Raw genomic sequence first — 72,089 nt, forward strand, 5'->3', positions numbered from 1 at the left:
AAGCTATAGGCCATCGTGTCTAACCAACGGTCATCCATCCACTTTTGTATCGTCTTTGTGGATCCAATTAGATCAATTACTCTAGGAAAGAGAAAATGACATAGCTCGTACAAAATCAAAACCCTTAAAGATAATGATGATCAACATTATTCTATGAGCACAAATACTTTCATCTTAACAGTCATATGCATTGTCATGTTCTAATTTGCTTCGTACGCTTCCCAAGTCTGCCTTGGTGAATATTTCAGCATTTGCTGTAGCAATCATGTTTAACTGATTCTTGTTGGATATTCCATTTCAACAGACGAAGCACATATCTTCGTTATAGGAAACTGAGTAATATTGAGTGAACTTGGTACTGCCGGGCTGGTAACTGCATCTTAATTCTTGGACAGTGGCCTGTAAAACTATGTCTGCGTATAAAATATTCCAATATCACCACTTTGGGGCCTGATATAGCTCCACTGGTTTACATAACATAATTTAAAATCTCAGTCTTCCAAAGTATTGTAAGAACACAACCTAAGTTATTTATCTCCCAAGTTTGTATGATACTTAGTTTTCTTCCTGTACTCCATTGCTAAATGATCATCAGAAACGTATATATTTAAAAGGGAAAAATGAATTAAATATTGTCCCTCTGTTTGAAACTATGACAGCCTCTGTATGTTCTTCACCCTTTATGCCAGGCCATGTGGCAGCTTCTTCCGATACAGATACTAGTTGAGACATGAGGAATATAATATAACGTTGATGATTCTGGAAGAACGTATTCATTATCAGAAGACCCTAACCTATCATCAAAAAAGGCTTGATATATGAAATATCTTCAGCTCTTTGTGAACTGAAAGGAAGAAAGTGGTTTTAAACTGGGACTGATTTTAGTTTTATTGTTTGCTTGTTTATAAAGCTTAAGATAGGATGACATATAAATTTAAAAGTGGTTTTAAACTGGGACTGATTTAAGTTTAATTCTTTCCTTGTTTCTAAAGCTTAAGACAGGGTGACATATATATTTAGAACTGGTTTTAAACTGGGACTAATTGTAGTTTTATTGTTTTCTTGTTTCTACTGATTAAGACAGGATGACATATATATTTCAGCCTGGTGGAGTTTCTTCACTGGTTAAACCAGACACTGAATTGCGTGTAGAAACACGGGTGGATGATCGCTTAATATATGCGATGGCTTGCAAAAGGCTTAAAGATATTGAATTAGGCACCCAGGAGAAAGGTCAGCATAAAATGCTGTGATAACTATTGGTTGTTCCTTTAGTTTTAATGCCTCAAGAGCCTTTTCGGGACGATGGATGCATGTCTCCGCTGAAACCATATATGTGGTGCAACCAAATTCAAAGTAGGGGCAAAGGTGTGAATGGATCCTGTAACTAATAGGCAAGTCCAGTAGACCAACGTTATAGAAGGAACAGACCACACTTCTACTCTATGGCCCAGAGACACATATAAATGCACGATGTCCACCATTAAATGTATCCTGAGAAGAGATTGAATACGTTATGGGAAATATGGATGCCTTCTAATGTTAAATATACACATATCATTGTTTTATATCATAAGGAAAGGAACACATACAATTTACATTAGACTCGTACAAATTGTCGTATCTTGTGCGACAGCGAATCAAAATTTACAAAGTAATAAATTCTTCTTGATTTGGTGTGTATTGGTCACACTTTTAAAACTACATCAAAAGGAACATTATTCAAAGCCAATAACTCTGGAAAATGACCTAAATTGATAAAGAATATTCTAAAGGAGAACATAGAAATTTCATGTGGTACATTTCACTTTTCGCCTCTCTTAAGGCTTGTATTGCCATTTTTATATATATATATATATATATATATATATATATATATATATATATATATATATATATATATATATATATATATATATATATATATATATATACATTGCTCCAATTGTCAGAACAGTCCAATTCGAAAGGGATGAAAGTGCAAAAATAACAAAGATGCATTAATCCCTACTAATTTATAATAATCAGAATCAGAATCAGTTTTAGTTTAATATCCATTTCTGCCTATCATTTACATAACTAGCTGGCAGTACGACAAAGATTAAACCTTTTTCAGATTCTTGGTTGGCCAGCCCGGATGATGCACGTGTCCTTTCTACAACGAGGAATACTAATTTTATTACCATAACCGTCTTTTTCATGGCAACTATTTTGTTCCACCAGTCTCAGCTAGTATCTGTGTGGAACGACGTGTACTCAAAGGCGCAGTAGATAGTGAAAAACTGGGAAATAGCCTCCAGAAAGGAGTGTTAATTTATAAAATTGAAAATAAGATTTGCTAATTGTAATCTGTTTATGGGAAAATATCGTAAACTACCATGTAAGACTAAATTAATCACAAAATATAGAGAAAAGATAAAATATTTAGAGGAAATCGAGACACTAATTTTTGAGAAAATATATGCAAACCTAACGAAACATTTGATTCATGTGATAAATGTGACGAACCATAGTCACTAATATTCTAAAGATGCAGTGTAACATTTGAATTATGCAGGGTGTTAAATGAAGTAGACTTTAATGTATGTACAAGTTTTTGATAGGGTCAGTCCTTCTAAATAACACTACTACTGATATATGTTTTTAACAATTGAAGTTTAAAAAGTGATCAGTGACAATTCTTTGTTTTGTTACTTTGCCTTGCTTGCATAACAACATAAACAAATATGTCGATAACTTCATACATTCCTTAAGATAGTGTATAATAGGATGCTTATAATGAAACATGAGAACGAATTGATATTAAAGAACTTATTTTAAACCTGTTTAGAGACCATGTCTGTGTTCAAGCCACGTGTACATTTCATCTGTCCAAACACTTGTACAACAGAGGCACATACTCTACTGGTAAAATCTTTACGTATTTCATGCCTGTAACGAGGTACTTGGACGATTTCTTCTAGGCAGTGACAATAATTGAATATACACCTTTTTCCTCACTGAGCCATTTAAAGGTTAATCCTATCTATACAAGGTTTCGCTGTCGCAAGACAATTTGACAAATATTTAGGCTGGACACAAACTTACTAAATATATTACAAGAGTACACTCTGCACATTTTTTCTACGCAAACATTCCAGAATATTATTCTAAGTCGCCCTGTAATATATATATATATATATATATATATATATATATATATATATATATATATATATATATATATATATATATTCCATAAAGTAAATTTTATTGAAATTAGAAAGTATTGTTAAAAGATGTAAAATTGCATTAAGTTGCCCTGTAAAGTAGATATATATATATATATATATATATATATATATGTTTGGGATACACATAAGTCTTAGGTACAAATGATGCTGATAGTCCTAAGGTAAAGATAGAAGCACGTTTCAGATAAAACATGGATATTTAAACAACAAATATTAAGGACCTAAGTGATTATAAATATTTAATATTGTTGTGGGTTTTCTCCTTGTTTTGTTCAACGATAATGCAATGCACATTTTTGCGCATGATCTTTATAAAATGTTCGAAACAGGAATTCCATAAAGTAAGTTCAAAATATCAATTTCATTTTTACGAAATTCGGTTCAGTATGGTAAAACGCCGGATATATCATATTGAAATTTGACTCAAATTACAAAGTATTTTTAAAAGATGTAAAATTGCATTAATGCTTATACAGAATGTTATCTGTAGCACACTTTACCACATATGGACATTCGCTACAATTACTCTTCTTAAATAGCTCTACATCTAAAGCCCTTTTAAACGAGTGAAAGAAAAATAATATAGGAAAATATTTTCGTTCGTAACGTTGATTCCAATCCTGCAAAAAGCATCACAATGTAAACACCTGGCTTAAATTTCGTTTGTTCCATGATATTATAATTACTTGTTTGGATTATTTAATATAAAATAAACAAATTTTTAATATATACTTTAAACTGAACGTTATTTACTTTGGGCGTATGCTATACTACCTGTAAATAACAAATGTAGGTAGAGCTGAATAGAGATGATATGTATGTATTTGAGACGTGTTGCGAACCTCTTTGCAGTGTTAATTCCAAGTGAAAGAAGAAACTGCATATGGATTTCTCACACACTGAGCCAGTATTAGTTAATCCGATATCCTGACTGTAGAGTATAGATTGCAAATGTATGGAAAGGAACGAAAAGAAAGAAGAAATAAACGACACCTTTTGGTAAAGTACCAACACCGAGCAAATCAAAACATTGTGTGTAATGTTTTAGAAGTTTGTTGAATCGCAGCGATGCGGCTATAAAAGTTATTCAGTAGTTCTATTGATTATGATTACCTGATTTAGAAAAATCAAATTTCAACTTTTTTCAATATCAATGAAATGATTAGTGTTACCTGTGTTAATTGCAAACCCTTCGCTTCTGTATTGTGCTATTAATGTGTGTCATTTCTTAAAGCCTCATAGCATTCTCAATTTTAGTACTGATGCTTATCAGAGATTCTACTTCAACATACTGAATATAAAATGGAATATTGTATACACCCCGATTCGGTGTATAATATATAATGCGTCTAACAAACAAAAATGTAAACGTTAAAACTGAACCATTTCTAACTCCGAAAACCTGAGTAAAAGAGGAACGATGTCTAATTAATCCAGAATTTCTTAAAATGAAACAAATATTTTACTTTTATGTTGTTATAGCTGTCTTCCAATGTTCAAAATTCCATTTTTTTTTATTACATTTTGTAATTTGTCATTAAATGACATCTGATTGGCTCTACTTTACTGAAGTAATTCATGGGGCCCAGGGTGACCGAGTGGTTACGGATCACTGCCATCTCACCTCTGTCTGCGTGGGTCCGAGTCTCGAATTCGGCTAATGTGGGTATGTGAGAAAGCTTACCAGTAGCTTCTCGTGGGTCGGTCGTTCTTCCCGGGGTTTTCGCCCGGTTCTTCCTCCACCATTAATACTGGCCCCGCCATGCATAGCCTATCGTGTGCTGAAAAATGGCGTTAAACACCATAGCAACAACAACTGAAGTAATTCAAGCTGCTTCTACATACATACATACATTCATACATACATACATACATACATACATACATACATACATACATACATACATACATACTGATAAAGGTATGTCTCATGCCGTAGAATGCATAAAAGCTACGATACACATCGACTTAACAGTGCTATTTTTTGCTATCAGTATTATGTTCTTGATATGTTTAATTTGTTTGGATTCTCCAGAATATATTCTAAATTGTACAGATAGTTGATTTGGAAGGTTAAAACAGATCACCTGTATTTGTACATTTAAAATAGTTTCAAATTTACACCCGTTCCGTAAACAGTATATGCGAGGTTTCTCCAAGTTATTGATACTTATCGATATGCAAATTCACATCTGTCTGAGATCTACATATTCCTTTCATTCCATGTAGTACTAGGTATGAAATAATTAGGACAATGATGGATAGCAGTTTGTGACCAAGATGTGACACTAATTGACAAAATAAGAAAACGGATTCGATGCCGGCCCTTAAATTGTGACCAGCACCAGTCATGGTCAATACAAGTTAACATTTATTGGTGATCGTTTTACTTGAAAACAGCTATGCCACTGGCTTTCATGATTGTATGAGAGAACACTATACATGTGATTATTGATGAAAACATTAACTGACATTCGAATAGCTGTTATAGCACCATCAAATAGAGCTAATACACCGCCTAAAAAACAATCTCAAACGAAATGGGATAAACTACGTGCATCCCGTTTGATTGTTATGTAATTCACCATCAGTCTACTCGTATAGATCTAATTTATGAAAACATTTTGCATAATCGCCGTACAGTCGATGAATGCAAGAACAAATAGGATTTTAAGATTCTTACTATTCACTTTCTTGCCAAATTTATCTGGTCACAATGGAAATAATACCCATTTTTAAATTCTAGCAACATTTATAACAGCCTGGCCAAGATAAAAGCAGGCACACTATTATAAATAGCTGAACCAGGATACACCTCAAATAATTGCAATGTCAATGTCAAATCAAAACATTCCTTCTAATTTCTAATTTCTGGAATATTGGATCTAGTGCTTGTTTAGATTTTTGGACAAATAGCACGCTCCATGTTTCTTGCCATTATTGTCTTCTTGAATAAATACTCCAGAATCCCCAATATCAATTGCACCAACGGCATTTTAAGTTATTGGCTAACATTTGGCTCTTAAGTAACTCGCGGACTTTTATTCATGTGTTTAATTTATCAAAAGCCTCACGACATTTGTCCTACCAATGAAACTTAGATTTCTTGTTGAACACACTTATCTTAGGTCCGGCAATTATGGAAAACAAATTGAGGAAAATTTCCTATAATATTTAGCAATGCTTCCAAATCGTATGAATTTAATTATACCAATATTCGCTGTGAATTCAGAGATATCTTTCACTTTAATTGGTTTAAGCAGAGCCTATTCCACAGCATATCCTAAAATATGAAACGAGAACGACAAAACCGAAGTTTTACCTAAATTAACCTTCAAGATTACACCACTTGTCTACCCAATAATTTTCATATTGTTTCCAATCTATCTTCCCTGGAATCGTTGTAGATGGCAACGTCATTGCGGTACATTTCAAAAGTGTCTAATACAAATGTAACATGTTCATCAAACGCAGGAATGTTTCAGTAGGATTTCTCATGCCAAATAGTATCATTTTATACTGAGATAGTCCATCTAGAATTTCGAATGCCGATCTTTCGTTTGTTTGATGTGAGTTGAGTTATCCAGATTCCTTTCGAAACGCCTTAGGTTGTGACATATTTTGCATTTCAAAGTTTGTTAATGCAGTACTTCGCATCATGGACACTATTGATCTTTGTATAATAAATACAGATCCGAAATTTATTATCCTGTTTAGACACAAGAAAACACGGCGAACTTCGATTGAGATTGAATTTACTTTCTTCAACATCATTAATTATCCAATAAATATTGAATTTCCGTTTCAAATACTACAGTGTGAGATTCTTCATGATGTAGGAATATTGTTTCACAAGTATATACCAACGTCATGGCACAGTTTATTTGTTCGTTTCGAACATCAGGAAACATTTGCTCATATTCACATATTGGCTGTTTTAGTTTACGCTTTTCCCGTTGTCCTAGATGTGGAAATCTTTGGTCCAGATTGTTCAGTATTTCTGAGTTCCAAAAACTTGTTAAACTAGAGACATTAAAGTCTTTTTGCATTCCATCATTTGCATCCTCACGATCCGGCATAGGTACACTAAATTGGTAAAATAATGAACTCTCACATCTATATTAAATTCTTTAACAAATGCATATAAAAAATTGGCCGCCAGGAATAGCCTATATTGTGCTGAACAATGGCGTTAAACTGGCGAGATTGCTTTCCCTGGAAATGTTAACGTACTCTGATAATTCTTGGACAAAGATATTCACTAGAATTTATGCAGAATTCAAAAACTGGAATAATATTTTATGTGATTCAACAACAACAACAGCAACAACAGCTTACAATATTAATATTGACAATGACAACAATGGCTTAATTTCGCATTGGCTGATAGGGATTGACTAGCAAATCAAAAGAACCATCATCCAAAACGTAATTTGCAACCATATATTGGATAAAAATATTCTTTATTTAATGTTATGTCATGGACTCTTATCCTCCTATGGTAGGACTTGAAAAAATAAACAGTCACTACTGTACTTTATACTGTAAATACTTGGTGGTTTTACTAAAGATTTCTCAGATGTATGAAATTGAAATCATTACCCGGCACAACGAAAACTTCCGAAAGACAAATTAAATTTTACAGATAATTTGTTTACATTTCTCTATGTTTTGAATGTATTCAGATCCAGGACAAACCCTTATTTCTGTTACGACCCTGCGTCTTAAATTATGTAAGAGATGGAAGCAAAGCCGAACATGTGTAATAAAATCAGCAAATAAATCCATTCTCTAAGTTACAAAGTGAACATTTATGAACTACTTACAATACTGTGAATTGCATACCAAATAATCCTAAATGGTTTATCACATGTCCAAATATATAGAATGTTGAGAATGGATTTCATTAATCTAGAATATATTCATGTATCACAACGATATAATCCAGATTGTCTTGTAATGACACCTCAACAATTCCACATAGTATATTAGTTCCAGCAGTCAATGATCTGTCTGTAATTCCAACGAATTATTTAAATAATTAACCACAATCAAATTATAGCTGGGTACAAATATAAACTCTGATCATGGATTCCCAATTACTGATACTAAGGAAATATTATGATTAAATAAATTATATATATAAGATTACCATGATGTGGGTTATTTCTTCATCAAATTTGTAAATAAGTTCGCCTCTAGAACATTCTATGTTCAGTAAATGCTACTTGAATTGGAACTCATTTATCAGTAATAAACATAACTATAAGTCACAAGCATGGCAAAAGCAGGTAACCATAGAATTACCATGGATAAACGAAGGTCATGAATTAAAATCCAATTAAACATATTTGTTTTGAAAAATAACAATTGACCGGTCGGTCCAATCTTTCTTACTAAATTTCAGACAAAATTCAATTATGCAATTCAAGTTAAACATACACAGCGCCATCCACCACCGCCCCCCCCCCCACAAAGAAAAAGAAAGATTTGTGCAATATTGTTCATTTTACTTATTAGTCAAACATCTGCATGACAATATGATAATTACAATTACAATAGTTTATTTCTATGCAAATGAAATTGCAACAGCATTGATATTATCGTTTCCTTGTATGTGTTTAATATTGGCGTTCTTTTTCCTGCAGCATCAAAATGAACCTCACCAATCTGTCTTGTTTTGTTTTATATGTTTTTAATGGAAGCAAGAGCATTGCACTCTCTTCCATGAGTAGAGGTTTCATATGAAATGATTGAAATCTGGAGCTGAAAGAATTGTGCACTCTTAATTATTGCCTTTATCTCATCAAAATCCTTCTGACATTTGTCAGACCAATGAAACTTTAATTTAATTACTCCACAAATTTGTCAATTGTTTAGTAATTATTGGAAAAAGGTGTTTTCAAAATTTACGATATCACGCACATTTGAACATTGAATCAGTTGCTTTTGGTGAAAGGGATTTGGAATGAAGAATGAAAATTCACTTTTTCGTAAGTTATTGGTCAAATTTGCGTCATTGAGTTGATACAATATTTTAATGGTTTCCAAATAATCTTTGCAAGCGTCGTTTTAGATGATGCCATCGTCATTGTTTGAGTCACAAATATCTAGCCCAGATGTTGTATATTTTTCATTTCAAATTTTGACAATTGCTCTCCACTATTAATTTCTAGAAAATATATTGCTTCCTGTGGTCAGTAGGATCTTGATCCTTTTCCTTTTAACCTCAAAATTAATAATTCTCTCTCCTCTCTTAAGTGCAGTTCATTTACGAAATGTATCCGTGACATATGGTCCAAATCTTAAATAATTGTGTGGGAGTTCCTTTTCTTTCTGATTCAGATGGCCTCACTGTAAATGCAAGGCATCCATACTAGTTGGTAAATACGTAATAAGGAACTCATGACGTAACATGCAAACATTATTTTAGAGTGCCTGAGACCATACAACTTGTTACGAATGATTGATATATGTCTGTCTTATATCAAAAGTAGATGAATAGCAAAGTTAAGTCAATAAATCATGGACGGGAATCAATTTATCGTGTGGAGACTGCTTTCCATATCTTGGTACGTGTGCCTTCATCTTTAAAATGCTTGAGACCCAATCAAACGTTTATTATGTTCCCTAAACAAAATATACGTACAACGTGTAGCAACAATGTATCTTGCAGAAATAGTCAATGTGGGAAAACAAAGTCTAGAACAGACTGAACAATGGCTGGAATCCTAAACTAACTTGCTATGCCATCAGGCTGGATGGTGCATACACTGATATTATAAAAAGAAGCATTGTATCTTACGTATCCTCTGAACAAATTCTAACCCAACACTGTAGCAGCTTATGGGGTTAACTTGCAGTGACCATGCATCAACATGGTTTCTTTTCAATCCTTTAAATTAATTCACATATTAATTTTAACGATATACGTGAATTACAAATCAACATATTGAGAGTGCAATAAACATATAAAAATGAACAGATTCACACAAGTGTAAATATTAAATCACAGTAAGTTTCTGTATTGTGTATTTGCCCTAACTGAAATGACTCTCCATTTCCATAAGGCCTTTGTTAGTTGATACACTCCCCTAAAGATTATCAATAATTATTCATGACGATAAAGATTTATCAACGTTCCTACATAATATTAATACTGAGATATTTATCAGGATGAAGCCAGATCTGGGAATGGGGAATTTGATGACGGAGCATCTGTGTCGAATTATATATATATATATATATATATATATATATATATATATATATATATATATATATATATATATATATATATATATATATATATATATATATATATATATATATATATATATATATATATATATATATATATATATATATATATATATATATATAATCTCAAAATTCAATAATTATCTTCTTTTATATTAAATTGAAATGGAAAATAAAAAACAAAATATGAAGTGAACAACTTCAGAAAGATTATGAAATGAGAATTGTCTTATTTATTTAAAGAAAGTCCTAATTTCCTCATCTTACGACCATAACATTTGATATCTATGCGACAGCGTAAACTTGTTGGCAGTACATAAGTATAGTAAAAAGAGTTTTATATTTAGCTTTACCGCCTTTTCTTGACTTTATTGTTTTAAAATAAATTCCAACAAATTGTTTAGATTTTTCACGGTTTCTTTTAAAAAGTGTAGTCGAGACTTTATATTCAGTTATTCAGTAGAATGTGCGATAATAATAACTATTTGCATTGAAAAGATAATGCAATAGTTAGTTCTATGGCTTTGAGAAAGGGTGGAATGTATTAGCAAATGTAATTTTGTTTCTGATAAGTAGAACACAATAGAGGATGTACAAATAATTTAGGATGGAAAACAAATGAAACTTGCTTTTGGCAAATAACGTAATCGATTGGATAGGGGCACTTGGTGTTGATGTATTTACACAGATCATTAAGCAGAATAAAGGGTGTTTAAAACACCTGTCAACACTTCAAAATGAATCCTTTTAAAGGAAAAAGGCATAGCCATTATTGAATACCGAAAATATTACTTAGCATCCTTTCATTTCTGTCTTGATGGTGGTTTCCACTTAACACCTAAAAGCGTGTGTTTCATATTGTCTATTTGAAAACATGAGGTTTTCTCACTACATAATTCTTTCTACATGTATTTTCAGTATTTAATGATGACGCTCATAACTTTTTTCTCTGCAATACTATAGTTACATCGCTCTTTATTTAAAATGTATTTTTGTAGACTTTCAAAGTTAGGGTGAGTAGATAATGGACAGATGAAGCTAATTCCAGATTTGTTTTATGTTACTGCACTTTGCAAACTGCAACTGAAAATTGCGACAAAAAACTTTATTTCCGGAAAATGTTTACCGTTGACACGGTTAACGATACATCATATATATGTATTGTTATTACTGATGACATCCAGCTTAATTCATTGCCGATTTGCAATGTTAGATTAATAGGGTATTTACTGCTGTCTCCAATGCGATGAACAATGCATAGTTATGTTTTTTATCTTAAGATAAACTAGTTTTCAAATGCAGTTTTAAAGCAGATGATTAATCATGCAATTGCTTGTTATTGGATTGCGAGTAAATCGCAAAGTGTTTCAAATGCAATAATCAGAACATCTATTCTCTATTTATCTGACCATTCCGATAACCTAGTGGTTTGAGAGTCCGCCTTGGATGCGGGAGGTCGCGGTTTAAAACTCCACCGAGTCCTACCAAAGACTTATAAAAATGGCAATTGCAGCTGCCTAGATAGGCACTCAATATTAAGAGGTTAGTGTTAGGACTGGTCGGCCTGGTGTCAGGATAATGTGACTGGATGATGCATGATGCTACATGTCTGCAGCATGATGCCCCAGTGCAAAATATCATTATAAACTATCACACTGTAGATATAATAGCGATATGACTGAAATATTGTTCACGCTACGCCAAAATTATGTCTGTCCCTCTCATAAAATAAAGTAATACAATTATTAGCACTCTATATGAGAAGTGGACGACACCAGAAAGACGGCCATCATCGATAGAGAACTCACCAGACTAAATATCTGCATAGCTGCCCTCCAGGAAACCAGACTCGCCTCTAGTGGCTCCATCAGAGAGGAAAACAACACCTTCTTTTGGAACGGTCGAGAACCTGAGGAGCCCCGCCAGCACGGAGTGGGCTTCGCCATCAAAAACAATCTCCTGGCCTGGGTTGAACCTCCCACAGGGGGCACTGAGCATCTCTTGTCCATCAGCCTCACCACTGCTGCAGGTCCTGTCAACATCATCAGTGTCTACGCCCCCACCCTCACGTCTTCAGAAGACACAAAGGATCAGTTCTATGGGCAGCTGGACGAACAGATCAAAGGTTGCCCCAAAAACGAACCACTATTCTTCCTCGGCGACTTTAATGCCAGAATAGGTGCGGACCACGAGTCATGGCCTACCTGCCTCGGATATCATGGCACTGGAAAGACCAACGAAAACGGTCAGAGACTGCCGCAGCTATGTACCTACCATGACCTGTGCGTCACAAACACTTTCTTCAAGTGTAAGCCACAACACAGAGTGTCATGGAAACACCCCAGGTCTCATCGCTGGCACCAACTCGACTTGGTCATCACCAGGCGCTCTGCCCTTAACAGCGTCCTCTCCACCAGAACCTACCACAGTGCAGACTGCGACTCCGACCATGTCCTCGTGAGCAGCAGAGTGCAACTACAGCCACACACACTACACCACTCAAAACCAAAAGGACACCCTCGCATAAACACTGCGCAGATGTCAGTCCCTGCCAAGGTGGAGGAGTATGTGTCTGCCCTGGACAAGGCTCTCCAGGACCTGCCTGAGCACGACGCCACAGCCAAGTGGAACGCCATAAAGGGTGCCATCTACAGTACAGCTATGTCCACGTTTGGCAAGAAGTAACGACCCAACCAGGACTGGTTCAACGCACACCTATCAAGGATGGAACCACAAATCGAGGAGAAACGAAAAGCCTTCATAGCTTACAAAAATGCCCTAATGAACGGACGATTGCTGCTCTCAGAAGTGCCCGAAGTAACACCCAACGCATCGCTAGACAGTGTGCGAACAAGTACTGGCAACAACTGTGTGAAGATATTCAGCGCAGTGCCGAGTCCGGACACATCCAAGGTATGTACAGTGGCATCAAGAAGGCTCTAGGCCCTACAGTGAAAGGGGTCGCTCCCCTGAAATCTCTAATGGGAGAGAAGATCACAGATTGTGGACAACAGATGGTCAGATGGGTGGAGCACTACTCAGAGCTATACTCCCGAGAAACGCCCGTCACCGATGCAGCCCTCAGCAGCATAAAGAATCTTCCCACCATGGAAGAGCTCGACAAAGTGCCAACATTAGAGGAGCTCAGCAAAGCAATCGACTCCCTCCCAAACGACAAAGCACCAGGTAGTGACAGCATCCCGCACGAAGCTATCAAACGTGGAAAACCAACATTGATTAAACCACTGCATGAGCTACTTTGCCTCTGCTGGGAGGAAGGAGCAATCCCCCAAGACATGCGCGATGCCACAATTGTGACCCTTTGCAAAAACAAGGGCGACCGCAGTGACTGTAATAATTACAGAGGGATCTCGCTCTTGAGTATCGTTGGTGAAGTGTACGCCCGCATCATACTCAACAGGCTGCAGTTGCTGGCGGACCGTGTGTACCCGGAATTCCAGTGCGGCTTCAGAGAAGGCAGGTCGACGACAGACATGATCTTCTTCCTACGACAACTCCAAGAGAAATGCAGAGAGCAAGGTTAACCACTCTACATGATGTTCATCGACCTCACCAAGGCCTTTGACTTGGTCAGTAGGAAGGGCCTTTTTGAATTTCTCCGTAAGATCGGTTGCCCCCAAAACTCCTCAGCATGATAATCTCTTTCCATGCAGATATGAAGAGAACAGTCCTATATGATGGATCCTCCTCAACCTCCTTCCCAATTAACAGCGGCGTGAAGTAGGGCTGCGTGCTGACACCAACACTTTTTGGAATCTTCTTCTCCCTGCTCCTGTCCTACGCCTTCGACACGTCCACGGATGTCATATATCTACACACCAGGTCAGACGGGAGGCTGTTCAACCTGGTACTACTGCGCTCAAAGACCAATGTGAGAGCTGTGCTCATCAGGGAAATGCGTTTTGCAGATGACGCAGCTCTTGTGACCCACACCGAGAAAGCCCTCCAGAGACTGGGAGACCGTTTTGCTGATGCCTGCATGCAGTTTGGTCTCACCATCAGCTTGGAAAAAACAAATGTCAGCGTGTAAGATACCACCATTGCCCTTCCATCAAAATCAACGGTGTCACCCTGGAAGCAGTCAACAACTTTACCTACCTGGGGTCAACCATCAACAACACTCTCTCGCTTGACATGGAGTTGGACAGAAGGCTTGGAAAGGCAAACACCATCATGGCACGACTAACGAAGAGGTTGTGGAAAAACAACGCGCTGACAGAGCACACCAAGTCTACCAGGCCTGCGTTCTCAGCACCCTTCTATATGGAAGTGAGATCTGGAGTACCTACATGAGGCAAGAACGTCGGCTCAACTCCTTCCATATACGGTGCCTAAAACGCATCCTGAAAATCAGCTGGCAAGACCGTGTTCCACACAGGGAGATCCTGCAGCGTGCAAGTACCCACAACATGTACTCCCTGCTGAGCAAACGCCGAATTTGATGGCTGTGACACGTCCAACGCATGGTGGATGGAGGCTGCCAAAGGACATCCTATATGGACAGCTGGCCACTGGCATGAGAAGAGTCGGCCGCCCCTCACTCCGTTTCAAGGATGTATGCAAGAGGGACAAGAAGGCATGCAACATTTCACCCGATGGCTCGGAAGAGCTGGCCGAGGACCAAGGCACCTGGAGACTGACGGTAAACAACGGCATATCAGTCGCTGAAGCGAGGAGAGGTCAGTTGCGGCGGCGAAACGTAAGAGACAGAAGAACGCGGCAGCAACCACAGTAACGCAGACATCCCAGTATGTCTGCACCAACTGCAATAGGGATTGTCACTCACGTATAAGCCTGCACAGCCACAGCAGATGATGGTAACAGAGACAGACAACACCCCAAGGGCTCTATTCGCATGGTCGTCCGAGACTGAGTCGCCAATGATGATATGTTAACCGTTATGGTAAACACAGTTTAGTTCCATGTTCCGCCATAGTGCAAATTAAATGTTAATAGGCGTGGAAGACAGGTAAATAGTCTATTATTATCACACACATTAATGTGAAAGCGATTTATCATTTGACCATATCACGCGTCGAAGAACTCTTTTTTTAAACGAGAAAGGGCTAAATTGGATCAAAGTTTGGCCCTCCTTGAACGCGATGTCCAGACTTTTAAAGTGAAAAGGATCGTAATTTCAACATTTTTCTAATATAAATGAAAATAATGAAGCAAAGTTAAAATGTTGAAAATGTATGGAATAGTATTGCAATTATTAGAGGATTATGCAAACAGACAATAGTATGTCATATAAGAGTGTTTTGCATGATGTATGTGCTAAGAAATATTCTAACATTGCAGTGAATGTCATCAGTACATATAATTTACTTTCAACGTTTTCAACAGTAAACATTTTCCGGGGGGGGACCGTTTTTTCCACAAGTTTTGCCCATTGTTTACGCAAACCAAGGTAGAAAGCCTTATTACAACAATATTAAATGAAAAGCTATATAGCTATATGTTTCATTGGTGAGAAGCAAAAATTATTATAGACAGTCATCTTTGAATATTGATAATACCTATCGAAGAAAAACATCATGTAGTGAGAACAAAGATAACTGTTTTATTGCCTTCTTTTACGTGGCAATCTCATATTCTTTCTGTGAAGTAAACTTTAAGAAGATAAAGGTAAAAAAGAAATTACAAAATGTACATAAATAAAATATATATAACTGCAAGACAAATGGAAGAAACTGAGAATATACAGCAGCGTGTTCACTAACATATGTGTGAAAATATTAAATGTTTGGTTCCTTAGCAGACAGATTCTACTTCGACATATATGCCACTATTACAGAAAATGCAAAACGCTTATAATTATTATCCGCTACTTCTAATTTTAGCAATCCATCAGGGTCGAATTTGTCCGACCGAAGAATCATACATAAGAAGGACTGGAGACAGAGAATAAACCAGTCAGATTCCAGCATTCTTATATGATTTATCAATGAAAATTATTGTTCATAGATCCAGTCCTGTTATGAACAAACAAGTAGATAATTATTATGTTGTTTATCTCAAACTTTCAAATACACAGTAACAAACACACACCTTGAGGTTTTAAGTGGAAACCACTATAGAGGCAGAGATGAAAGGATGTTAAATAAATCCCATCTAGTCCTACGCCTTTAAGTTGGATTGAATTAGAAGTGTTGACAGGTGTTTAATACACCATTTATCCTGCTTAATGTTCTGTGCAAATACCTTTCTTCACCAAATGCACCTATCCAATTGATTACGTTATTTGCTTATCCTATTTATCCGAAACGAAAACATGTTCTGTCTACCGTATAGACACTCATACACTTAGAATGACAAAGTAAATCCACATTTTCGATGCAAATGAAAGAATAAAATAACTTTTTATTTGCATATTAAATCAGCTATTTGTCTCCTACCAGCTCTAAGCTAAAACTTGCAAATGTAAGTTTAGGAAGATGGTGAGTGCTGGATTGTTTCCCATACAAATACAAATTTCGTGCTCTCATATAGCTTGAAAAAACTATTAATCTTATTTGTGGACATACAACTTAAATGGTTGGTTCCTTAGCAGACAGATTCTACTTCGATATAGATGCCACTATTACAGAAAATGCAAAACGCTTATAATGTTTATATCGCTTCACAGATATGTTCATGTGAAGAGTTTATTAAACTGACATTTGTATCGTGTTTAACTAAAGGATAGTTATTTTCAGAAAGTAATAATCAGAAAAGCAGCACAATTTACTGCTCTTCCTTTCTATGAATTATGAACACCACGCCGTTAAAGTTAAATGCTCCAAAATATGCAACTTACACCACACCTGTGCCTAAGATGCACATACTCAAAGCACCCGAAAGTTCGTGGAGCTAGATACAGGTTCATCTAATTATGTGCTTAAAAGGTTATGGCTAAAAGACACTAACAAGATAATAGAAAAAGCAAAGTTGCTTAAACGGTAACATACACTTCTTTTCGAATATGTATACATTAATACTGTGAGATATTTATATATGTATACATTAATACTGTGAGATATTTATATATGCATACATTAATACTGTGAGATATTTATATATGTATACATTAATACTGTGAGATATTTATATAATGCCAAAAGACGGTATTTAAATCTGAAAGTGTAGCTTCAATTATCTATGCAAACCAAACTGTTTCAGTCCGTTATGCGTCAGAAAATTATATTTTCTGGAATTTTATATATGTTTACAATAAGCAGTAGTGATCCTTTACGTATCAAATGAATATTCCAAAGATGTGAAAATGGACAATCAGATACATTTTCCATTGACTGCACAACAACTAAGAAAGCTTTAAAAGAACTTCAAGAACTAAATGAAAATAGTAGTAAGGTTCTTTGCATTCAATATGTTTTCTTGTTTGTCTTGCTCATATGTCCCCTTTATATATTAAAAACTGTTCAATCCCTAACACTGTCTATCAATCACACTGTTCTGTAAATGAAATCATAACGTGTATATAATATTTTTCCCTAGGAAAATCTGTGTATTTTGGCAAAACGTCATCAATGCGAGCCCTTCTTATACACTCCCATAATTAGTGTCGCTCTCTTTAGATTTGAATGATTTTTATACAAAAGTATAAAAAAAATCTATTGAAAAAATCGGAATACGGGTCAGTGAACAAACAGAGCAAATACTCAGTCTTGCGAAAACTGTTAAAATCACTTCCAAGTAGTTCGTTTCACGAGTAAAATACAAGCAGATCATACACATTGTATCTGTACTGAACTGTACTTTTGAAAAAGCAGTAAAAGTGGCACAATATTTAAAGAACCTAGAACATTTTGAAAGTAATTTCCTAGGAAATAAAGATAGTATTTAAGGTCTGCATATACACTTTTATGTATATTCAATGTATATTGAATTGCAATAGGTTTGCGATGATCGTGATTAAACGTTGCTAATGGAGTTAATAAATATATATGGTCTATGAAATAAGTTACAGTTGTGTTCATATATGATTCTACAAGAATTGTTTTCTAAATTATTAATTGGAATTAGAAAGATCTCATTTTGGACCTACGCAGTAAAAGTGTCACAATATCTAAAGGACCTAGAACATTTTGCTTTTCCATTATTGTATCGTACATCAATTAGCTACTTGTGTGTATATATATATATATATATATATATATATATATATATATATATATATATATATATATATATATATATATATATATATATATATATATATATATATATTGTATGTTATTAATTGGAATTACAAAGATCTCATTTTGGACCTACTTTTGGATGATTGAGAATAATTCAAAGATATTATAAATTAAGTATAATAATAATTTTAGTTTCAAATGACATCAAGCAAGATTTAGAATAGTCTTCATAATTTTCTCAAGGCATTTTAGTCCCATTTTATATTTATTTGAATTTTAATCATATTAATCATATTTTTAGTCATACTAAACGAAACTGTGTAGTATAAATAAAGTAATATCTAGAAAATTAATGCAGACACTTGAAATGCCAAAAAGACTCTACTATATTTGCAAACAAGAAAAATGAAAATAAAAAACATTAGTCTACCATCTTTGCTAAACTAAACAGAAAAATAATTAAGAATTGTATTAAAAATGTTAGAAATATTCTTTCCGTTAAGGATAACATTCGATTTAGAGTTTTCACCAGCCCTTACAACGAATCTATTTGAGAATAACTTCAAAGCACAGTATTACCTATACTGAAATAATCGCCTGAGATGAAATAAGGTTTTATTAAATATCCAAACATTTCATTACGATTGAGACAGCACCCCTGCCTCTTGCGAACATGTGACTGCTGATCTACCGCCTGCGGAGTCAGTACAAATGCCCAGAATGACATGCCGTGAAATTTTGATTTGATATTAGTTTGAATAGATTATTATACTTGTCATGGTTGTCTAAAGTTTCGATAACTGGACGCTGCCTGGTATTAGATTTCCAACGGTATTATGAGTTTCCATTGCTGTCTGTATGTCTTCCGGCGGTGGAGTAGATGATTTCTCTGCTAAATGTCTCCTAATCGCTGATTCTCAGCGCATTTATGATTTACTAACATTTGCTGCATCGCTGTGCGTACTAGTTTCATTACTGGAGGTGTTGTAGACACTACAGATCTTAGAAGTCTGTCTCTGATGAAATTCCTTTGCAGTAATATCATCAACCATTCCAATTGCTTTATCTCCGACAACTCCGATGAATTTCGTTCCAGATTGCTTGACAATTCAATCGCTTTGAGAACAATTCTTCTAACTAAACCATCGTCAGATTTATCGCTGTAAACAGCGCGGTATACAAGCAATCTTGAATCCATGACTATGACCTCTACTGAGTAGGTTAAGTGTTGTGTATGATAATATTTTTCTGTTGCCGATATAAACCATCCGTACGTTAGTCGATGCAGTAAACATCATCGAATAATTATTTACTAGCCCACGATACGTATGTCTCTTCGTTATTTAACCAGTGCATAATGGCTGGCAGATCTTCTTCGCTTAAATGATAAATTTATGAGAAATATTAACAGCTCGCCAATCGCCGATAATTATTTCTAGAGAATCAGCATTGGCTAAAATATGATCAGGACTAGCTGAGCAGTGATAGTGAGTATCGTTTCTTTCGTTGAGAAGTTCTCTATTTTTCAAGTGTTATTTACCATGTGTTTTCCTTACTGCACTTATCAAATTTTGAGTTTCCTTCAATCCTTACAATTACACGTAGTTACCACGCATATCGATTTATCTTCTCGAACATTACATTGCTCATGGTAACAGCATGTTTTACTTTATTGCATATCCACCCAAATAACTGCAACTGTATCTTTCATTACTTCTTTATTATCTAATGAGGTGAAATAACTGGATGTTGATGCTAGTCTGCATTGTTCCTCAAAGACTTCTGCAATATCTTTAATTTCATGACGAGTTTCATTAATTGAAGAAAGAGCACCATTGCTTGTTTGTAGTGTTGGAAGAGTCCATTGCGTTTGCGCAGTTGTGATAGCGATTTCTTAAGCTGAATTGATCAGTGGATCTGATATTTGCTCGAAACCAGCAGCAAGATCTTCGTTTGCTTGCTAACATTCTTGCAACTGTTGTTTAACGGTATACCTAAGAGGTAAATTTCGCCTTGATCTTTCGGGTGGTTCCCCAAAAAGTTTTTTCGTACGTCACTGCATAGGTAGTTGTATCCGTCATTGTTTATTTACATGCAATTTAATTGACAAAACAACAATCACATATTGTATCTCGGGGGCGTATATACTTAGACCCACTGGCTACTTGCTTCAGCTAACTCGTGACTTAATTTACAAAAGGAAAGAATCGTGTTCAGGATGATGTTTATCAATGGTATTTGATTAAAATTATAGACACACTTGCCATTTTAAACTAGTTTTAAAACGTCCGTATAGATATGTGTTAAGTATATCCCTTTCCAAGCAAATTAAATATCTAGTGAGTATTAGTACCAATCGATAATTCGTCAAGTTAAATTTCAGTTTATATATGAAACACGAGTTAAACTCGATTGCAATCTTAATGTAGAAAAATAGAAAAATATTTTCCTTTCTTAGCGTGGTTTTGAAATTGCAATGTCTCCTCTTAATTTTTACTGTACTACAATGCTCTAACCACTTGAGCCATGACACCTGATATCTATAGGTAAGTAAGCGTTTATATATATATATATGAGGTTAACCACGTTACTGAACTATCATTAAAATACCTTGTCCATGAGAACCGTGTTGTATTTTGCAAGCCGTATAATATGAATTTATTGTTTTATTTATGGGAACTAAGTTTGACCAACTACAGTTCATACATAACAATGCACATTCCTCCTTGTGATTTAAGACACATAGAATCCAACAATGTTAAATTTAACCTGTAATTGTATTTACGTCAAGCAGAATGGCAGGTACGACACAGACTTTCCATTCATATTATTTTAGCAATCGATAACATAGAAGCGATGCTCCGAGAAGGTGATAGCATGATTAAAGAATAGCGCGTACTTAATATTTTAGTATGTTTTCTGTATTTTCTTTTGACCCTCTAGGAGCAGCAGCAAGGGATGATACCATTATTTTCCTTCGGGGCGTGGCCTCGGTGGGAAAACTGGTACTGCTGCCGCGAAGACATGGTTTGACGGCCATTCATGTTGCTACCGGAAAGCTGAAATCAAGATTGGAACACTGTTTAAGATAATAACTTGGACATATGAACAATACAAAGAAAATCGGAAGTGCTTCTGCAAATTTCTTCTATTTTGGGTTCTTTTCAAATATTTGGGAAAATTAATTTCAACATGAAGATTTCAAAAACTGTTTTCTATTTTACCAATTTGTGTATTATATAGTGGCTGCAATCTTTGATACAATCACAAAGAAATATCAAAGCTTGCATGATGCTCATACATGTTTTTATTTCAAGTAGACGTTGCCTTTTATGAACGTTTGTTACAGTTACTCATCTTGAATAACTAACTGTACATGATGGATTTTTAAAACATATACACAGTAAAACTTGTCTGGAAAAATATGTTCTTTTATAACGGTGATGCTCGAGTTGTAAAAATCAGAAAGACGTACAAATCTAGCGCGAAGTGCATTTCTCACTTAATATGCAAACTAATCTTATGTAAGTATTTAACATTACAAAAATACATTTTAAATAAGTGCTTTAAATGTACATATTGACTTTTAATATTGTTACTCATATGGTCCTTGAGTCTGGTATTTTACCTATAAGTAGTAAATGTCTATAGAATTAAATACACTCTTAAAATTCCCAACTTATTTTGAAATATTTTAAGCAAAATGCATGAACAAGATTAAAAACGAAATGATATAATATAGTTAAAGCAATTAGAAAACAATAATCACAAAAGTACAAGGAACTGAGACTTCCGAAATTACAGGTAAAGTGTGTTCCCATTCCAAATATTAAACTAAGGCAGCTATATTTTCATCGGTGTCTACATTATAGATTACTTGCACACAGGAACAAATGCTGAGATGTGGTTTAATATGTTCTGAAAGCACCAGTTCCAACAACCTGACTATAAAGGTTTTCTATCATGGGACTTGGTACATGAAGAAAAAAGAGGTCTGGTGCGGTGGGAGAGAGCAATATGTTCACCATGCAGTTATACATCAAGAATGTTTCAACTGTATGAAGAGAGGTTGGAGAAGAAAAACTGCCTGTGTAAATAATGCAATACATATAGGACTTTTGCAGACTTATATTGAGAATGAAAGGTTGAAAACTATTATTTTAAGTGAAAATGTCCCTCCCTGCTCCCTCAACAAAAGGGATGCAGAAAAGTTCCAATACTGTTTGCCAACAAATTTAATGTACCAATATGAGAAACATGCTGAACATAGAATAGGTGTCAAGGAGTTTAATTCTATGATAAGAAAAAAGACAGATATAATTGATATTCAATGTTACTCGACATATAATAATGCAATGTATAGGTTGAAGCAATGCAGCATGTGCAGTTTTGTGCACAGTCCTTGATTTTTCCAATGTTCTCTTCTTTGATCTGCTGAATGTGTCTCTAAAGTTAAATGATCAGCATTGATACATAAGTGATTGTGACATAAGAGGCTTACATATAAAATCTTCCGTCCACCCCCTTTTGGGGAATTGTTGTATGTGTTCAGTGGTATTTAACCATATAGGCCATTCTGTGGGTACCATCCTATGAAATTCTACCATCAGGCCATACTATACTCTTTTCCCCATGGCCTGAGCTATCTAATGCCACTGTCCAGTGTATAAAACCATCCCCATCTGTCTTTTGTATAGATTTTTTCTCCAAAATCACATGCAAACAATGTAAAAAAAAGACTCCATTATGATTGTCATATGCAAAACCCACCAAAATGATACTCTGGATGAACATGGTAACCATGGATATAACAAGCTCTTATTATAGTATAGGTCGCATATAGGACACACAATACTAATTCAACTCCAATAGTAAACATATGGAAACACCATCATATTCAAAATTCAATAACTTAAAATTTCTGGGTGCTGATGATGAGACCTATAATTATCTATGCACATCTAACCTTGGTGCAAGCTTATGTGTGGAGAATATCGTATGAGCCGTGGTATTTTGTTTACATACATGTGCATGAAACACATGTTATTGATTCTGCACCAAATGAATCAGGTGCTACTTTCATTATTGAGTACTCCTGAGTCAAAGCCTGTAAAACGACTAAAATTGCATCAGTAGAAATTTGTCTATAATTGTTTCAAAATTACATATAGGATAAGCTATCAAAAGATATTTTTACTAAAATTTTAATTTTCATTATTAACCAATTATGGACCACCAAACCCGTAAATACTCTATTATTTCTTCACCCATTTCTAGACTGGTTAACAGTTCTTCCGGATAATTAGTACCGTGTGTCCTTAAATGACAATCTAGGTGGCAGAAATTGCTAACTTTATAAATCATAAGGCAGTGGAGGACGAAACGACGCTAAAATGAAAATTCATTAAGCAAACACTGCTCTTGTGATGATCCGGAGATGATGTTTTTTATAATTTCAATAGAAATTTTAAGAACAAAATGCAAATACAAGTGTTTGTACACGATTTGTCGCATACGCCTGTCCCATGTGCTAGCTCGAGTCTGTGTCTCTTTTAGATGTGATTTAAAATATTGCTACCTTTTGATTACTTATAAGTACGATATGCGATATTGGCCATCCATGTGCTACCAATATAAATTCATGTGCTCTTAAGCTAAATTGTAACAAATTAATGCCCTTAAAGCTTTGAAACAATCATGAATTTTCACGAAAAGTACATTCTTTATGATTTAGTAATGGCAATAGTTATCATTAGTGAAAAAGACCAACACGTTGCATTATGAGTATACTACAAACATGGTCTAAGTACATTACTCCTTAACTAAAAGCCAACATGAAAAATAAGACACGATGAATCAGTAGATTGTTATAACCTTCTGATCCACCAAGAAATACAGTTTTTGTGAATGCAGTTGGAAAATGATCCTACAAGAAAATACATACCTACACAGTTGAACATGATGCAGGTTTGTCAGAACATTTACGATAGAAAAATAATGTAAACTAAAAATTAAAATCAATTTTTCAACAACCTGTCAGACACCGGCACAAACCACCGAAACAGTTTACATATCTACAGCACGCAATATCGTTTGTGACAATTGCTGTACCGAGAATCAAAATTGAACAAGAACAACGTAAATTATTTTTAATAATCCCAAACATATGGAAAATATTATCATTATGCTGATGTAAATCTATCTTTGGTTTGTTAGATGAAATATATTAAGAATCAGAAAGAAAGAGATTGATACTTTGTATTATTTTTAAATCACCAAACAATTAGACAATGGAGAAGCAACATAACTCAATCTAATCTGCGAAATCTATTTCATATCTTCAATATATGTCATGTTGACCTTGTGCGTACTGACCCCAGAATCATTAAACACCTTAAGAAGAAACAAACTCAAGGCATAATATATGATTTATTTTAATATCTTCAGTTATTTCAAACTCTAATGTTTCCTTTGGAATGTACATATCGCTATCCATATAAGTGTGGGCAGTCCTACACAATCTGTGATTGTTGTAAACGAGAATGAATACCTGATGCTGCAGTCACTTGATTGAACTGTTAGAATAGTTTTATTTTGTAAGCCTATCTCAAACTTGGTTTTTATGACGTCAGCAACATTTATTAAATAGCTAGTAGTACCAGAACTCGTATATTTGATGTTACAAAATATTTTTTCTTTGCATAATAATATATATTATCAGATAAAGTTGTTACTTGAGTCTATACAAATGAATTTGAATACCACGATGGTGGTAAAGAAGAGGAATTACTTACAGTTGGCTATGAATCACAAATCACATACACATAAGTACCGAGAGGGAAATCATAAACAAGTAATCATAAGGATGCAGTTTCGCGACAAAACAGTTTTATCGGCTGTATGTATCATGTCTACTTTACTTTAGACACTTTGACATTGAAAATAAAGCACGCGAAATATGTAATAAACATACCAAGAGGGACAAACAAATTTCGGTCTCGAGTTTAAACTATTTCCGTTTGAAAATAATATAGCCTATTCTGACCTAAGTTATAGACACAAATGCTGGTCACAGTATAAGAGATATTTAATGATTTATAAATTCATTATTGTGCCACTAGGCGGTAATCCTTACGCCATCTGCACTCACATGTAGGTGCGAACTAATGCTATACATGTTTTGAAAATAATAAAGACAGTTCCAGCGAAATAAATCAGACATATTTATATATGCTAGGCAGTTTCTACTTTACACATGAAAGCCTGTATTTTGTTATTGTGTAATTGACATATTTAGCGTACATAAAAGTAATATTCTATGCCAGTTTAGGCAATTCACAGACTGGATATGTGAGCAATACTCTCATTGGTAAATCGTGTAAGAGTGTTACAATGTAATTTGCTTATTCTATACATTGCGTCCTTCTTAAATAGAATTCCTGTGCTGAGAAAATCAGTTTCTGTCTAATTACTTAGAAGTTGAGGTTAATAGCAGTATCTATGTAAATTATGTAAGTCAGTATGCTTTAACTGTATGTTCAAAAATGTTGGATCCTTCTAATGTTTGTTTACGTTGTAATACTTTAATATGTAATTATTTAGTCACTTCATTTTCTATTTTTTTCTTAGTGTGCTTCAAATATATCAAAATAAGACTGAAATACCACATTTATATTTGTTTGCACTGTTCATTCCAACATATATTATCCTCATTACAAGTTCGTGCTCTATTGTGACTTGTTCTCCTGTATATATTTTCAAGTCTGAATTTCGTAGTATGAACATGTTTGCAGTCGACTGTAGTATCGATATTCTTTGATGGACAACAAACCTACAATTCAATATACGTAGTGTTAAGCGATGAAAACAATATTTTTTAATTTTGTGTTTTTTAAATAAGGTTTCAAAATAAGAACGGTTATAAAATCAAATTCAAACCGTTATTTGATATCTTCCTTATTTTGCAACGTGCTATGAAACATTACGAAAGAAAACGATTTTCATTCAAAGGATTACCGTTGTCACGGTTATAAATAAATCAGTTACGTTTTTTCCAGTTGACATGTAGATAGTTCATTGCAATTTTCCCAGATTTTCTTGCACAAATGAAAACAAGGCTTCGAAGAAAACATGCAAACGATATCGCAATGAACGAAAAGAGTATATGATCAATTCTTGTCACAATACATATTAACACAGCCACGTAGCTCGTTATACTAGTGCATTACAATCAGTATATGCGCATACAATCTGTTGATAATATTTTATTTTCAAGACGATTTCTAATTTTTAAATGTACATATTACTCTATTTACCATCTTTAACAGCACATGCAGTTGTCCTATTTTGCCCACCGGTGCATCAAAAGAAGTAAAACAATACCTTTTGATTTTGCTTTTTTCCTTTCTAGTTACCTATTTAAAAATACTGTTACACGCACACGGGTATTTACTTGACCGAGCGGTTGTTAAACCGTTGCGCGATTCTCGCTAGAAGTCATACGTTTATCCCAACTTTCCAAAGACTTCCATACAACTTCAGTTGTAAATTAGAAAGCCCGACGTGTCCATTATATACCTAAATTTTCCTCTAATTAATGCAAACCACAGATAAAACAACCTGCCAAATATATATCAACCGCACATCTGCATGTTTTATCTTCATATTGTTCCCTTACCACCATCCGTTCACGGCTTAGAAAATATATGAGTATCCCTCAACAATGGGAACTATTTTAACTCCGCCACTTTAGGCCAGTCAAAGTATGCTTTCCAGGCACATAATAACTGCACCATATTTGCCGACATGGCGACATAAACGGTATCTGCCAAGTCCCTTCTTATTTATTCCCTTGCTTAATTTACCGGTTTCCTACCGTATATACTGCCATTTCAGTCACACCACCAATGTACACCACTTGATTTTAATATGAACTATCTTACTTCAGGGACATTCATTCGGTTTTGGCCTGAATTCACTACTTGTTAACCATGGTATCATGGAAACTTACCAACACTTCACTCCGTGACGTTTGCTCTTAATCACTGGCTGATTATTAGGACTAGAAATATTTCGATTGCGCCGAATTTCATTAATCACACAAGTAATCACACAAATCTAAGAATTCCTTACAAAGGGGCGCTATAACCAAATGCGTATACTCCATATTTATTACAATACATCGATTGGACAATTATTCAGGATGTGTAACTCTAGATTCACATGGTACACTGCATTGCCATATTATTCTTTGATTTTTAATTACACCGAACGACACTATGTGCATAAAATTAACATTTAGAACATTAATGTGTACAATTAATTTGGCAAACATTGGATTGAACAATTCATATGCACAGACAGAAAAAAAGTTAAGAAATCTATAAAAACATTTAGAACATTTCTTTCCGAGAAATATGCTATTCTAGTTCTGTCAAACAAATCCATTTAGAAATATGTTCGAAGTATAACAATCACAGAGATGCAATAATTTTCACCAATTTGGAATAAGCTGGTATCCAATATCCAAACAATTCAGGAAATTAACAGCTATCACTTATGTTTGCGTTCCATGCATTGTGTGCACACGACCCTCTTTTTCTTGCATGGGAAAAATCAGCATAAATGCCCACGATGACCATTTATGTATTTAATGAGCAGGTGCTTATGCATCGCACGAATGGTCGGTATAGAATAGACTAGTTTCGAACAATCGAAAAAGGTTTATGTAATGATTACTAAAAATGTTTCTATGCTTATAGACCAAATGTAGCTTTAAACATTATGGAAAACAGGTTGTTATGTGTGGGTGTCATGATAAGCAAACAGTTGATCAAGTTGGCGAAACAAAACCAAACTGAAGAAACTAAAATATGAAAATTGTGATCAAAGTCATTGTTAAGAACGCCGACTAACCTGTTGACCAATCAGCTACTTCACCAGCATTATAGTTTGCCTATTTTCTGCACGTTACATTTGTTTGTGTGGTCCCGTTTTCTTTGTGAATGTTACGGATACACTTCGGCAGGATGAGAATGAAAAGACTTCGGATATAAATTCTAGACAATTTCAAGAATCCCACACAGCTAATTCTCTTGCGACGTTAGTTACTGTGACATTTATATATTTCGTATTGAACACATATCCGCGGATGTTGTAACATCATTTGAACCTGTTGATGTCGTTGCTTTCTTCGACATTTGTCATAATAAAGATCTAGGAATTGAATGTAACTTATAGTGCCAGTACTGCACTAATGACTGAAAGGTTGAGAAATACTTTTCCAATAGGAGTACTTTAATTAAATTGCGAGCCAAGCGAGAAATTGATTATATGGTTTCGATTACTTACAAAACGATTATGACTATTTATATTTTTAAGTGTGTCTGTTATATGAAGGTATGCATGTAGATAAGCATATATGAAATCACATCTCTTCATGACTATCTCCACCTGTATATGTTCCCTTTTTGATTCATTTACTGATACTGAAATATCGTGAATGTTTTATCTGATATTTGAACCGTTCAATTTTTGTGTTATTTATGAATTATTAGGACTTACCCAAAGTTGCAAGACCTATATGTGGGCTAAATAGTCAGCCAAATTGTTTACACGCAAAAAGACTTTATACTCATGGTTGAAACACGACGATCTCCAGTTCTTTTTCAATTCAATTAACATTTTACCAGTTTGAATTTGATATCTTATTTATTAAAACCAGCTTTACTACCTCCATTAACATAGGCTTATATATCTTAATTCCTCAGAGTATCCACTTAAGTTGAATATACGTTTCTTCCGATTGTCAATCAGTTAGAAACCTCTAGATTTGGGGCATTCCTGTTTCTATTTCTGGACAGATTTTTCAAAAGGGAACACTGAATATTAATATTATGCAACAGATTATTATTTGTGTTTGATGGATTTAGGTTTCCTTGCCCTCGGTTCTTCAAAAAGCTTTTCAGATAGCTATAAAAATGATTCTTTTTGAAAACAACTGTATTGAGATGTGTTTATGTATATCAATTATTTGATAAACAGTTGATGTTTTGGGTCAAACTCGTACAAAACCCAATCTGTAAGTAATTTATATGATCCTGTTATTTGAAGTTAATTGTTACGTATATTTAAATTAATTGTTAATCTGTTATATTCAATATTTTTGTTCCGTTAATGCTATTGTAATGTAATTTTGTTTATTGAATTTGATGTTATCCATGAAAGAGTTCAGTTCTATTTATTTTTCATTTTCGACGTAAACAATTAATAAATGATATTATATCTTTTCGCTGGCCTTATTACACAATCAGTGACCGTTTTGGTAAACAACTGTTTTATATGTTTAATTCTTTCTTAGAAGGAGATTCATTAGGTTAAGGTTTTGTACTGGTAAAAATAATACCAATTCCGATCAACTCATATTTTAAGGAGTGTTCAAAGAGCTTTATATTTCATGTTTTCTCTGCAGTATGCATGACAATGGGTTATGATTCAGATAACAATGTTCTCGCTATTGTTACCGACGTTAACGGATATTCTGTTCGGAACGAGAATATATCGCGAAGTCAAACATTATTCTGATGGTAATTATACAAAAAGGAAACAAAACACTTGTGGATCTTGGACGTCTATGCTTTCAATAGGACTTGAAAAATATATACCACACCTATCAACGTGTATATTAGGGTTACATCCCCTTCTTATGATCTTCCGAGTGGCGGGGCTGGGGTGGTCCATGATTAACTACAACAGACGTTGAACTTATATAATTCCATTCCATAGTAAAATGTATTACATGTGTCTTTTTATGCCAATAGAAATACATAATCTAAACCTTCGAAGATGACATGTATGGGTTGAAAGGTGCAAATATCTCAAAAAATAGTTTCCTTCTCTTTACAATAAGAATGGCTAGTTCTTTTAACAAAATGTACAATGTCTAATGTTTAAGTACATGATTACAAGCGTCTAATTGTAAATAGCTGACATTGAAATTTTTCTTTCTCTCCTACCAGTTACTTAGAAATATGAAGGCTCTTGTCTGCACTTCTCCGCTGCCCTGAAGCAAGATTGAAAAGGTTACATAGATACTTAACGGACGTACTGTGTCTATACGATTGTAAATATCTAGGTAAGCATTCGTTCCTTATGTACTCCGTTTAAATCGTATGCATATGATATTAAATTCGGGTGAACAATATTATGCCTCCTCCATCAGAAGCAAAGCAAAAAGGCTGTGGAAAATAATTGATGCATGTATGTTTCCACAGTATTTAAATACATCAACAATATCGTTTGCGCAGGTAAATCGCACACTTAACGAAACCGCAAAATATTGCCATGGCGTCAAACAACATTAATGGATAATATCAGATTTTCGGAAAGCATCATTCCAAAAGAGAATTGGGATGAGAAGGTGGCAAGGTAAAATTGAACATAAAAATTCAAAAAACAATCGGGATGCTGCCGCGTGTGTCGAACCCCCATCATGCGTGACTGGATATGCGTGACACACATACAGACAAAGTTGGGTCTTTATATATAAGATTGTATAAGTGACGACGCTCTGTCAGATCTTATTACAGCGACGCTATGTTAGTTCATTTGCATGACCAATGGGCATGGCTAATCAACGATTACGAATTCAGTCGGTCTCACTTTTTGAAGTAAAAAGCACATTTCAAACAAACATCGCAACAAGTATACAAGCATACTGTAACCTATTTTCCAAAATTAATAAAGTATGTCAAAACAACAAGAGATCACATTTTGTGTTTGTGTCAAACATTCTACTTGAATAAACTGAATAAATAATCCAGGTTTCTGTTTAGCATCTGAGGGGGTTAACAGGCCTTTTGCTGAAACGTAATGTTAGAAAAATAATGCTTCCTTTGAAAATGAAAAAATATGGTCAATAACGCTAAACCGAAGCCTCTAATTTACCGAGAGTTTCACTAATTGGGTTAGTTTATTTTGTTATTTTATTTTTGTTGTTAAAAATTATGTGCGTTTTGTTTACCCACCGTACGTTTCATTAAGATCGCACCCTCTCTGCTGCTATAATGAAATCATTATTGTATCAACAGAATGTTTTATCGATATCTGGTTCTTGGATCGTATAACTTTATTGTTATAAATCCGTGCGGAGTAATTTGTGTCTTTTTTAGAAAAAGGTTTTAAATCTAATCATGTCCATAGCTCCACTACACCATGTTTGATGAATGTTTCTCACGTATGTGTATCAATTGCATTAAACACAACTACAATATTAGTTATCTATGACCACTTTAATTATTTGTGTATATCGCTGCGTAACATAAATCACATCAATATGTTTATATGTGCATTGAGAAAATATTCTTGGAGATTTCTTTGTTTATCTAACATTAAATCATCATATACTGCTAAAGTATTAATAAATCCTTCGAGGTCATCTACAGATGAGGCTTCATCAATATCGGTGTTAAAATCAATAATATCATTACCATCTTCGTCGAGTCAGCAATTTTGCATTTTCATTAAAATCTTTAAGTACATCCATCGTAACATCTATGACCATCAGTTGACGGAGCCACAACATATACCTTATCCCATTTGAGCCATCGCATTATCAAATTAAGTAATAATTGCGTATTACCAGACCCAGATAGACCTATTATTATGATTCTGATATAATTCGGTAATACCGAAATATGTTTTATTGGCTCTTGTTTTCGTGTCGGTGAGAAATCAATGACTTCCATCTCGTAGAAATAACATAAATAATATAAATATATATTATGTTCGATGTAGTGCATTTACATCCACAAGCTGATTAACAACAATGATAAAAATGTGTGCTTTTACTGTAAAATGTTTAAAAGGTGGTACAAATAAATAAACAATATTTATGATAATAACACTGGTGGTGATATCGCTATTTCATTTCGAAAAGTACCAGGAACTCCATAGGCTAAATATCCAGGAGAAAAAGCATTTTCCTGGATATAATTATTGTGGTCCTGGAACCTGACTTGATATCCGACTTGAAGAGCGAGATCAACCAAGACCTGGTGAATATCTAAAAATCGCAATTGATAAAGTATGTCATATTCATGATGTAGTTTATAAAAGTAAAGATCTTCAACAACATATTGCAGATATGAAATTAATTTCTTAGATAAATTACATATAACTTAAATCATTCAGAGAATGATTAGCTAATTGGTTGGTAAGACCTGCGATGAAAGGTAAATTATTTTTCGGAGTCGGTAATTAATCAAACGATTATTACAAAAATGGAATCGATTTAGTATAGCAGAAGAGGATGGGGGGGGGGGGTAGCGCAGCGATTAGTAAACTCGATGATGAAGTAAAAGTTATACGTTATGTTGCTGCAAAATGGTTAGCACAACAGGCAATAGGGTAAAATTTTATAACACCACCAACAAAATTCCAGATGCACATTTTGATGTCAGCTTTCCTAATGAAGTTCATCAAGCATATGTTTTATTTTCACATGATACTATTACATTTGGAAGACATCAATTAGCATACACACACGCATTAACTGTCGTTGACGTTGCAAGTATATTTAAGGAAGCGGAGCCGTTAGCAACTAAAACAGTTACTGAATTTTCTTATGCTTTTGAACGAATTTATAAATGAGAATCTTACGATGGCCACATTTATTGCATGTTGATCCTGGCAAGAAATTTCTAAGGGCATTTCATCAAAATAACATAATGTCAAAACAGAAGAGGACATACTGCAATTCATTGTGACCAGGCAATTTGTGAACTATTTAATCGAACAATTGCTGAGTGGTTACTTGCAAAGGAAATAATTTAGAAAGATATAAAAACTCGCGATTGGGTTGCAATATTATCAAGTGTGATAAATGTGTTAAATAATGAAATTACTCAAACAACTGCCATGAAACACGTTAATGCGATTACAAAAAAAGAAAAACACATACCAATACAACGACATCAATTTCAAAAGAACCAGTATTAGACCATATGACTGTAAGATTTTATATGAACCCGGTGAGTTTCAAGGTGGTAAAAAAGAGCGACTGGTCCTATTTCGAGTACTAAAACCCATTCAATTTCTAGCGTGGTAAGAACCACGGGTAAACCTGCAATCTACATATTAGAGTCAACTGCTCCTCAACGTGGATGTTTTCGCGAGCAAATACAAGTAATTCCTGATGACACAATTAACCTTGCAGTCAATTTTGTAAACCTGCACATCGACGTCGTTTACACTCAAGACAGGTGTGCATTACATTTTCGCGTGTATGACCAAAATTACTATTGTCTTTTTCCTACAGTAAATTGTCTTGGATTATTTTTTGAATATTGTTACAACAGTAGTGTATTCCAGCTCGATCAATGATTATTTTGCTGTTGTTTCAATGTCATGATAACTTCAGCATAAAGATCAAAGTCGCTCTTATTTTTTCGTCACATTGTTTATAACTAATTTTGTCTTAATATAACATTGTCAATAACATCTCTATTGCCAGTAGTTTCTGTGAAGTCTATGACAATTCTCTGCAGCAGTGATAATGTTCTGACTCGAGACACTGCAACATAAACCAAGTTCAACCATTCGATACGATCATCGACGATCCAAAACTTGATGTCAGAGATGGTTAATCCTTGTGATGAATGAATTGCATTGCGTATTCAGTAAAACAATTAGTCAGGTATTGTTCATCACCGTCATGGTATATTTCAACGCAAGAATTTTCATTTCTTCACGGAGAGATTTTGTACGATAAACATCTCCATTAGGCCGTACAAACTGCACAAAGTTTCCATTATCTGAACTTTGAAACAGTCACACCGATACAGAATCATTCTCACATATTTCGTTAATAAAATCAAATATATATCCTTGATAAAATTTAACTGTTTGATTTCGTGGAAATATTGTTACTGCACTAGTCCACGCATGCGCATTATGCTAAATTGTTTCAATCGAGGATTCTTTCGATTTATACAAAAGATTATCGGGAATTGTAATTTCTTTCCTGGCTCAGGGACGTCTTTCACAGATGCTCCGGTATCTTCAACTATTTCTCCCCACTCGTCTATTTTTACGTCTTTTTTCCCTTAAACCATTTCCACGTTTCGCGTTTATAAACTTTTCCATTTCTCCTTCGGCTACAGAATTTATTTTTTAAAATTTCATCGGTTTTAGATTATTGAAGCTGGGTTTATCATTTATCGGATAAATTCCATAAATAACCGCGGTTACAGTAAACGCTCTATAATAATACGGTTTGACAATAGCAGTCAACATTCCTGGCTTGGAATTTCTACTTAATACGACATTTGTTTCATTATAAAGGACAGGTTCACGTTTGTAGCTGATAATCCAAGTATTGTTTGTTTATGCTAATACTACAAACTTTACTCTGAAACAATTGGTTATCGAGATAATTAATAATCGTTCATTGTAGCAGCGACCACCATCAGTGTTGCGATTTTGAACGTTGATCGCACGTGAGATGCACCATCCGTGCTAAATTCTTACTTGGCGTCTTGAATAGTATTAATCAAATTTTATTAGTCGGATCAAACAGAGCTCGCATTGATAAGTCGGGGGTTATCTATCAAGATGAAATGTATTTTTAGAAGCCTTAATTTGAATCATGGATAGTATCTCGTTCATATTATAATTAAGACAAATATATATTTAAATTTATATATATATATATATATATATATATATATATATATATATATATATATATATATATATATATATATATATATATATATATATATATATATATATATATATATATATATATATATATATATAGAACATGATTCAAACAAAGATCATTGAAGCTGGCTTATCATAGGTTTTATAACTCCTTGTGAAAAATCTTGTGTAAATGAATTCTGCGTATACCATTTACAAAGTGTACGGAGAGGGTGTTTAGGACGTGTGGTGTTGGAATTAGAGGAGAAGCACAGTTCAGTGCGTAATGTTGTGGTAAAAAAATACAGAGAGATGAAAATTTATCAAACAATAGTAAAAATTAATTAGAGGATCGCTAAGGTTTTCACCTTCAATAATTTTCTAAATAAGGCGTGGATGCTATCGAAATCATTACTTCCTTATAGATTTTAATCATCTCCGTGAAGTCAAAATCTGATATTATTTCCATCACTAAGAGAATGCTAACGTCGCTGTATGTAATCATGCAATTTTGTTTTGGTGCAAGTGCATATTATCTTGCAATAATATTAAGAATACCGGCAATTGTTGCCGCAGGTGAAACACAATTTGTTACAACTGCTGGTGCCATCACAAGCGATGGTGTTATTGTTGATAATACTAAGCCAGTTCCAGCAATAAGCAATTATGTCAACGACAACTACAAGTCTGCGGTATTATTTTACTTTTATGGTATATTGGTCAACGAGATTTTTTTAGTTTTGTTTGCCATGTTTGGGGGTCAGTGTATAACGACGTGAAATTGTGGTAGATATTATAAATGTTACAATACCAAGTACTGAGTACCTGCATATCCCGGTAACCTCAGCGCGACATTTAATGGTTTTAATCAGTGGTGACCACAATGCTTGGTCAGACGTAACTGTATATACCACGTTGATAGTATGTTTGTGGAGAATTTTAATCAGATTACTTGTTTTAGTGATATCAGCAGTTCCACTTATAGCATCTTCCATTTTTTTTCTAATATCATCGATGTTACTCTGGGCTATCGTGATTAACTCTGAAAATGATTTAGGATCTCTGATATCATCTGATCGTTTATTAATTGTTTCAATGTTTGACAGAGCTGTTTTAATATAATTTCATTAAGTTTTCGAATATTTCTTTGAATATTTGAAAATCTATTTACATGAACGTTATACTCTGCTCGCAACGTGGTTAATTTGGTATATACTGTATTATAGTTATTGTCTACATATTTTTTGTTGAGGCATCTTCACCAGATGTTGGATCTTTTAAAATAACTATTTTATTTCGATTCATGTTGAGTTTACCTGTCATTTTATCAACGGTAGATTGTAAACTATTAACAACACGTTTTGCAATTTCATGTCTAATAGTTGAGATTGATATATTTTATTCTCTGATTCAACCACCGTCAGTGATAGTTGAGTGTTATCCTCAGTAGCGCCGAGAAGTCTACCATATATGTCATTATATTTGATATTACTCGTCTTTAAAATACCGTATTTATCCGGACAAATAACAATCAATCTTGTATTTAGCTCTATTAAAAATTGCAACAATACCTTTGTTAACAAAACTAGGCCTATCTTCAGCAGGTAAAACTATATGCTTGTATCTTGAACTTGAAATTCGATTCGGCAACGCAAGATTTGGTTGTCTTGCGTCATAAGAGTAATATTGTTATTCACGTATCGTTTCGTCTTTCAGAATTGGTGCGTCCATATCAAAAGCTGGATCGGGTATACGCTTGAACATTTTATTATAATATTATCTTTTAACACGAAGAACACTTCCTGCTATTAAACATACCGTTATATGTTTTCTTTTTCTTTATCTGATGGTGGTTACCCAATCCAACTCTGTTAGTTTTGATTTGCAGCTTGATGTATTATTTTACTGATGTTTGCAGTCATAATTTTAGTAGTGGGTAATTTGTACTGGTGGTGGTTATCTTCCTACTAATAGAGCTAATCTTTCTTTGATCGATGAAAATGCTTTACCGGCAACATTACCGACAGGACCAATACCTTTATCGCGAATAGTTTCAGTAGTTTTCATCCCTAATTGTATTGTAATCGGTATTGCTTTTGGAGCCATCCTTTTGAATAAACACATAAAGACATCACCAAGTCCATCTCCGTAATTCGCTTTGTAAGCTGGTAATCGTGAACTTATAGCCCTAACAATTACAGGTTCACGTTGAGTGTTATGTATAATAATTTTTAAATTGCATGCTGATCAATTAATTATTTCAGTCGCTGTGATAATCATCAGCAAGTTCACTAATACGAGAGTGACTAATTTTATCATCCATAACACCGCCTGTAAACAACCATCGACACATATCAGATATTTCATTAATAATTTCTGGAGAATGTTGTCCTCCGATCAGAATTTTTAGTCGGTCAACATCGGCAAGAACACTGTCAGGACAAGTTCCTAGACCACTTCCTCCTGGCGTGGTTGAGTAACCGTAACCAGTAGCGCCTGAGATAAAAAGGTCATGAAAATATTCTACTTCCTGTCTCTTCTTTAGTTCTACATCACGTTTAAAATCACTATAGTACGTGTCACCATCTTATGCAGGTCTATTACTATATATAAAATATACATCCTTAATCCAATAATCGTCATTATTCCAATGAATAAAATAATTAGGTTTTACATATTTTCCTATTTGCCGATGTCCCCGTGTCGCATAATGTACTACTTTTTCACATGGCAAATTTGTGATAAGCTTAATACCTCTAGACGTAAATTTATTTCTAACAATAATTAGTTCTGGTTATTGTTGTTGAAGAGATCGTAGTTGTTTTTGTCGTTCTATTTGCTGGTGGTGGAGGAAGTTGATAAGAAGGTTCTTTTTGGGGAGATTGGTGTTGATGTTGTTGAATTTCTGGCTCCAAATTAAAAAATTTGTAAGTCGTAAATGTATGTATTATATAATTCATCATTACTTCTAACCTGGGGTTTATAATAATACACACGATATAGCCATTTAAAATAACTACCATTATTTATTTTAAGATACTTAGGTTTTAAAATTTCAGACTTTCGAAAATGACTATCAGCTGCAGCAAGAGAAAATTATTTCTCTTTAACTTTGCAAGTTCTTAGATAAAACCTTCTTTAAACGCATTAATCAAATGAACATTTTCTTTTCTAATTTAGGTTCATGTGCAAGATCTTTTTTTTTTTACATCGTCTTTATTAGTACTAACTTCGCCAATACCTTCAAGGATTTCTTTCTCCATGCGGAAGATTGAGCAGCAGCTATTTCAGTTTGAAGATCTCTTAAAATCTTTTTTGTTTGTTTAGTTCTTCTTATTATCTTTTCAGATTGCTCTGCAGTTTGCTTTACTGCTGGAAGAAGACTTTCAGTAGCTTCTGCAACTTTTTCAGTTACATTTGTAACAGGTTAAAAACATTTGTATGCACCTTCTGGATATTCAACTTGTGATTCATGACGTGCTTGAAGATATTGTCTAAAGAATCATGACACGCAAAAACATTTTGATTGCATCTAATCTTTGTCTAGCTAATCTAGCTGTTTACGCCTCCGTAACCGGTATCATTATTGATATAATAATGATTTAATTATAGCAGCAGAGAGGGTGCGACCTCAGTAGAATGTTAGGTGGGTAAACAAAACGCAAATACGTTTTAAAAACACTAACGACAAAAATTAATACCAAAATAAAACGAACACAATTAGAGAAACTCTTGGTAAGTTAGAGGCTTCGGATTGGCGCTATTTGCCTTTTTTTTCCATTTTCGTAGGATGCATTATTTTTCAAACATGACGTTTCAGCAAAAGGTCTGGTCACCCTCTCTGGTGCTTGTTTAAATCAAAACGCCCAAAAATCGGAAAGATACGTTGTGAAAATTATTATCATCAAAGAGATAAAGGAAAGGAGGCGATGCTGAATATAAAAATATACTTACCATATATTTTCATTGCCTAAAATGTATAAATTCGCACTCACATATGTCAAGATCACCAGAGTCGTATAAAAAAGCAGTTTTATATATAACATAACACTTTAAATATATATTATACCAATGAATGAATTCATGCATGCCAATGTATGAATTGATTTTTTATATCCTCTGATTTTACAAGAGTTTTGAACGATTTGCATTGTTCTTAAATGTTCACTTCGTATTTAGCATGTTTGAATTTGACTAAAAAGTATATGTAAAATTTAGAGATGATTTACAGATGCACCGTCATCAATTTCCCTCTAACCGCAATGAACCAAAGCCAGAGGATCATCGCAGTAAAATGTATATGTCATGACCTCAATATATCATTCGTCACAGTGATGTACATACTTCTGGTTAAATGTCAGTTTCTCCACCTAGAAACATATGTGATATATTCTATTTCTCGATTATGAGTATGAGTCGGTATAGGTTGCTGGTGCTTGGAGTTAGACGATGGTTGGTGTAACCCGCGGATCCAATTCATTAATTTAAATTACCAATACAGACCTAACCAATATATGTGGACGTGTAGAGGCATTTTAAGGAGGACAACTACACAATTCAAAAACTCTTTGAAGGTGTTTTTATGTGTGCACTTGCGTGAATCATTATGTTAGCTGTTTGCACTCAGTATTTGTATATATATATATATATATATATATATATATATATATATATATATATATATATATATATATATATATATATATATATATATATATATATATATATATATTTCACTTTCATCATATGTACGTGTATTTATCTCGTATCAATATTAACTCATTGTGACATAATATCTCTATCTTAATTGCACTAGTATCTTCCTCTAAATTAGATCCAATAGTTTTTAGTGAGCGTCTTAAAAATATAGAAGTATAGCAATATTAGGAAATTGTTTAAAAATATATCATTTCTTATGAGCAAATGAAACAGGATATGATATATATTAGAATACTATGACAGACTAAAATATATACTGTTACGATTTAAAATTACAGTAACCAAAACATTGTGCAGAATGAAAGCTAACGCAATATACTTAATGCGTACATGCTAATCTTTATCGAAATTTTAAATCTTCAATAACCTGTTCAAGATTCTTTTGTTGTATATTGTGATTTTAAAAGTACTATAGCGTCATTAAGTATTGAGACTGCAAGCTACCAGAAAACAAACATGCAATGGACAAGAACGCACATTTCATCCCAATCTTGTCTTTACTTTAAAGAAACTAACAAGACATTTGAAATACTAGATTTCTGATAAGCAAAATATTTAAGTAAATTTATCAGATATTTATGGTCAGTTCAGAAACCGTTGAACATACGGCAAAGAATTTATAACGCTTTAAATACAAGAAAAAGTGTAAAGCATGTTTGTGACCAGGAAAATCGTATCCATATACATAAGAAGTTTACGAAGTCGACTAAGTTGGCAAATCAGGCCCTATCATTGTCAAATACAAAACAAGAAACCATTATCACTAAACTGCTATTATTCCCATTGAAATTACATCTCAGTCGACAATAATAACTAAGGGCGAAATTTATATTTCGTTTAGCAAGAATGATAAATTCATCAGTGTGAATGAAAAACCAGGACGGAAGCCATAAGTATTTTTGTTCGGATCATTAATGGTTTATTGACTAATCACTAGAGCACCGTTCTAAAACTCTAAATGATAACAAAATCTACACAAAGGAACAATCATTTTGATGAAATGGGGATGCGATTTTATATGTTTTAAAGAAACTGAGCCACCTCTCTACGAAGATGTAAACTATGCAGTTTGTTACACGAAATAGAAATGACGGCAAAGGCTGTTTTAACGAGGCGTACTGCCAAGATAAATACGAAAATGACGAACGTGAAGAAGTAGTACTATCGTTATCGACTATAAAGGACGAGATCATCATCATTTAACTGCTACAAGTCTCATCGCGCTTTCTGAAGCTACGTTTCACATCATAAAGTGCCAATAATAGAAAATATGAAGCAAATGTATCGATTAGCAAGCATTATGTAGTTGAAAGATATGGAAAAACTGGGCGAGAACCTCCAGAAAGGAGCTTTAATTTGTAAAATGGAAAAAACGCTTTCCTAATTTGCCACAGAATAAGACAAGGAATAACTTGGTTTCGCCTTGGAACGATTTGATTATTTTCGTCGTACCTGCGTACAACGTTACCTAGGATGGATGATTGTTTTTCTAGGTAAGCAACTGACCTGGTATGTATCTCGTTGTAGATCGCTTGCGCCGAGAGACACAAAAAGCAGAGTATGCACGGTTATTATACCATTACCAATAATCACTCTCCTGTAGGTTTAAGGCAACTGACACAATGGTCTTTGGATCTTGTCAAGGGGTGAACGTTCTCCTTTATTCTTGTCAGCCATGGGGCAAAGTGTTACATTTGTATTTTATTTGATATATGAAGCATATTCAGCTTTTAATATTGTATAGTGAAATGATTCCTTTACTAATACGCGGATTTGAAACGGTTTGAACTTTTGAACTGTTACAATTACGGTTTAATTTAGCAGCATGTATCGATAGGTTTTAATTCCATTCCTGTTATTATGACCAGTTTGGCATTATTATGGGTGTATGTACCTGTCGGTACGTACGTCAGTGCGCATGGTGCATCTATGAAGGGTGGCGTGACCAATAAAATTGGGCAAACCCAATTTAGGAGAACTGTGTGATGTCGGTGCGTATGTGTTTGTGGGTATATCAGGCTATCTGACCGGCTGTCTGTGTGTCTTCTTGGATATGGAATATGTTGTAACCATCAATGCCATACAAAGAAGAAACCGCTAATTTGTAAACTTATGCGCTTGGTGAATCCATGAAGGGTGTGAGGCCGATACAATTGTGTTACAACCCAATAATCTGGGAGAACTGTGTGGTTTGTAAGTGGACACATTTGCAAGATTTTACAAATATTTATGAATCATACGGCTGTATAAATGACAACGTCATATGTTTGTTTCAATTGATTGTTGTTTCATTTGAGTGCAATTGGGTCATTTTGATTACATGATATTATTTTAGTTTTATTTTCATTCCATGAGATTATTTGAATCTCACTTTCATTACATGACAGTAGATGAGATTATATCACTTTCATCACAGGATATTATTTGGATATTATTTTCATTCCACGAGATAGTCTGAATCTCACAATCATTACATATGATTACATACGATTATTTGAATGTTATAATCATTACGTGAGACTTTAAGAATGTTATCGTCATACATTTGACTATATGAATCATTTGTTTGATTTCCTATCTGTGAATATTTTGATAAAGTAATTGAATGCGACGGATGTTTAGAGCTGTATTTGTAGTGTATATATTTGTATTAATTCATATCATAAACTTCCATATTTCATCACATTGTGTTGTGTCATTTGATCCAAGCATCTATTGAGGCCTATCTTGTTACATAACTGTAATCTGTTTATGGGCAAATATCGAGAACAACCGTGTAAAACTCTAAACTAATGAAAAAATGTACAACAAAGATTGTAAGGAAATGCAAACAATATATTTTAGAAAATATATGTAAACCTAACGAATACATTTGATTCTTGTAGAAAATGTAACGAAAATGAGTCACTAATATTCTAAAGATGCAGTGTAACGTGTGACTTATGCATTGTGTTATATGCAATAGACATTAATGTATGTGACATTTTTGATAGGGTCAGTCCTTCTAAATAGCGGGACACTTGATATGTTTCAACAAGTGAAACTTAAAATGGTAATCAGGGACAATTGTTTGTTTTGTTGCTTTAACTTGCTTGCATAACAATATAAACAAATCTGTCGATAACTTTATTCATTCCTTAGGACATTATATCATTGCATGCGTATAATGAAATATTATAAATAACTGATAATATAAAGAAATTGTTTCAAACATGATTATAGACCATTTACGTGTACAAGCCACGTACACATTTCATCTGTTCTAACACTTGTACGACGGAGGAACATACTGTATTGGTAGGATTATTACGTATTTCATGAATCTAACGAGGTACTTAGAAGTTTTCTTCTAGGCTCTGACAATAATTGTAAAGATACCTTTTTCCTCACTGAGCCATGAACAGGTTCCTATCCATACAGGTTTTTGTCTGACAATGTTGCAAATATTTAGAATGCGACACTAACTAGCTGCATATATTACATGGGTATAACCTGCAGATTGTGTTCTACCCAAACATTCCTGAATAGTCTTCTAAGTTGCCCTGTAAAGTGTATATATATATATATATATATATATATATATATATATATATATATATATATATATATATATATATATATATATATATATATATATATATATATATATATATATATAGATATATGTTTGGGCTAGATTTAAGGCTTGTGCATGAATAATGGTGATAGTCTTGAGGTAAAGTTAGAAACAATAATAATATTAACTTGGATATTTAAACAACAAATGTTAAGAACCGAAGAGGCTATACATGTTTAGTATACATGGGCGTTTGTTCCCATGTTTGCAGAACGATAATTCAATGCACAATTTTGCAACTAGTTTTCTGAAATGTTCGGAACAGGAATTATATACATTGATGTTAAAGCATTAGTTTCATTTCTACGAAATTCGTGTCAGTATGGTACAACGAGTGATATATCATATTGCAACATTACTTAAATTACAAAGTATTTAAAGAGATCTAAAACTGCATTCATGCTCATACAAGATGTCATTTGTATTACATTTAATCACAAGCCCATTTCAACGAGTTAATGGAAAATGTATTATAGGAAAATAGTTGTGCAGCGTAGATTCAACTCCTGCAAAACGCACCACGACGTGACTCTGAATAATCGTAACATGTATTGTTTAAACAAAATGATTAAATCCAACGAATAGTATATGACATTGGGTAAATAAAATGCATGTCGTAACATCCTGTAAATCGGTCTCTTAGGTTTTGTGCATGGGGAACGTAAATCGGATCAAATAAACTGTATCAGAGTAAAGAAATAAAGTGACCAAGAAAGTAATGTTAGATTGCTTGAACCACAAGAAAGTAATGTTAGATTGCTTGAACCATTACATAAGGTTTTCAAACGGTTAAATGCTCCAGAATTCCCAAAGAAATTGTCTTCAAGAAAATCTGAATACATTTCTAATGTATGACATGAATGAAAACAAAACGTTATGACACCACGTATCCCGCCACACACACACAAAAGCATATGAAATAGTATCAAGGTTTGCAAGATGCAAAATGTTTTGTGTTTATGCTATAACTCTAAGCAATTATCAACAAAGATGAAAATCACCGTATAATGTCTATATTATACCAGACATGTGTAACTAGAATTGTTTCATTCGTCGGATGCTTGAAATTGTGAATCCGAAATTAGTAGATAACTACATTGTCTTAAACTTAAGTTTTGGACATACTCTACAAGGTTAAGGTCACAAAACTCGAGATTTTCCGCTTAAACCATTTTTCGATCAGTCCGTAATATTTATCTTGAACATTTGACCCCTTAATATATAGATGGCTCCATTCGTGCAGGCTATACGTTAAGTTTATTCATGGTTTGTTGAATATTTGCCTATGATATTTGTCGGATAATGCTATCATTCCGAGGTAACGTCTGAGATTGTCATTTGTCTTTTAATTTTCAACTAAATAATCATCTCAAATGAAAGTCACAGCAAGTAATGTTTATAACGTTTTAGGGTGCACATGGATTTTAGAACATTATAATGTACACACCTTGGTCAACGTTTAGAAAATGTTTATGTGTTTGTCATTGACAAGAGTATTTCATATGTTGATATAGATTTAATAGCATCTAATCAACGTAAACGTATGTTATGCCAATAACTAAACAACGTAAATGTATGACAATTGTTGACATCTTTAATGGTTTAATCCTATTTTGAATTCGGCATAATTGTATGAATCAATTTGTTTTGGCAGTCCCGGAAACCCAAACACATCAAACCTCCTAGATTCCATTAATGTTGGCAACCTCAAAATGTCAGTTAACCAACCCACCAATAACCATGGTCACATTTTAGACTGGAGTCTTCATAACCTTGATGATAATATTCACCGGTCTTCCCTGGTATCCTACGAATTCGCATCAGATCACCTCTGCATTATTTGCCATCTTGACCTACCAGTCCGTAACATTCCACATGTATTTGCTACTAAGAGAAACCTCTATATGATAAATAGACCCAAACTAATGCATGACATCCAAGCAATCCTAACAACTTATCTCCTACACCAGAACAACTCGATATCGTCCCGCGTTCATTGCTCGACAAACATACCCCAGCCAACCAGATACAATTCAAAAGTGTTCTCCATGGTATAGCAGTGTTAGGGATCAGCTTCGCGCTGCTAAAAGAGACCGACCATAAAGCTGAGAGATGTTTTTGCTTTCTGCTAGACTCACTATTCATAAGCAAACGTAAGAAGCCGTTAAGAAAAACGTCACATAGTCCATGCAACGAAATCACCCCACTAGAGTACCAAGATGATGGAATGTTCCAGCTGCAAAGAGCTCTTCGAGATTACTAACAAGCTAAAGTCAAGGAAAAAATGTACACAAATTCCAACTACCTTCTATTAGTCGACCTTCCGGACCTGTTTGCAAATTTCTTCCGTGACAAAGTACAAACCATTAGAGATAAGCTTGACAACACAAGTACAGTTGGGATACACAATTGCAGCAGCAACCATTAGCAGCATTTGAACTTGTCTCTATGGATTTAGTACAAACAATCGTGATAAAGAGTGTACGCAAGTCATGTGAACTTAATCCAATTCCAGTTACATCAATGCTGCTTGAGTGCTTAGATCCATTATTGACTTCTCTAACTGATGTTATTAATACATCTCTCTCATCCGGGGAATTTCGACCATTTTTCAAAACTGCCATTGTAAAGCCTCTGCTGAAGAAACCAACACTCGACCATAGTGATGTAAAGAACTACCGCCCAGTTTCTAATCTCCAATTCATATAAACAATCTTAGAAAAGGTTGTTATATCCAAGCTTGTTTCTCTAATGAAATTCGGTCTTTGTAGCAATGTGAAATCTGCATATCGCCCTTGTCACAGTACTGAAACTACTACTCTCTAGCATGTGTTTGGCATTCATGATACACCCTTACTATGGTTCAAGTCCTACTTTGTCAACTGGACACATATTGTGTCTGTAAATGGAATACACTCCAGCCCGGTTAGCCTCTGTTGAGGTGTTCCACAGGCATCTGATATCGGATATGTTACCTTAATTCTATACACTCCATCGCTCTCAAATGTGATGCATCATCATCCAGTGTTTCACCAATTGTACGCTGACGACACACAAATATACAAATATAGTCACCAAACTGAAGTCGATGATACCATTCAAGGTGTAGAGATGCATTTCTGATGTCAACTCAAGGATGACAGTAACAAGCTGAGGAAGAATGATGATAAATCTAAGGCCATTCTGACACAAAGACGTTCTCATTCACATCCTTTACCTCGAACAATAAGTATCAGCAACATCAACACTAAATATACAGTCAGTACGAAACCTAGGTGTTACTCTGGACAATACTCTTACATTGCACCAACATGTCATTAACATATGAAAAGCTGCATATCTTGAGCTCAGACGCATCAACTCCATTCGCAAATATTTTTCAACTGATGCCACTAAAACACTTATGTGTTCATTAGCACTCGCAAGACTGGACTGTTGTAATTCAAATCTGTCTGGTTCTTCTCCATATCTACTCCAGAAACTTCAAAATTGTAGGAAACTCTTATCATTGTATTTGTCTCTAGAACGAACGATTACATAACATACGTCATGTCACTTCGGCAGAAGAAGTAGGCAGAAAAAGTAGAAAACAAAATAACTGAAAAATTGCAAATAACAAGGAAATACGAATATAAATAGTAAGTCTTTATTTAGGACTGATTCACTCCTCAGAGGCGACTACTTATATAATGTAGTATCTTTACTTTAATATTACAAGGCAATTATCATTATATAAAGTATAGATAATCAATTTCCCGTTCTTGATCCAAATATACAAAGGTCTTTAAATACATGAGAGTAACCTAGCAAGGAAAACCCCAGATTCAGGCAGGCTCTTTTTTCGTTGAATTCCGCACGACTGACCTCAATACAGACCTTCACTTTACGGATTGGCAGCTCAATTGGTTCGCAGTAACGAAAACCTGTTACTAGAGACGTAAATAAGAAAACAGTGCAGATGAGAGGTATTATTGCACACACACACACACACACACACACACACACACACACACACACACATATATATATATATATATATATATATATATATATATATATATATATATATATATATATATATATATATATATATATATATATATATATATATATATATATATATATATATATATATATATATCATGCGACTACAGATAATGCCATGAGTGTAAGAACAAAAAGGATTTTAAGATACTGGTTGTTCACTTTCTTGCCAAAATGATCTGGTCACTTTTCACTTTCTTGCCCAAAATAATCTGGTCACATGTTAAATATTACCCATTTTGCAAATACTGGCAACATATAAAATATCTTTGGTCACGATAAATGCAGACACAGTATCATTAAGCTCATAAAACAAATTCTTACCTGGTATATTAGAATAGTATTTATCTTCTTCTCATCTGTTTTACTTTCAGGATGTTCGATCCTTTTTACAGTAAGTATATTCTCTCATTATGAACCAGATATGTTTGCTCCATTATGGAGATCTAGCTTTCAGAAAGAAAACGAACATGCTAACCATGTTTACAGCCCTCAAACGAATAGGTTTTTCAAAGCAAAATGAAACAAATGTTTATTTTGTGCATAGAAGAAATCAAACTGAGTGTATTTAAATTCTTTTCTCCAATTTGAATGGTTTTTAAACACGAGTTGTGTAGATTCAAGCGCCCACATGCTAAATAAACACTTTATTAGATGAAAACAATTCTTATCTCCATCAACTAACACTCGTGAGTTTTGACACCATCACTGACAATCCATTAAATCATGTTTGTAAAGTGAGTCAGGAAAACGACGTGCGCAAATCAGGGCGGGAAGATACATTGTAGAAGTAACTCCATTTCAGGGGTACAGGGGTACAGCGCTACTTTTATTATTTGCTTTACTAAAAAAAAGATTGTTTCCACATTTGGTAAGTCCTACAGTTTAATGTTAGGATTGTATCGAAAGCGGTCATAGTAGATAATACAGTTATATCTATAGAAAAACAAAGATGCTGCATGTATAGTATATATCTGGCAGCATAAACCCCTCGAGAAAGAATTGTTTTAGAGTCTTGGAAACAAGTAATATATTAATTTTTTCTATCGTTTTAAAACCCCACTGTAATTTACGCTACATCGAAATTGAGTGTATTAGTGTATTACTGCATTACTTAAAAGCAACGTCATTCTCAGTCACAAGGCTGATATGCAATCATACTAAGGAATGTTGAGTGCCGTCAGTATTTATACTGAGTGCATTTCACATAATATTCGCCAACTGTCACCGTCAGCACTAAATCGTGTTCTTGGACTCCTACGCTACATGGATCCAATAGGAATTACTTTCTGAACTGTGCCTGTATTCATCGTAAGTGTTCGCTCAGCGACATTGTCTCTCAGAAACGATTTATTACCATACATACTATCTATTATAATGGTCACCATACTATTAAATGATCTAACTTAAGGTATGTACTATCTTGGTTGATCAAACGCTATCTAAGCTTCAATTTACATACTGCGCACATTATCGGCATTTCTTGTTGAAAAGAGAAGGAAACTGTCTTTGAGATACCTGCACATTTCAACACAAAACTGATCATCTTCAAAGATATCGAGTATACATTTTTATAGGTAGTCCTGCACATGTAAGACATTACTATTTGCCTTCGCACGCAACTATTAAATGTAATAAAGAGGCTCAACGAACGTCTGTTTTGATTAAGTATGGAAGCCTCACCCTAATATAAAGACAGAAATAAGGGGATGAAACACAAATCTACACGATGATGGGTGCGGTGTGTTTTCCAATTGTATTAAAAATATCAACTTCAGACTTATGTTTGCTTTTCTATATGAAAGAAAGAGAGAGTTTTATTCGACCTCATTGTCGTACTCAAAATGAAACTAAAGAACCATAACGATATATGTAGATATACTTCCCATCGTCTCTTACATAAACGATTTCATCAAGACATGTGCTTAAGAGTGCATTTTCTATATTTTGTCATTGTTACACTGTTAAAATACCTTCGAACAGGATTGGTTCCGTACCACTAGCTTGTTAGCCAGCTGGTTCCGTACCACTGGATTTTATGTTAACCTTCTGTTTCAAGTTGTTTCCATACCACTGCAATTTATGATTACCAATTGATTCCGTGTCACGGGCCTGTTTGTTTTACCAGTTCGTTCCGTACCAGTGGACTTTGTATTTCCTACTTTATTCCGTGCTACTAGACTTAGTGTTTACCAGCTGGTACCGTACCGCTGGATTTTATGATTAACAGTAGTTTCTGTATCAATGGCCTGTGTGTTTTAAAGTTGATTCCGTGCCACTAGATGTCATGATTACCTGTTGATTCCGTATCACTGGATTGTGTGTTTATCAGTTGGTTCCCACACCACTGGATTTTTTTATTACCAGTTGATTCAGTATCACCGGCTGTGTGTTTATCAGTTGGTTCGTACCACTGCATTGTACGATTACAAGTTGATTCAGTATCAGTGGCCTGTGTGTTTAACAGTTGGTTCCGTACGTTTTACGTTTGCTAAGAGTTTCATGCTTGGCGTACTTGGGTATCGCACCTCACAATTTTACACTTGATTGGTCATTTATGCCTTCTGCTTCCACCGCTTCTCTCCATGTCAATGGCCTATGTGTTGCCGAGCTAGTTTAGGCCCAATGACCTGTAATTGTTCTGTTGGTACTGGTTTAATATTGCAATCCGCACCTCCTAACAATGGCCCATAATTTTCGTAATGGTCAAATTGTATTCCTATTTTCATTTTCTGTCCTTCTATTACAGAGTTCGTGCCTCATCTCACCACAACGAACATAGATGTTTATAATATTACAATAAGGATTATGAATTTGCACATATTGCTATGTAGTAAAACACTACAATTTATGTACTTACTTGCCTTTTGTGGCATTCGTTACAAAATGTCCCCTACAAAGAATGCTGCGGTGGCGTCGCAAATGGCAGTAAGAAAGCCCAGCCATCAATAGCAAAAATCCAAGCGGCGGTGAAGAGGCCCAGAAAGAAGGCACCATTGTCAACACTAACGGCCGCCAGGCCTCAAAATGGACAATTTAGCGACGTGGCTTTTGATGGACCCTTCTTCTTTAGTATTATAACCCAAGAGGTTTGTTGCTGTCATACATGCAACAAGCTCTGTTTCCTGTATTTCTATTTATGGCGGTTGCAGCCTCATAACACTTTTTGTACAATAAGCTATGTCTCATTGTTCAATTTCTTAACACTTTTACTCTATAAACTTTGACCAAATATTTGTCATGCTGCAAATACATAGCAACTATTTGGTTCACTAGTATCATTTATGTTCAACACAAAGTCACGAAAGTGGCCAGCATCAAGTACAACGTTTGTCTTTGTTTTAATTATGAACTCGCATACTTTGACTTTGTAATGTTGGCACGACTGACCTAGGAAATTCTGTCTTTTCATTATCCTTTTGACTCTATCTATACATATATAACTTACAACAAGAGGAATGTTTGACTTACCCGATATTTTCTCATTCAAAACCGTAAATCCGTAGAAGTCGATAAAAAGAAAGATTCCAATAGCATCTGGATCATAGCCTGCTGTTATGTTTACTGCAGAGAAAACATTAAATATATAGATTTGGCTCAGTTCTACATAATTTTATCATTCTAATAAATTACTATGTGAGAACTCTAAAGCTGATGGAACATAGACTCAGATATAGATTTCCTACGACAATGTTTGCCGAAGCACGACTGTTGAGTTTGAACCAAGGTTTTTAACAAATGTTTTACAATCCTTTGCCAAACGTTTGTACGTTTGTGTACAGTAATCGTTGTGTGATCATTATTCTTACATAATGTCACTAAATATAAGAGTTAATAAATTGTGCAAAACAAATGTTTATGAAGGGACGACTGAATGTATGTAGTGTCTGTTTGAACATGCCTAACGTCACACAAACTTAATAGCTGGATATGTGGTTGATTTACAAAATTAACAAGTGTGAAAAGAGGACATTATTAATGGAAACGTACAATTTGAGTGTTGTACTAAGGTCCATTTCTTAGTAAATAGTCCCAAACAAAAGATACCGACAGTCAATAGCATTATTCCTGTAGAAAAGAAAGAGAAGAAAAAAACTAAAGCCAATACACTTACAGCCTAACACGTAGATGTTGCACATGTAGTCATGGCATTTTACAAATCCTTCAAGGTCCTTCACGAGAGATACTATTTCCGGTTTTATGACTTCATATGCATCTCCTACCAACGTTGAAAAGTAGATGGCCAGATTCAAATCTATAAGGTTACCCGCCGCATCTTTAGGGTGAACGATATTGTAACCAGCATAATCTACCACATCTTTTATTGTGTCCGCAATTGCGAAAGGTGGAAATATCACGTCCAGCCATGTAGGGAAACGCCAACGCTTATCACGCAGTTTGCTAGGTCTAATTACGTCTCTGTTATCTTTAGTTTTAAGATCGCTGGTATCGCCGGTCAGTTTTAAAATGTTTGTTGACACTGCCTGGGCTTTGTTTTCTTCTGAAAAATAGATCAATATGCATTAGTAGTGAGAATTTTGAACAGATGTATACGTTATTCATATAAACATTACAATAACATACCTGAGGACACATTATTATGTTAACGAGCAATATATTCAAATGATATAGGCTGCTTGCTAGCGATACAGCTCAATAAGTGCTTGGCTGTGTAAATGTGGTTCAAGAAAACAATACGTATGGATTATGATATATGAACAACGTTATAAATATGATACATGTATAAATACATCCGAATGTACGAGCGCCAATGAATAATACCTATAAGAGAAGAAAATAGAAAATGTGTATCTTACCGTTGTCAAGACCATTATAATTTTTGAGGACTTGTTCAAATAATGAGGATCCCTGCACGATGACCATGCCCATCAGGACGACGATAGCAACAAAATACTTCATATTGATCACCTGTAGAAGTATACATATTTCCATGGATTTCGCAGCATGTAAAAGTTTGACATTTTAAACTATCGCATATAATGAACCATCTTTCTTTGCACATTGCACAACGCGTTGGACCCTAACTCAGTAGAAATTTTGATGCATGTTCCTAATTTGACTGCATATACAAGTCTTCTAAAGAAATAGCTTTAAATGTCACAGCGACTAAATGTTGGATTTGTCGGAATACATATCACTCCGTGATGTCCAAAAGAATGGATCCAAAAATTACGTTTCTTCTGATACCTATGCCGTTTGGCATGAATGCTTTTGTCAGACATATGTTTGCGATTAAAAAAATGAAGATATCAGAAACGATGCTGACTGACATGATTTTCAATATTTGGTGAACGTAAAATACAGAGTTAGGTCGGTAGTTAGATGAAGTATTTTCTTTCTTTCTATAATGAATTGCGCAAACTTTACTAATTTCAATGGCACTGAAAATTAACAAGAAGTGATACCACATGTAAATACTCCAGTGAATATCCCAATTGTATAAATAGAGCACAGGAAGAATGGATACATAATTGAATATTTGCGACTGTTCATAAAAGCTGATGACTCCATATAGAGTGATAAAACGATCTATATCTCAGATGAAAAATATATTATTGTGAATAATCGTATAGACAGATGTGTCTATACTTGTAACAAAATTATAATTGTAATATGAAAATGAGTCACGTCAGTATAGATAAGTTATGTAGTTATGAGCTATATCATGACGTTCTAATGTCTCAGTTGCTTCGCATTCCTCATCCCATGAAAAGAAGTTCCATGTAATGCCTTATTTTTCAACCAAATACTTTCCCCTAAGCGTTGATGGTATTGACATGTCTTGTATCTCTATGTATCTTTCACAAGGTGCAGATTATATCGTCCTGTCTGTCTGTCTCTCCGTTATCAATATAATGTGTATCCTACATCATTAAAGATACCACATACACGAGCTGTAACGTGGACATAATGGCATGGTATATCCAGTGCAGACTATTGATCATGCCCATTATCTTGTACGCATGAACCAGGAAAATCGCTGTGAAGCAGTTGATATCTATGACGTTTAAGCATATATGTTGGCTGAAGGACATACGGAATTGTACCAATTTCCTATCAGACCATAATGGAGACTTGCTCCTGGGTCATCACTTGGAAACGGTTTAACCCACCAGACTATAACTAGATATAGGCTTTAAGGGCACAATGAGAAACAACTACATGTATATTCAGCAAATAATGTGGGTTGTGCCGCTGTTGTTGGGAACTTGCCTATGCTTGATATATGGAAACCCAGGATTCCCAGGATATGACTATGAACGAAAGTAAATAGTTATAGTTTTTTGAAATCCTTACTACTAGCAATATAGATCGGACGCCTGGTGATATACCTAAGTATTACTGACCTATTTATGTCTCAATTTAGATTACACTCACTCCAGTGCAAACTTTACATGTGACACAGCCTACGTGCTCCTTAAACAAATGTAGAATCAGTGTGCATAGATGTTAGTGTAATTTTGTACAAATGTTCCAGTGATATTCTGCTTTTAAGGTTTACTATATTAACTTACCCGTTTGATGTTTTGTAAATTATATAATAATTGGACAGTGTTGTATAATGATACAGATAGAGTGTTGCATACCATGCACTATCATTGCCTAAGGCAAGTGCATTACCACTTTCGGTATCGTATTAAATGATGACTCTTGCATTTTAACAGCTATCTTAAATTGGGAAAAAGTCCATTAACGATGTATACGCCATATGTTTGTTAGTATTTGGATGACAACTGGAGAACGTTGAGACAGCTGGAGATATGTTCGAGGGTAGTCTGCCCATGTATATATCAATTCCAGACCATGTGTCACATCCACTATATAGTTATTCTTGCCGCTAAGTTAATTTCACACTTTGTAATTGTGTACATTTTTTGTCGGATAACATCTAGACTAATGAAGATACTTTTTCTGAAACTTGAGCCAGGTTGCGTCACATATGCATAACATATAAACAAATTTGGTGCCAATGTCAAAATCATGTTTGTAGACTTTGAAAGCGTTATTCTAAATGGTTGTACCATCATCCAATGTGACATCTTAGGTTATCATCTATTTAATCACGCAACCATATTACGCATCATATTTAGGAGAAGACAATAACAAATATTTATTTTCTTCTTTAACTCAAAGCATATCGATACAATACTTGACTGATATGATGCAAATAAGAGAAAATTCAAAATTGGAGATATATACTCGAGAACTATTATAATACAACGTCACCTTTGCCTACTGATGATACCTGTTGGAACGGACCGCAAAAACAAAAGATGTTGAACTGCTTTTCTTCAAGAAAATCACAGTTCAAAACGGAATGACAAACTGCACATACAAAACAAAATATAAAAACAATAATACAAAATGGAAGGTTCTGAGAGTTTCGAAATTAGCAAAACCGTTTTTACTTACCTAATTTAAAAAGATGGTGCTTTGAACCTCTACTTCTAATTCTGGCAATCAGACGGGTATTGATTTTCCAGGCACAAAAATCGTATTTAAATAGTTCGCGATGTATAGAAAATCTAGTTGAATGTATTCTTACATAATATTCCAATTACATTATTGTTCATTGACCCAGCCCATGATTTGCCCAAACAGGTTTTTAATCCTGCTGTTATTTAGGTTAAGCTTTCAGTTACACAATGAGAAACAGTCTTCAGCATTTTAAGCTGAAACCGCTGTACCAACAAATTTGAAAGGAAGATAAGTAATGTTTACCCTATTTAATCCGGTGTAGTCCGTTATATCTGTGTAAGTTGAATTGATTTGGCAATGTGGACAGGTGTTTCAAAAGCTATTATTCTTCTTAATGCTCTGTGTAAATTAGCTTTATACACCAATTGTATTTCTTTGATTGATTACCTAATATGCTAAAACAACCCTTCATTGATTATAAATTATCTATGCTATTCTACATATCTGAAACAAGAACCTTTCATGCAATATTTTGCTACTTTTGTTGTTGTTGCTGTTGTTGTAGGGTTTAACGCCATTTTTCAGCACACGATAGGCTATACATGGCGGCCAGTATTAATGGTAGAGGAAGAACCTGGGAAATCCCCGGAAAGAACCATCGACCCTCGAGAAGCTAGTGGCAAGTTTACTTACATACCCACATTGGCCGAATCCGAGACTCGAACCTACGCAGACAGAGGTGAGAAGGTAGTGATCTGTAACGGAGAGCGCTTTAGACCACTCTGCCACTCGGGGCCCCTATTTTGCTACTATTTTGCCTACTGATTTTGAAACAATCAAAACTACCTATACCATTTTCATTCCAAAAGTAATCGTTTTTGTCAAACATTCTACTTGAATAAACTGAATCAAAAATTAAGTTTCTGTTTGAAACAAAACGCCAAAATATCTGAGCGATATATTACAAATAATAACCTAAAAGAGAGAAAAAGAACGTGAGGCAAAACTGAATATCAATATCTATTTACAATACATTTGCATTGCATACAATGTATCAATTCCCATTTACATATGCCTGTAGATGGCATCAAACTTACTGCTAACATATCATATATTCTATTTATCGATTTTTTTGTAAGGGAGATAATGAGATGTTGGTGCTTGGAGCAAGACGATGGTTAGTGTATCCGGGGATCGAATTCATTAATTTAATTTACAAATACAAACCTAACCAAGACATGTGGACATAGAGGCATTTGAAGGAGGGCAAGTACACCATACACAACTGTCTAAATGTGATCTAATTTTAAAACTTTTGTGAATCTTTTAATTTAGCTCTCTCAGTATTTTGTAATCAAAATTTTGGTTTATATTACTTTCATCATGAAACTTTACGAGAATTAATCCTATATCAATACTAAATCATTGTTGAATAATATCCTGTGTAAATTACACTTGTATTTTCCTCTAAACAGTCCCCATATTTTCGGTACCTAGGAATCTGCACCTCGTTACGGGAAATGCCTTTGCCACAACAACTAAATATTTTTTCTTAAACGATTTTTGTTCTGGTTTGTTTAGTGACCTAGTTTTTAAAATAGGATCGGAAATTTTCTCAACTTAATATATATATATATATATATATATATATATATATATATATATATATATATATATATATATATATATATATATATATATATATATATGTGTATGTTTTAAAGTCGTTTATTATATATATGCAATACTTATCTAATGACTTTGAAACATTATGTTACATTTTAATGTATAACATTATTCTACGAGCCTCCCATGAAACATGAGGTGTTTATTACGAAATGTTTAGTACTTCTAATATGAATATATAGTGTAAGAACAAATTTATGAGCTCTGGTACTACTATTATTTAAGTGATGATGCTACTGAAGTGATAAGTAGCTACATTTGAGACAGGCATACAGATTAGCGTAAAACGCATTTACTTTCAGTTTAGGAGTCCCTGAAAGGAGAGAAAGCCACCGTAACAGCAATATAAAATTACAACGTTTCGTGTTGCTTGTGGAAATAATTTAAATAATGTAATACAGCTTACAAATCCATGAATCCTTTCGAACATATCTTTTCTCTTCACTTATCTCACATATCCATAAACCATTCTATAACCAGGGTTTGTAGTTTAATCGTTTATATAGTTTGTGAAGTCTAATCTGCCGTTTTGGTTTCACTATCTCATCCACTAGCACATTCTGTATGATATTGGAGTCACACCAACATAATTAAAGCATCCTAAGCACGGGCTAAGAAGTTAAGAATCAACTTAATATTCTTGTACTAGCTCAAAGTAAATGCATTACATTTGACAGCCTGATCTAAAAATGATTTCATCTCCTTTAATCAAAACATGTATTCCTACATTTCAGTGAGAACATTGTCCATGTTTTCTTTTCTGTCATTGTTTTGATGATTGTATGTAGCTTATTCCAGTATCATATTGTCCCTTTGAAGAAACAAAAATGAGATGTTATTGTTTAATGGACTAACGAATAAGGTAGATGTTATTTCGGATGGGATACAAATGTTTACATTCTGAATGATTTTGGTTCAGTTTTGTACAGAAGACAAGTAAGCACGAATATCAGTATTTGTATCCTCCGGTCATATACCAGAGCAAGTAACTTTTAGAATGTTCTAGCACTGGTCAGTCTGTTCACGATTACGTTTCCGAACATCATTAATTCTACTTCTCCAAGATATAATAATAATAATAATGATGATAATAATAATAATAATAATAATAATAATAATAATAATAATAATGACAGCGCATAATCTTTACACGCTCCAAGCGCTTTACAACATAACCTATCAGATAAAAAACATATATAATGCAATGATTACAAAAACAAACACCACGAAATTAAAAAAAGTAAAAAACATGCTGAAAATATTTAAGGTAGGAAACATTATTAGGTCTTTAAGTTTGTTCTTGCAGTCGAAATAATTGAGTTTTGAGAGCACTCTTTAATAGGATCACTGTGTCTTTGTGTCTAAATTCAGTGGGCAATTCATTCCGCGTTGCTGGTCTCTAGTATGAAAAAGAACGCTGTCCATATTACTTCGTTTTCGAAGTGGGAATATTGAGTATACGATTGTCAAAAAAGAGCGTAAGTATCTTCCTGGTGTGTACACATGGGTGAGGTCGGATAGGTATGTTGGACCAGAGTCCGTCAGTGAAACGTAGGACAGAGAACAAATTTTGTGTTTGATTCTGGATCGAATGGATAGCCAGTGTAGGGTACAGAGCAGCGGGAAGGTGAGTTGAGGTCGTGGTAATCTAAGTATGATCGGAGCAGTTGTGGTTTGAACTTTTTGAAGTTTCTGGAGTAGATATAGAGATGAACCAGATAAAATTGAGTTACAATAAACCAGTACTGAAAGTACTAATGAACACACAGGCAAGTGATTTAGTGGCATCAGCTGAAAAATATTTGCGAATGGAGTTGATTCGTCTCAGCTCATAATATGCAGCCTTCCATATGTTCATGACATGTTGGTGATATGCGAGAATACTGTCCAGAGTAACAACTAGGTTTCGTACTGATTGTGTGAATTTAATGTTGGTGTTCCTGTTATGTATTGTTTGAGGTAAAGGATGTGAATGAGAAAGTCTTTGTGTCGTGATCAGAATGGCATGTCATCCATGATTTCACATCAGAAATGCACCTCTCTACACCTTGGATGGTAGCATCAACTTCAGTTTGGTGGCTAGTTTGTACATTTGGGTGTCATCAGCGTACAATTGGTGAGACATTGGATGTTGATCTATGTCACTTGAGATCGGCTGAGCGTATAGAATGAAGAGAACAGGTCCCAGAACAGACCCATGTGGAACACCACAACATAGATCAACTGGGCTGGAGTGTATTCCATTTGCAAACACAATTTGTGTCATGTTGACCAAGAAGGACTTGAACCAAATTAAGGCTGTATCATGAATGCCAAATACATCCTGGAAACGGTGAAGTAATATAACATGGTCTATTGTGTCAAATGCTGCAAACAAATCAAGGAGGGTGAAGATTGTAATCTTTCCGCTATCCAAAGCAATAAGAATGTCATTAACTACTTTTATAAGAGTAGTTTCAGTACAGTAGCAAAGGAGATATGCAGACTGTACATTGCTAAAAAGACTGTTTGAATTCAGATGAGATACAAGCTTGAATATAACAACTTTTTCTAAGATTTTTGAAATGAATAGGAGTTTAGAAACTGGGCGTTACTTTTTTTTAAATCGTTATAGTCTTGTGCTGGTTTCTTCACCAGTGGCTTTACATTGGCAGTCTTGAAAAGTGATGGGAGTTCCCCTGATGAGAGAGAGGTGTTAATAACATCAGTTTGTGCAGGTAATACTGGCTATAAGCACTCAAGCAGCAAACAGTGATGTTGCAATTGAATCAAGTTCACATGACTTTGGTGCACACTTCATCAGCATTGTACGTACGAACTCCATTGAAACAGGTTCACATGCTACTAATGGTTGCCGCTCAAATTCTGTATCCCAGCTGTATGGTGACGACGAGTCAATTTAAATTGTGGTGACAAGCTTATATCTAATGGTTTGTACTTTGTCGCGGACGAAATATGCAAAGATGTACGGAAGGTCGACTGGAGAGAATGTAGATGGAAGTGGTGTAGATTGTTAATAATCTCGAAGAGCTCTTTGCAGCTGAAACTTTCCATGAACTTAGTAGTGTAGATGGCTGATTTCGCTGCATGGACTATATTTGTGACATTCTTCTTAGCAGCTTCATAGATTTGCTTATGAATAGAGAGTCTGGTAGAAAGCCAAAGCTTCTCAGCTTTAGGGCGGTCTCTTTTATCAGTGCGAAGCTGGTCCGTAACACTGCTATACCATGGATAACACTTTTGAATTGATACTCTGCACTTGGTAGCAGGAGCATGTTTGTCGAGCAATCAACGCAGGCAGTTATCGAGTTCTTCTGCTGTAGGAGGTAATCAAGTTGTTAGGGTTGCTTGGATGTCATGCATTAGTTTGGTTCTATTTATCATACGGAGGTTTCTCATAGCAGTAGATAAAGGTGGAGGGTTGTGATTGTTAGTGTTATTGGAGGGTTTAACGCCATTTTTCAGCACACGATAGGCTATACATGGCGGCCAGTATAAATGGTGGAGGAAGAACCCGGGAAACCCGAAAAGAACCAGCGACCCACCAGAATCTACTGGCAAGCTTTCTCACATACACACATTGGCCGAACCGGAGACTCGAACCCACACAGACAGAGTTGAGGTAGCAATGATCCGTAACGGAGAGCACTTTAGATCACTTGGCCACTCGGGGCCCCCAAGGGGGCGGGTTAGGGACTGATACGTCAGGGTGGCATATGATGTAGAGGCGATCTGATGCAAGTTCATGGGATACTAAGGAGGACCGTATAATGTTATCATCAGGTCTATGAAGAATCCAGTTTAAAATGTGACCATGTTTATGGGTGGGTTGGTTAACTGACTGTTTGAGGTTGAAAACATTAATGGAACCTAGGAGTTTTGATGTGTTTAGGTTTCTGGGACAGTCAAAGTGAAAGTTGAAATCTCAAGAATACTCAGGTTGCCACCTATCGAATATCCATAATCCAGGAGATTCGGAAATTGCTCCAGCTTGTTTTTTTCCACTAGGAGGAAGGCGGTATAGCCAGAACAATTGGACTGACCGTTGTTCCAGTGTGAGTGTGGTTTGGACTAGTTCAAATGATGCGTGGTCGAAATTGAATGTTGTGGTGTGGTTAAGACGTTTGATCATTGAGTTCTTTGTGATGACAGCAATTCCACATCCGCGAGAGTTACGGGGGAAACGACTTGATGGAGTAACCAGTGGATGTTAGGTCCGCGCACTTGGGTTTATCGCCTGATGTTTTTAGCCATGTTTCTATCAGGAAAAATTCGTCGATATTCTGGTCGTTGATCAAATTAACTATTTCTGTGCGTTTTTCAGGTGGTCCTACTGATTGGGCATTAAATAATGCAAAATGCATAGGCATCTCTTGCATAGTTGACACAAAGGTTTACGAATTAATAGGGATTTGAATTAGGTTATCTTAATTAATGGTTGAATTGTTAAATTGTTGAGTCAGAAAGGGCATAAGGGAGATAACTGGAATTCTTCTTCCTGTTCTAAGATCAAAGACTAAGTTGCATATACTGAAATAAAGAAAGAGTTTCCACATAACAACTTGACTTGTCTACGTGGTTTCATTAATAAGCTTTGTAAATCACGTACGCGTGAGATAAAAGAGACATATATTAATAATTGGTAACAAGATTGAAAGTTACGGTCACAGACATTCCAAGATAATGTTTCACAAACGTCTTGATTTCGTTATTGCGTATTCATCGGATATGTTGGAAGCTTTGCATCTGAAATGATACCATCTGAAGCAGACAGAAAACTGACCTCCAGAAAAGTATGTAAGTTTTAGACAATATCTCTCTCCTAAAAATCACCAATTAGTTGCATTTGAGACAAGGACGATAACAATTGATGTAGGAGTTATGGTGTAAAAGGACTAGGTCGGAGTAACCCAATAGGTAATTTATTTGCTATAAAATAATACTGGTCCTATGCGACAAACCATGACCTAACGTAGTATAAAGATAGCACTTTAGACAGGAAAGGCATCACCTACTGATTCTGGAGCCCTTAGGTACAATGTTAATGTGAAATGAATTGAATGGTGTCCCCAGATTATATAGACTTATGTGGATATTTTCTGGTACAGTAGTTTGATAACTTAAATTTAATATAAGGTAGTAATCGCTGCCTTCGGAATAAAATTATCTTGTGTCTGACTGATGATAGAGGGTTTTACACCAGGATAATAACTGTATTTACTATATGGCTGGGAAAGAAACCAAAACGAATGGAGTATTGAGCAATGTTGATACCAACAATTTATAATATTTAACACTAGATACATCTGAGACAGTTCGAGGTACACTTGAATTCGTATTGGTGGATAAGCGATGCCTTGATCCCATCTCACACATTTTGTTTCAGAGATGATATCAGTAGTACCAGATGACATTTTCAGAGACTTTACTTTTTTAATGGGTGTTGTCCGGATGTGTACCTAACACCTCAGCATTGTATCAAATAATTAATATACTTGAACAAAGTAGAATACTGGTGTTTGGAACGTATATGGTCGTCTGAGATAATTCAATGATATGGAGCACATTTAGAGAACGACGGCTTCTCAGCCATAATCCATCAAAACGTGTAAAATAAATGTCATTGCTATAACTTTTATAAATGCTGGTGCACCTCAATGCTTTGTCAGAAGCCAACGTAACCTTAGTACGTCCAGGTTTTAATGGTCAGGCAATAAAAGCATTTATGCTCTCATCTTAAAGATTTTAGAAATGATCGCGCACTGTAATGGAACTAACTGTGCAAATTTAGTAGAAAATCTGTGTGAATAAAATGTATATAATGTGCTAATGGTGCATTTATGGAGGTAAGATGTACATACATTTTTATAATAAAACAATCTTTGAAATCTCTTAATAATATATGTAGTCTGTGCCTTTTATGGGAGTGATAAGAACTGTATTATCAAAATTCGTCTTGGCATTCAAAAGGATGCATTACAGCTGAAAGGTTCACGTTACGTAAACGTCTCGTCTTTTGTAATACTGGTATGAAGTATATTTATATCATATTGGGATGAGACCGATTTCTATGGATACTTTTTTAAAATCTGATGTTTTGTAGATGGAGACCTAAAAGATGGCTCGTGTCATCTTAACGCTTCAAGATAAGTGCAATAAAATATACATTGTGGTTTTCTGTTAGCTCTTGTGCCGTGCCCCACGAAGGTCTCTGTCAGAATACTTCCCAGGGGTCACATGTCCATTACTTACACGAATAACGAGGCTCCTTCTTGGGTCACTACTTGGAAACCTTTTCTTGAAGAAAATGTACTTTCAGTTGTGTTCTTGTGTAATTTTGAACAAAACATTTCCAGCATTACTCTCCTTGGAATGTGTACCAAAAACTAGTCTATTGGCTGCATGATGTTTTGTAAATTGTATAAAAACTGGAGGACGTGGTGTGTTCGGATAGAGAAATAGTGTTGCATGCCACACTCTTTCATTTCTGGAGGTTAGGGTTAAGGCAAAAACACTTCTCGTTTCATGTTAAATTATGCTTCGAATGCTGATGTATTTTCATATCCATCTCAAATCGGGAAAAAATAATTTAGCGCTCTATCTGACTAAATGTTTATTAATTTGCTTTGTCAAATAGATAAATGTGAGAAAGCTGGAGACATTTCATGAAACTCTGCACATGAATATACAAAGACCCGACAGTGTGTCGGGTACCATTTAGAAGTCTGAATATCACTAAGTTAAGATCAGGGCAAGGAAAAGCAAGCTCTAATTTTGTAACTTGGTATACTTTCTGAATCATAACGTTTGAAAAACGAAAAATACTTTTAAAAAATCTGACCCAGGTACAGCAACATTAATTAATTAGAATTAATTAGAGATACCCAGCCATATTTTTGTTAAAAGTTTAAAATCACAGCTAGGGAAAGCATAGATCCTCGACCTCCGCCCATGGGCTGGTATATTATTTTGGGACCAATGAAGTTATTTTCATCCAACATTTCGCTGCTGTGCACATTACCTTATGACAGTCTTAAAGCTGTAACGTTTTAAACGTAATATAATGTGACGACATTTTATCTAGTTCCACAAAGTTTGGGTGCCTTGAGAATGTTTATCCTAGTCACCTCAGTTGTGGTATAATTTGCTTCAATTTTGTGTTCATTCAAATGTAGCGGCATGTAGTTTGTAAGGTAATAAAGGGAAGGATATGAAGTCGTGTTGCTTTTCTAAGGATAACGTTCTGAAAACGAGTTATTCATAATTCAAACATGTCACACATTTCGGTTCCAAATAACTTTCACATGAATATAATCACTGAAGTAACACAGTTTTATAAGAGTTTCACATTTGCTGTTGATGGAGAACTAGGATCAATCTGTTAAGGAATCAACCATTGACGATTTTATTCAGAGATCAGAGAGATACAGATATGTCGCTGTAAACAGCGCGTTATACAAGGAATCGTGAATCCATGACTATGACCTCAGCTGGGTAGGTTAAGTGATTTGTATGAGAATATTTTTTTGTTGCCGATATAAACCATCCGTACGTTAGTCGATGCAGTAAACATCGTTGAAGAATTATTTACTATTCCACGAAAAATATGTATCTTCGTTATTTTACCAGTGTATAATGGCTGGCAGATCTCCATCGCTTAAATGATACATGTATGATAAATAGTAACAGCTCTCAAATCGCCGATAATTATTTCTAGAGAATCAGCATCGGCTAAAATATGATCAGGACAAGCTGAGCAGTGATAGTGACTATCGTTTCTTTCGTTGAGAAGTTCTCTATTTTTCAAGTGTTATTTACCATGTGTTTTCCTTACTGCACTTATCAAATTTTGAGTTTCCTTCAATCCTTACAATTACACGTAGTTATGTATTTACCACGCATATCTTCTCGAACATTACATTGCTCTGGTAACATCATTTTTTACTTTATTGCATATCCAAATAACTGCAACCGTATATTTCATTACTTCTTTATTGTGTAATGAGGTCAAATAACTGGCTGTTAATGCTGGTTTTCATTGTTCCTCAAAGATTTCTGCAATATCTTTAATTTCATGACGAGTTTCATTAATTGAAGAAAGAGCATCATTGCTTGTTTGAAGTGCTGGAAGAGTACATTGCGTTTGCGCAGTTGTGATAGCGATTTCTTAAGCTCGAAACCAGCAGCAAGATTACTCAAGTTCTTGCAATTGTTGTTTAACGGTATGCCTAAGAGGTAAATATCGCCTTGATGGGTGGTTTCCCAAACAGTTGTTTCGTACGTCACTGCACAGGTAGTTTTATCCATCATTGCTTATTTATATCCAATTTAATTTACAAAACCACAATGACAAAATGTAAATTTAGACCCACTGGCTACGTTGCTTCAGCTTAAAAATCCTAACTATTGACTTATTTATAAAGGGAAAGAATCGTGTTCAGGATGATGTTTATCAATGGTATTTGATTAAAATTGTAGACACACTTGCCATTTTAAGCTACTGTATATATAGTTGTAAGGCGTACGTACATATATGTATTAAGTATATCCCTTCCCAAGCAAATTAAATGTCTAGTGAGTATTAGCACCAATCAATAATTCGTCAATTTAACTTTTAGTTTATATATGCAACACGAGTTAAACTCGATTGCAATCTTAATGTAGAAAAATATATAAATATTTTCCTTTCTTAGCGTGGTTTTGAAATTTCAATGTCTCCTCTTAATGTTTACTGTATTACAACGCTCTAACCACTTAAGCCATGACACCTGGTATATATAGGTAAGTAAGCGTTTATATATATAAGGTTAACCACGTTATTGAAATGTGATTATGATAGCTTGTCCATGAGAAACATGTAGTATTTTGCACGACCCCCAAGCCGTATAACATGGATTTATTGTTTTATTTATGAGAACTAAGACTGACCAAGGACAGTTCCCATTTAACAATGTAGATTCCTCCTTGTGATTTAAGACACACAGAATCCAACAATCTTAAATCTAACATGTAATTGTATTTACATCATACAGAATGGAAGGTACGACATGGAATTTCCATTTAGCAATCGATAACATAGCAGCGATGCTCCGAGAAGGTGATAACATGATTAAACAATAGCGCACACTTGATATTTTGGAATGTTGTCTGTATTTTCCTTTGACCCTCTAAGAAAAGCAGCAAGGGATAATATCATTATTTTCCTTCGGGGCGTGGCCTCGGTGCGAAAACTGACACTGATGCCGCGAAGACATGGTTTGACGGCCATACATGTTGCTACCAGAAAGCTGAAATCAAGATTAGAACACTGTTTAAGATAACAACTTGGACATATGAACAACATAAAAATAAGATCGGAAGTGCTTCTACAAATTTCTTTTCAGATGTCTGGGAAATTAATTTTATACATGAAGATTTGAAAAACTGTTTTCTATTTTACCAATCTGTGTATTATATAGCGGCTGGAATCTTTGATGCAGTCACAAAGAAATATCAAAGCTTGCACGACGCTCATACATGTTTTTATGTCAAGTAGACGTTGTCTTATATGAACGTTTGTTACAGTTACTCATCTTGAATAACTAACTGTACATGATCGATTTTTAAAACAGATTCACAGTAAAACTTGTTTGGACAAATATATTGATTCTCAAGTTGTAAAAGTCAGAAAGACGTACAAATCTAGCAAGAAGTTTATTTCTCACTTAATATGCAACCTAATCTTATGTAAGTATTTAACATTACAACAATACACTTTAAATAAGTGCTTTAAACGTACATATTGACTTTTTAAATTGTTAATTATATGGTCCTTGAGTCTGGTATTTTACCTATAAGTAGTAAATGTAGGTAGTGACTGGACATATATGATATGCATGTATTTGATGCGTGTAACGGACTACATTTCAGTGTTCCTAACAACTGTCAGGACAATTGTACATATATATTTCCCATGCACGCAGACATCGATCTGTAATTCTGATTACTGCTTTAGTATATCAACGGCAAATATATCAAAATGAATGAAAAGAGATACAAAAGAATGGGCACCCCTATTAGTAGCTTACTGCTTTCACAAATTAAACTAAACATAAAAGTAAGTATTAATTGATACGGAAATGCTTTGATTTCATGATAATATGAACATTAACACTAATAAAGATTTGTATATATTCTTTCGAACTAATAAGTCGAATTAAATTTGTCTGTCCTAGAATTAAAGATCAACTGTACATTAATATTCCATAAATACAAACACTTTTAACAGCAAGATTTGGAAAGAATCAAATGAGAAAAGAAATTTGTACTATTGCTTTATCTTCACATATTTTTTATGGATAATGAATCATGTGAGTAGACAAGACGATATTGCATTACATTCTTAAACTTCCCAACTTATTTTGAAATATATTTCGCAAAATGTCAAGATTAAAAACGAAATGATATGATATAGCTAAAGCATTTATGAAACAATAATCACAAAACTACAAGGAATTGAGACATTCGAAATTAGAGGTAAAGTGTGTTCCCTTTCCTAATATTAAACTAAGTCAGTTATATTTGCATCGCAGTCTACAGTATACATTACTTTTTTATGGTACCTGCCCTAATCCCCAACAATTGCTGCTATATTTGGACTTTAATGTAAGTACATTCTAAATGCCTTATAGCAATCTCAGTTAAAATCCTGAGGCTTGTCATATATTCTGCTTGAATATACTAAACATAAAATGGAATATTTTCTAAATCCCAATCTGGTGAATAATCTATAAAAATCCGAGCCCCTAAACATCTATCAATTGAGGTTTATGTAATAAAAGGGGTAGTAATATAGAATGAAAAGGAACTCATTTATTATTCTATAACTGTCCTTTAGTTTCAAATTATAAATGATATCATCTGGTCCAGTTAACTGGAGTTACAAAGCTATTAGTGTGTTGATGTGTTGCAGAAGGACAACTACATATAAATTACATCCCTGCGTCTAAACCTGCACTTCAATGTTTTAGGAAATGGCACGCAAAGTAACATAGGTGGTGTTTTATAGAATTTAGAACCAATAATTTGTTTGAAGACATGAATTATTAGTACCAACGACAGTAAGGGTGTTTTTCTTCAGGCTGTTTAAACATAATTATCTTAAAACGTTCTTAACTTATATTTTCTTTAAGTTGTTCTCTCATATTTAGAGTGTGTTATTTGAAATTTCAATTTCGCCTAAATGTCTTTGATCAATATACTTTCGAATGATATATATATATATATATATATATATATATATATATATATATATATATATATATATATATATATATATATATATATATATATATATATATATATATATATATATATATATAGAAATGCGATATATCGATATCGCTATACCTCCTACTTTGTAGAACATCGCGAGCTGATCTAGGCAGTGGAGGAAAACCTAGTTTAGCTTATTGAACTCTAAATTTCTATAACAAAAATCATAAGCATGCTGTTTGCCATGCTTCAGATGCATTCATACCCAAAGCACATCTGGCAGTTTGGTGAGGATTTTTTGCACTTTTCCCCATAAAAGGTAACTTAAATGACAATCCAGTTGGCAGAAATTGCTAACTTTATAAATCAGAAGGCAGTGGAGGACGAAACGACGCTAAAATGAAAAGTCATTAAGCAGACACTGCTCTTGTGATGATTCGGAGATGATTTTGTTTATAATTTCAGTAGAAATTGTAAGAACAAAATGCAAATACAAGTGTTCGTACACGATTGGTCGCGTAAGCCTGTCTCATGTGCTAGTTCGGATCCGTATCTCTTTTAGATGTGGCTTAAAATATTGCTACCTTTTGATTACTTATAAGTACGATAGGCTATCATTGCCATCCATGGGTTACCTATGTAAATTCATGTGCTCTTAAGCTAAATTGTAACAAATTAATGCCCTTAAAGCTTTGAAACGATCATGAATTTTCACGGAAAGAACATTCTTTATGACTTAGTAATGGTAATAGTTATCATTAGAGAAAAAGACCAAGAAGTTGCATTATGAGTATACTACAGACATGGTCTCACTACAATACTCCTTAACTAAAATCCAACGTGAAAAATAAGAAACGATGAATCAGTAGATTGTTATAACCTTCTGATCCACCAAGAAATACAGTTTTTGTGAATGCAGTTGGAAAATGATCCTACAAGAAAATATCAACCTACACAGCTGAACGTGATGCAGGTTTGTCAGAACATTTACGATGCAAAATTAATGTAAACTAAAAATTAAAAACAATTTCTCAACCTGTCAGACACCGGCACAAACCTCCAAAACAGTATACATATCTACAGCACGCAATATTGTTTGTGACAATTGTTGTAAAGAGAATCAGGTATAAACGCAAATTTGAACAAGAACAACGTAAATTACTTTTAATAATCCGAAACATATTGTAAATATAATTATTATGCTGATGTAAATCCATCTTTCGTTTCTTAGAAGAAAGATATTAAGAATCAGAAAGAAAGAGACTGATACTTCATATTATTTTTAAATCACCAAACAATTAGACAATGGAGAACAACATAACTCAATCTAATCTGCGAAATCTAGTTCATGTCTTCAATCTATGTCATTTTAACCTTGTGCACACTGACCCCAGAATCATTAAACACCTTAACAAGAAACATAATCAAGGCATAATATATGATTGATTTTAATATCTTCAGTTATTTCAATCTCTAATGTTTCCTTTGGAATGTACATATCATTATCCATCTAAGTGCGTATATTTGATGTTTTTACAATATATTTTTGTCTTTGCATAATAATATATATAGTCAGCTAAAGTTGTTACTTGAGTCTATACAAATGAGTTTGAATACCACGATGGTGGTAAAGAAGAGGAATTACGTACAGTTGGCTATGAATCCAAATCACATACACATAAGTACCGAGAGGGAAATCATAAATAAGTTATCATAAGGATGCAGCTATCATGTCTAAATTATGTATTTATCAACTTTACTTTGACACTTTGATATTGAAAATAAAGCAAGCGAAATAGGTAGTAAAAATACCAAGAGGGACAAACGAAATTCGGCTTTATGTTTAAACTATTTCCGTTTGAAAATAATATAGCCTATTCTGACCTAATTTATAGACAAATGTTGGCCACAGTATAAGAGACATTTAATGATTTATGAATTCTTTATTGTGTCACTAGGCGGTAATCCTTACGCCATCTGCACTCACATGTAGGTGCGAACTAATGCTATAACTGTTTTGAAAATGATTAAGAAAGTTCCAGCGAAATAAATAAGGCATATTTCATTCATTTAAAGAAAGACATAGTTTGCTCATATTCTGACTACAACATTTGATACATATTTTCAAGTGTACAACATTCGGCAATGTGGATGTTTTGTAAAGAAATATTTAAATTCAGTTCAACGTATGTTGGTTTTTTGTAGGCATTAATTTTTAACCTTTTCGTTTAGACGTTTGGTGCGTTGTTTCAAACAGAACATTTTCGATTTCATTTTCAGTTTATTCAAGCAGAATGCTTGATAATAACACTCTGCATTGGAATGACATCGCAATAGTTAGTTTTAAGACTTTTAAAAAGAGTAGGCAATAGTAACAAAATATAATAGAAAATGTTTTCGTTTAAGATAATTAGGACTTTGAACCTTGGTTTACAACCACTTTAGATTAGATAACAAATGAAACGTGATTTTGGCACCTTTGATAATCTAATGAAGAGGTACAACTGGTATACGAAGACTAGTTACAATGAGTATCAAGAAGAATAATTGTGTTTAAAACACCTGTACACACTTCCAACTGAATTCCACTTAAACACTTATGACTAGTTACGATTAATAACGTAAACATTACTTAACTTCCTTTAATTTATGTCTGCTAGGCAGTTTCTACTTTAAACATGAAAGCCTGTATTTTGTTAGTGTGTAATTGAAATGTTTAGGGTACATAATAGTAGGATTATATGATATGCCAGTTTAGGCAAATCACAGACTGGATCTATGAGCAATACTGTCATAGGTAAATCGTGTAAGAGTGTTACAATGTAATTTGCTTATTCTATACATTGCGTCCTTCTTAAAAAGAATTTCTGGGCTGGGAAAATCAGTTTCTGTCTAATTGCTTAGAAGTTGAGGTTAATAACAGCATCTTTGTAAATTATGTAAGTTAGTATGCTTTAACTCTAAGTTCGAAATTTCCGGTTCCATCTAATTTCTGTTATTGTGGTCATAATGTACTATGTAATTATTTAGTCAGTTCATTTTCTAATTTTTCTTAGTGTTCTTCAAATATATCAAAATAAGACTGAAATACCACATTTATATTTGTTTGCACTGTTCATTCCAATATATATTATCCTCATTACAAGTTCGAGCTCTATTGTGACTTGTTCTCGTGTATATATTTACAAGTCTGAATTTCGTATTATGAACATGTTTGCAGTCGACTGTAGTATCGATATTCTTTGATTGACAACAAACCTACAATTAAATATAAGTTAGTGTTAAGCGATAAAAACAATATTTTTTAATTTTGTGTTTTTAAATAAGGTTTCAAAATAAGCATGGTTATAAAATCAAGTTCAAACCATTATTTTATATCTTCCTTATTTTGCAACGTGCTATGAAACATTACGAACGAAAACAATTTTCATTCAAAGGATTACCGTTGTCTCGGTTAAAAATAAATCAGTTACGTTTTTTTCCAGTTGACATGTACATAGTTCACTGCAATTTTCCCAAATTTTCCTGAACAAATGAAAACACGGTTTAGAAGGTAACATGCAAAAAATATCTTAATGAACGAAAATAGTGTATGATCAATTATTGTCACAATAGACATTAATATTGCCATGTAGCTCGTTATACGAGTGCAATAAAATCAGGTTATGCCTATACAATCTGTTCATAGTATACAAAATTCAAGTAACGTTCACTTTTAAAACAACATATATCAATATTTAATTAATGTTATCGGAAACAGAGAGATGATTTCTAATTTTTAAATGTACATATTACATTATTTACCATCTTAAACAACACATAAAGTTGTCCTTTTTAATACCTTTTGCTTTTGCTTGGTTTCTTTCTAGTTACGTATTTAAAAATACATCGATTGGACCATTATTCAGGATGTGTCACTCTAGATAACATCGAAATATATCAAAATTTCTTTCAATCGACATCGAGTAAAATTCA

At 34.3% G+C, this 72,089-nt stretch overlaps 1 protein-coding gene across 1 annotated transcript; it reads right to left on the minus strand.

Annotated features, from left to right (window-relative positions):
• Positions 1–47,339: 47,339 nt before the first annotated feature.
• Positions 47,340–55,228, minus strand: LOC149803381 (uncharacterized). The gene is made up of 5 exons (XM_089951394.1): positions 55,170–55,228; positions 52,553–52,664; positions 51,850–52,236; positions 51,207–51,299; positions 47,340–47,620 (listed from the first exon to the last, which is right to left on the minus strand). Exons 2-5 carry the CDS (start codon positions 52,653–52,655, stop codon positions 47,439–47,441), a joined length of 765 nt encoding a protein of 254 aa, XP_089807520.1. The 5' UTR covers positions 52,656–52,664; positions 55,170–55,228; the 3' UTR covers positions 47,340–47,438.
• Positions 55,229–72,089: the final 16,861 nt, after the last annotated feature.

The sequence above is a fragment of the Sinohyriopsis cumingii genome, chromosome 3, assembly GCF_028554795.1.
Source record: "Sinohyriopsis cumingii isolate HCF-2022 chromosome 3, ASM2855479v2, whole genome shotgun sequence".
Taxonomy (NCBI): Eukaryota; Metazoa; Mollusca; class Bivalvia; order Unionida; family Unionidae; genus Sinohyriopsis; species Sinohyriopsis cumingii.

Bases quoted from the DNA above. Each gene is read 5' to 3' on its own strand.
- LOC149803381 (XM_089951394.1), bottom strand. From the start codon at position 52,655: ATGAAGTATTTTGTTGCTATCGTCGTCCTGATGGGCATGGTCATCGTG. The intron at 52,237-52,552 runs GTAAGATACACA...TCTATTTTTCAG, and splicing joins TTATAATGGTCTTGACAACG to AAGAAAACAAAGCCCAGGCA. The intron at 47,621-51,206 runs GTAAGTCAAACA...TTACGTCTCTAG, and splicing joins TTTGAATGAGAAAATATCGG to TAACAGGTTTTCGTTACTGC.